We start from the raw sequence: 72,089 nt of genomic DNA, 5'->3' as shown, positions 1-72,089 counted from the left end.
GCATTACAAACCTATAGGCATGATCTCTAGTTGAGTAATAAAGCAGTGAAACGATCCCAAAACTCTGAATTACCAACATTGATTTTTATAGACATGTTTCTTAGGTAGGTGACAGTGTCATATAGGCAGAATTTCTAGTAGTTAACAATTGAAATTAATTTTATGTACTTTATCCCTATAGGCATGTCGTCTAAGTGTGGCAATGCGACGAAGTAACAAAGTAATTGATTACTTGATTAAGATCCTATAGTCATGATATCTAAAGGAGCAACGTACTAAGAGCAATAGAAACAGTTGATTGATTGATTAATTGAAACCCTATAGACATGGTATCTAGGTGGACATTAGCAAAACATGTGTTATTGTATCCTATAGGCATGCTATCTAAAGCGTTTAGTAGCACACATGGAAAAAAATATAACAATTACTTAAGGCAACATGTTTTGACAAGTTAAATGAAGTGTGCGCGTGATTCCTATAGGCATGCTTTCTTTTAGTGTACAACACACTAAACTAAATAACATATAAGGCATGCTGAACAAAATAGCAAATAGAACATATAGACCCTACAGGCATATTTTCTACCCTTTTATGCAAGCATTAGAATACCCCAGCCCCCTTTTTTACTAACTCCTCAGCTGCTTGTTTACAAATTATTACATGCCCAAAGATAAAAGAAGAAATAGATAAAAATATTACAGAATTGAGATGATTACAGGTTCCAACAAACTGAGCAGACTCAAGAAGAGCTAATCCAACACTGTCTGGACCTTCAACAGATTCTTTCACTCGAATAGCATGCCCAGATCCAAATACTCCACAAAAACACTGGAGTATGTCCATTTGCACAACCCAAAGCAACACGCAAACTCATATCCAGCCTAGTAGTTACAACATTGACCACTTTATTGAATAAATTAATGGACCACACATGGAAATCAACTAAACAGTTCAGAAGTAACACCTCATAGAGATAGGATTGTTTGACATTTAGCAGGATTCATGAACACATGGACATTTTAGAAGCAAGAGTGACAGATTTGATTAAGCAAGGAATAGGAACTAAGAGAATCAATAAACTTAACCTCAACATGGTAAGTTTGACATGTCAAACTAATAAAAGGGTTAAATCATTAAGCAGGTGAGATCATGCTAAAGATAGACATAAAATCATGAGAGTTGAGGAAACATTCCATTCAGAGTTAACAGGGTAAGCACACACAAGATGCACATGTTGAGCCTCCTAGAGGGAGTCTGGGGTAGAGCATGGTTCAGAATTAGTGCAAAAGGGTTTTAAACCCATGAATCTAAATAAGGAAGGCCTGATAGAGCCATAGTTAGAGGAATACAATTACACATAGTAAACAAGCAAACACACATGGTCTATAGCAACCAATATGGATCTTAATTATGTTGAGTGCAACACAGAGATTCCCAAGTTCAAAATTATCATGGTAGAAAACATTGCCAACTTAAGGTTAAACAGGGCACACAGATTTCAGAACTTAAAATTGTCGACCATGCACAATACATAAAATTAAGCATAGTAGGGTTCAACTGGGAACCTAGGTAATACTAAAGGGAATAGAGTTGGCTACACACCACATTGCAATTCTTAACACCACATGTTTGGTTAAAGCATAGGATTCATGCAAATAAGGACAATAGTAGGGCCTGCATAAGGGATTCAGAAACTTATTAAGACAAATTCTGGATCGGCAGTAATTCCCAAGAATTTCAGGGCAAACGTTCAAATTGAGACATAAAGATACAATATTAAACAGTCAATGTGACGGATTAGGCATTCATAAACATAAAAACTTCAAAAAAAAATCTTCTAATCATGCTAAATTACACAAATCCAGATGAAGAATTACAAGAAAATCAAACAAATGACGGCATAATATCATATTTGCTTTGAAAAGCCCATATAACAGGAACACTCAGAAGCACAAACACAAATGGGGAAGGAACATAATTGAGAGAGCTTGTGCACTTACCAGTTTACAAATTTAATAGCAAATAGAGAAGAATCACCAAATGCCAGTAGCAAAATAAGAACAGTAACAGGAATTCCACACCCCTACTACGTCAGAGTTCACAGGAGCTTCAAACGAGCCCCGGACAATGCTCGCACTAGAGAGGTAATTTGAGACAATTCTGATGGCCTTGGATTTCAGCCATCCACAACTAAGAGTACAGAAAGTAAAGAAGAATGAGAGCATAGAGAATAGTAGTTGTAGCAATAGTCATTCCCTCTTCTAGGGGAGAAGGGAAAGGGTTTATATAATAGTAAAATTGAACGAACGAACAAGGAAACATAATTAATCAAACACAAAATAAGGAAGAAAAGCATACAAAATAAATTTAGAATAAATTTAGGAGAAAGAATCGGGTAAAAACTAGTTCAAGAAGGAGAACACAAATAGTTAGAGATCTCACTGAATCGGACCCATACAACCTGGTAATGAGTGTATATAGATGAAATATTGTCTAGATATAAACAAAATAGAGCTTGATTCCCTTGATTTGGAGCCTGGCACTTGCCAAAAATAGGCGAGTACTATGTGACACCAAAATCATGTAAGTAACAACGAGACAGAGCATAAATGGAAAGGGAATCATGGAGTGATTGTATGTTGAGGTTGGAGTTGGACAGAATGAGGGAGGCGGCTGCTAGGGTTTGAGAGGAGAGGAGAAGAGAGGATTTAGGGGAGGCGGTCTTAGAGAAATGGTAGGGTTTCGGGTGGGTTTGGTTGGTTTAAAGCAGAGGGGTGATTGTGGGTCGTTGATCTCTCAAAATCAACGGCTAGGATTAGAAGAAAATGGAGCGGGTCATTTTAACGGGTCACGGTCAGGTTTGGAGAAGGGGTCATTGTTCTGGGGCAAAGGAGGTTGGGTTAAGGATTGGGTATCTCTGGGCTAGTGATTTGGGTCTGTTTGGTCCGAAATTAGCCCAAATTTGGGCTACAAATTAAATTTCCGAAATTATTTAAATAAAATAATTAATAAATAATAAAATATTACTTATGTAATACAATGGTTTGAAAATAATAACCTAACATCATTAAAATATAAAAATACTTTTTTAGCATGAATAATGTGATCATTGTAATTATGCATATGATATAGGCTATTATTGCAAAATTATGTAAATAGCTTAAAAATACTAATATAATCATATGAAATGAAGTAAGAATATTATGAAATATATATATATATATATATATATATATATATATATATATATATGTGTGTGGATGAAAATAACAGATTTGGATGATTAATTTAAATGCAAGAAAATCAATTTTAAAGCTTTAAAAATTATGAACAATTATTGAAAATACTTGTATAACTCTGGTAGATTAAGTAATGATGCAAAATGATATTTGGAAAGTATATATACTATTTGAAAAAAAAAACATGAGGGAAAAATTGGGTATCAACAACAACAAGAAGGTAGAAACGTACAACTCAAGGTCGATCAGATCACGGGAGCACCTTTGTTATTGAAGGGACCGAACTCCAAAAACTTTATCCAGAATCCCTTTCCCCTGAGTGGAGCATTGAAGCCGATCCCAAAGAGGTCTCGGATGCCCAACATTCCCAAGTATAATGGGACCTCAGATCCAATTGAGCGTGTAACCTTCTATACATGCACAATCAAAGGGAATGACTTGGAAGATGACGAAATTGAGTCGGTGTTGCTGAAAATGTTTGGGAAAACTTTGTCCAAGAGGCCGATGATATGGTGCCACAACTTGCCTCCAAATTGCATTAACTCGTTTGCTATGCTTGCAGATTCTTTCGTAAATGCCCATGCCAGAGCCAACAAGGTCGAGACCAGAAAGTCAAACCTTTTCAAGGTAAAAAAAAGATAACAAGATGATCGGGGAGTTCGTGTAAAGATTCTAGATGGAATTGATGGATCTACCACCAGTTGCAGATGATTGCGTCGTTCAGGAATTCACTCAGGGGCTCAGCCCTCTGAAGTTCCGTGGCCTCTCAACAGCTAAAACAAAACTTGGTAGAGTACCCAGCAGTGACCTGGGGCGACGTCCACAATAGGTACCAATCAAAGATCAAGGTCGAAGATGATTAACTCGGGGCCCATGTTTACCCTGCCCGGACCAATGATAGATCTAAGAGAGTCATTAATCAGAAGCCAAGGCCACTCCGAGATTGATATCAACCATACAGTGCGGATCGGAGGGGAAACAGATCTGGGCATCACCTAAATAGAGAAGATGAATGATCAAGGAGCAAGCAGCCGGGGCCTGATGAGCAAGAGCGGTTTTGATAAGCTGCTTGGGAGTAGGGAATCACCAATATTATCAGAATACAATTTTAAAATGGTCGCCGCAAGCATCATGTCGGCCATAGGGCGCATCAAAGACACCAAGTGGCCCCAACCATTGCATCCTTCCCTTACCTCGAGGGATCCTAATTTGATATGTAAGTATCTCGGCACTCACGGTCATAGGACCGAAGATTGCCGACAGTTAAGAGAACAAGTTGCTCGGTTGTTCAACAATATATGGGCACCTTCGGGAATTCCTAAGCGAGCGAGCCAAAAATTACTTCACAAAAAGGGACACCAACAAATAGGTCTAACAAGAGGAGCCTCATCATGTGATCAATATGATCAATGGGGGAGTCGAAGTCTCTATTGGGCCAATGATAAAATGCACTAAAGTGTCTATTATAAGGGAAAAAGGAACTCAGGATTACATTCCCGAGGGAGCTATCTCGTTTAGCAATGAGGATGCCGAGGGCATTGTACAACCTCACAATGATGCACTGGTAATATCTGTACTTATAAATAAATCTTGGGTTACACATGTTTTGATTGATCCAGGAAGCTCAGCCAACATCATCAGATCAAGGGTCGTAGAGCAACTATGGCTACAGGATCAAATTGTACCAGCGGTCCGGGTATTAAATAGTTTCAATATGGCATGTGAGACCATGAAAGGAGAAATAACTTTGCTGGTAAACATTGTCGGGACAACCCAAAAAATAATGTTTTACGTGATCGAAGGGGATATGAGGTACAATGCCCTATTCGTAAGGCCATGGGTCCACAATATGAGGGCGGTACCTTCAACCTTACACCAGGCGCTAAAATTTCCCACGCTAGGGGAGTCAAAATAGTCTGTGGAGAAAAGCTAACCATAAGAGAAATGTTTGCTATAGATGAAGTGATCCCGATGCCCCCAGACTCAACATCGAGAAGCGAGGAACCAACCCAAAGAAGAGACTAAATTGAAATCAATAATACTAGCCTAAGCCAAACCACAGAGACGTAAAGAACAAGGAGTGGATAATGAGGACAATTACAGTGTCCTGAGATTATTCATAGTTCCCCACGACACCGACGCCAGCAAATCAATAGTCGAGGAGTTGGAGCAAGTTATATTAATCGAGCACCTACTTGATTGAAAGGTATAACTGGGCACAGGTTAACCCCCGAGCTCCGAAAAAAACTTATTAAGTTTCTTAAAGCTAAAGCAGACTGTTTTTGCTTGGTCCTATCTAGACATGACAGAGATCCCACTGGAGGTAACCACTCACAAACTGAGTTTGGATGCAAAGTTCCATTTGGTCAAGCGGAAGAGAAGGCCACATACCGAGATCACACACGTGTTCATCAAGGATGAGGTATCTAAACTTCTAAAAATAGGTTCCATCCGGGAAGTTGAATACCTGGATTGGTTGGCTAACGTAGTGGTAGTACCTAAAAAGGAAATAAACTGAGAATGTATATATATTATAAGGACCTAACAAAGTATGTCTGAAGGATTCCTTCCATTTGCCTAACATCAATCAAATGATCGACTCGACGGCTAGGCACATGATACTCAGCTTTCTCGATGCCTACTCCGGGTACAACCAAATTCGGATGGACCGAGACGATCGAGAAAAGACTTCTTTCATAACAAAGTTCGGGACCTACTGCTATAACGTAATCCGTTCAGACTAAAAAACGCCGGTGCCACCTACCAACGCCTAGTAAATCGGATGTTTAAAGAACAAATAGAAAATTCAATGGAAGTTTATATTGATGATATGTTGATCAAGTACCTGTGAGCAGAGGACCATTTGAAACATTTGTAGGAAACCTTCAACATATTAAGGAAGTACAATATGAAGCTAAACTCGGAGAAATGAGCACTTAAGGTCGGTTCAGGCAAGTTTCTCGGGTTCATGGTATCTAATCGAGGGATAGAGATCAACCCCGACAAAATAAAGGCCATAGAGGACATCATCATAGTCGAAAACGTCAAGGTGGTTTAACGACTGACCGGGCGGATAGCTGCATTGGGCGAGTTTCATCTCGAGATCATTGGATAAGAGCTATCGGTTCTTCTTACTATTGAAAAAGAAGAACAATATTTCTTGGACTCTGGAATGCCATCAAGCTTTGGAAGAACTCAAGCGATACCTGTCGAGCCCCCATTTGCTGCACACTCTGAAGGCAGACGAACAACTATACCTTCATTTGGCGGTTTTCGAGGAGACGGTAAGTGGTGTCTTGGTTTGGAAGGAAGAAAGTACACAATTTCCTATTTATTATGTTAGTAAAACCCTAGGCGATGCTGAAATAAGGTATCCTTACCTAGAAAAGTTAGTGCTCGCCTTACTAAGTGCTTCTAGGAAACTAAAACCGTACTTTCAATGCCACCATATATGTGTCGTTACGTCTTACTCGCTGAGGAATGTCATGCATAAGCCCGAGATCTTGGTCCAGCTGGCCAAATGGGCCGTAGAGATTAGTGGGTACGATATCGATTACAAACCCTAGACTTTCATAAAGTCTAAATTTTTGGTGGACTTTGTGGTGGACTTTGTGGTTGACTTTATGCTGGACTTGATATCCGAAGTTGAAAGGGAACTGCTGCTCACTTTGGGGGCTAATTCGGGGATCTAGACCCTATTCATGGATGGTGCCTCCAGTGCGAAAGGGTTCAGACTCGGTATCGAAAGCTGAGTATGAAGCTATGATTACAGGTCTAGAACTGGCTAAGAGCCTCGAGGCCGAAGTGATCGAAACCAAATATGACTCCCTCCTTGTTGTAAATCAAGTCAACGAATTTTTTGAAGTAAAAGAGGAACAGATGCAGAGGTACTTGGACAAATTGCAGGTAACCCTACAATACCTTGAGATCAAAATAGTGAGGCCGATGCACTGGTCAACATGGAATCGTCTATCGACTCCGATGAATTCAAATGGGGGAAGTGGTGAAGCTGATGAACTCCGTGGTAGAAGAAGGTCACGCCGAAGTAAATTTGACAAGTTTGACTTAGGATTGAGAAACAAGTACAGAGATTCTTGAAGATGAGAAAATTTAGATCGAATCTCAGGAAATCGAAAGCCCTGCACACCAACGCTGATAGGTTTATCTTAGTAGAAGGGAAATTATTCAAAAGGTCCTTCTTTGGCCCACTAGCTAGATGCTTAGGTCCGGGAGAGACCGAATACACCATGAGGGAGGTCCACGAGGGCACTTGCGGGAACCATTCAGGTGTGGAATCCTTGGTTTAGAAGTTGATCAGAGCAGGCTACTCTGTAATGAAATGGATAAGGATGCGAAAGAATTTGTACGAAAGTGAATTGAGTGCCAAAGACACACCCCGATAATTCATCAACAGGGAGAGATGCTTCACCCGGTCTTGTCACCATGGCCATTTATAAAGTGAGGAACGGATATTGTTGGTCCCATGACATGGGTGCTTGGTAAGGCCCAATACATACTACTAATGATCGATTATTTCTCCAAATGCGTCAAGGCTCAAGCGTTCGAGGAGGCCCGGGAAAAAGAAGTCATCGGCTTCATCTAGGATCACATAATTTGTCGATTTGGGATGCTACCCGAGATCGTTTGCGACAATGAAGAATAATTCGTCGGCAGCAAGGTAAGTAAGTTTTTTGAAGACCACAAGATCAAAAAGATATTATCAACGCCCTACCACCCTAGAAAAAATGGAGAAGCACATTCGACGAACAAAACTATGCTCCAAAACTTGAAAAAGAGATTAACTGATTTAAAGGGAAAGTATAAGGAAATCTTGCCCAAAGTCTTGTGGGCATATCGTACGACTTCGAAGTCGAGTATCGGATCGACCCCTTCTCTCTATTCTATGGAGTGGAGGCCTTAATACTAGTCGAGGTAGGGGAATCGAGCCTCATGTTCTAATATGTTAGCAAAGTATCAAACAACAAGGCCATGACCACGAGCCTGCTAGACCAGTTCGGCATGCTCCTGTTTCACAAACGAGGCCTCCTACTTTGCCTTTTCCAGCTGGGGTCGAAGAATTGGGAGGTCCATGAGAGCCTCATCTTGTTGTTCACTAAGGGCCCTACACATGTGCTTCTTCCAGACCTGCTCTTTGAGATCGAACTCGATCTGGTTGATTTCCATTCAGGATCGAAGGAAGCTTTCGTGGTGGAGCACCGAAGCCTGAAAAACAATGAGGTCGTTAGAATATACTAAAACTAAGCAAAATTTGCAAAAGGTACAAGGAGTAGGCATCTTACCCAACTCAGTTCCTATTGCGCCTCATTAAAAATGTTCGATATTCCTACTTCGTTCATCTTCGCCTGGTCCTCCTCGATCACAAGGCAATGAAGATAGCTGGTCACACCTACCAGAGAAGACAGCACCTGAGCATCTGCCAGGATAGTAAGAACGACCATCCTCCTACGGTCGGGATCCACACTCAGGGCAGGGAACATCCTCACTAGCTTCGGGCTCGAGCTCAACTCGTCCACTCCCGTTGGCACGTCATTTTTTGGCACCTCCAAGTAACCAAGCCCGAAATACTCCTCTAATACGCTCATGCACATGCCATCAAAAAACATATTGAGGGCATCATCTACACCATGTGCCGCCTTGATTGATTTCTCCTTGTCGGCTTGAGCCTATTCAAACATAAACTCTGTGTGGGACGACAACACAGTGATGTCGATGACACCAATCATTTCCCTCAGAGCAGGGATAGCCTCTTGAAAGGCCACAACCTCTGGTCATCCATCTGGTCCTCGGGCTGACAAAAGATTTGCCCCTCGGCTATTATCTCCATTAGCCGCCTGCTCCTTTATATCGGTGGTCGGCCTGTGGATGACGAATTCCAGGTCGTCATCTTCGGGGTAGTCCTTGAGCTAGAAGAGAGATCGCAGCCTAGTGCCCTGGCCCGGGTACTCCTCTTGGTGCTTTTCTGGAACCGGATAACTGTCCTTTTCTTCTTGACCTGGTATTTGGGGAATCAGAGGATTTTCTCTTTTTTTTTCCTCCTCCTGCATGGCACCTCCGGGCTGCCCCAGAGTAGAGGGTTCAATGAGCAAGGACGGAGCCACATTCTTGTCTAATGGTCGAAGCTCGATGATCTTGGCAAACATGTGAAAGGGAAAAGACTTAGCAAAAATACAAGAAATATGTAAATGTAACTACTAGGAGGAAGACTCATCGTAGGAATGAGTCTCCCACCTACCCTTCGAAAGACTGTACCATTCGCTCTCAAAGTAAGACATCTATTTGCAAATCCCCTCGATCCATTCCTTGAATAGGGGGACTACATTGGGAACTCGGGCAACCGCTGCACAACCACAGGCACAGGCAGTTTAGAAAAGAATGAAGAGAACACCAAAACACTAAGAGGAAAGAGGACTTACGGGCCAAGTACCACTTCTCAGGGAACGGTAAAACTTGGGGGTACGATATCTTCAGTCTTCACCCAAACAAACCTTCCCCTCGATCTCAATCTTCATCAATGCTCAAAAATGGAGCTTTTCTTGCTCGATGAATGAACTTGATCAACCCCCTTCGAAAAACTCGGGGATTATAGAGACGAAGCAAGTGGTCGAGGGTAAATCGAGGTGCTTTAGTGTTGTTGACAAAATAACGGAGAAGGATTACGATCTTTCAGAGGGATGGGTGAATATGCCCAAGGCAAACCTCGTACCTCTTGCAAAAGCTAAGGATTACAGAGTCCACTGGGGCAAGTGTGAAGGGATAAGTGTAAAAACTTAGATACCCCTCCATGTGGATAGTAATGTCATAGTTGGGCCCAAGGACAACCACATCCTTGACCTCCCAATTACAATCCACTCAGATTGTGGGGAGTATGTCTTTGGTAATGGAGGAGATATACCTACATACCCCTCGCCTCGGTCTTGCTTACAGGAAGCTTTCTCGACTTTGAAGTCATTTTTGATGGAACAGCCCCTAGGAACGAAACTCTTCAAACGAGGCTCTGGGACTACCTCTAGAGCGAACACCTCGACATCTGTGGCTGGGTTGGAAGTTGAAAGGGTGGTTTGTTGAGGCACAAATTTGGAAGTTTTTGCCAAATAATTCTGGGTAATATGAAGGTTTGAAGTTGAGGATGAAGATTTGAAGATGGGGATGAAGATATGAAGATATGATTTGAAGGTTTGAAGATTTGAAGATGAAGATATGAAGATCTGGAAAGCGACGTATGAGGATTTGAAGGGGCCAGAGCTAAGAGGAGAATTCAAGGGTAAATCAATACAACTCAGGAATTGAAAAGTAAAAAGTGAAAAAGTGGTTTGAGTTTTTATAGAGGAAAAGTGTAATTAGTGCGTGACATTTCGTATTCGAGGACATTAAACCTATTGTTGACATGTGTCTGAAGTCTGAATGATGCGACTAAAGCGTCATTTCACTGATCCATCAAAACGGTTGTAACATACGAAAGAAGGAACCAGGGTTACTTCATCGCATCATGTCGCTTTGATAGACCTACTCTTCGAAAAATAAGGGTACTATCTGCATACCAGTAAAATCGGGGATAGCAGTTTCCCCAATTTCCCGAGGAGAGAACGAAGGAGAGGAACGACTTGACATGATTATAATCGAGTCCGGTAACTCCTCATACCGATACCTAGGAAGAACGAACGATGTATCTGAGATCGGACACGGTGAATGGTTATGCATGATGTGGTGAACAATTATGCATGACGAATAGGGGTCGTATGTCACGACCCCAATTTTCCTCCATAGAATGGCGTGATGGCACCTAGTTTCTATGACTAGGTAAACCTAACATTCATGCAGAATATAACGGAAATAATAATTAAAGTCTCAATAACTCAACAACTAATATAAAATAAACTCTACAACTCGGCATGTACCACTTTCCAAAACCTGGTGATAACGAGTCACAAGATCTACGAATAAGTACTGGCCATCCCTATACAACAATATGTCAATAAAAGGAAAGAAACAAAGTAGACTAGATAAAGGGGTACTTAGAGACCTTCGGACAGCGACAGAAATACCTTGAAGTCTCCGAAGCTGAGCTCGACTCACTAGCGCCTAGACTGGTAGGAGGTACCTGGATCTGCACAAAAAGATTTGTTAAGTTCCAAGCCAAACCTCGATAGATTAGTGACGAGATCAGGTCAAGGCCATACTGGAATAAATAAGAAACTGAACATGTATATAACAGTGTAATAATGATAACAAAAGAAATGAGACAATAAAGAAATACATCGAGAATAGCTACATTGAACTAAGGCAAATAATGCATCACATAAGAAAACAAGGAATACTATGACACGGAACAAAGCAACAGAACATAAGCAAATTAATGGATAAGTATCAACAAGAGTCACTATCGAAGTACCCGCCTTGTAGTCTCAAGTCACAAAACATTTCACAATCTTTCCTTATATTACTACGAGAGCCTTGCATTTAGTTTTGAAAACCATTTTTCCCGAAATAGCTTCCCGCATTTTAGCCCACCTTATCACATCATGTGGCTTCAAGTAGTTCCCCTACTAGCAACACGCGTATCAAAGCTACCTTATCTCATTGCATGCGTTTCAACCCCAAAATCTTATACTACCACATGCGTATCAATATCACAAATTGTACCTCAAGTGTCCAATACCACAACTCGCCAAGAAACCAACAACAATAGTGTTTTCACAACAAATAGCCCATGGCTCAGCCACAATATGCACAAGAGTCTCACAATAACAACCGGAAGTGAATAACTCAACAAGAATAGTATTTCACAACTTTACAACTTTGCCTCAATGTAAATCATGGCCTCTATAACCCAATACCAATTTCAAAAACAAGATATTCCACAAATAACAACTTCACTTAAAGAACTCAACGGTTAAATAATGAATAAGGAATAGAGGAAACAATACTTCAACTAAACAAATGCAATTAACAAGTAAGAGATAAGACAAGTAAAGCATGTGAAGATAGACTAACAATTAAGAGATAAGACAAGTAGAGCATGTAAAGGTAGACTAACGATGATGATTATAACATGTTAAGGTAACTCAATTAAGGCATGAAAGGAATCTACATAGCTAAAACCGGTAAATCTCCATATTTAGCCCATATACATACTCGTCACCTTGCGTACACGGCTTCCACACAACACAATTATCACAAAACAACACCAATCCTTAGGGGTAATCCTCCCCTCCCCCCCAAAAAAAAGTTAGGCAAGACACTTACCTCAAAGCACGCTAACTCAATCCACTAGCAAGCCTTTCCCTCTATTATCCAACTCCGAACGGCTCCAATCTAGCTAAAATAACTTCATACCATAACAATAAACTATAGGAAACTATTTCGAACAATAAAGTTATGATCTTTACAAAGAAACAAAAAGTCGACTCAAAAAGTCAGTCTGAGCCTGCGTCTCGGAACCCGACCAAAATTATAAAGTCCGAACACCCATTTGATAACGAGTCCAACCATACAAGAATTACTCAAATCCAACCTCAATTCGCTTTCCAAATCCCAAAAAAATTTAGCCTAAGAAGTTTTCACAAATTTTCCCTAAATTTTAATCTCAAATCGCTAATTTGATGGTGAAAATTACAATAGACTCATAAAATATTGTCAAATCCGGGTTAGAATCACTTATCCTGATGAATTCCTTGAAAAACACACGAAAACTCGCCGCAAACCGAGCTCTCTAGGTCCCAAAAATGAAAATTGAGATGATACCGTCGTTTTGAAATTTTAATACTGCTGCCCAGTGATTCCTCTTCGCGATCGCGGAGAACAAAAATGCTGCCCTAGAAAAATGACCTACGTGAATGCACTCTACAGGTTGTGAACGCGGTGAGAGAAACTCCAAAGCTACACGATCGCGGTCACACTGATGCGATCGCGTAAAGCAACGCGTCAGACTTCCCAGGTCTCCTCTTGCTTCATTACGAACGCGGCACCAGTCATGCGTTTGTGGAGCTTTAACTCCCCAAGCTTCATATTCACAGTCCCATCTTCGTGAACGCGTAGAACAATTTTACACCTGCCAAACACAAAGCTTCACGATTGCGACCCCCTTCACGCGATCGCATAAGAGAAAACCAGACTCAGAAAAACCAGCAATCCCACAAAGCCAAAAATAAAACCAAACTTGATCCGAATCACACCCGAGGCCCCCGGGACCCTGTACGAACATACCAACAAGTCCTAAAACACATAATAGACCTAATCGAGGCCAAAAATCACATCAAACAACATCGATTCTACGAATCGCAACCCAATTGAAGCCTATTGAAACTATGAACTTCCGAATACCAAAAAGTAAATGCCGATTAATTTCAAAACAACTCCGGCTGACTTTAAAATTTGCACACAAGTCATAAATGAAATGACGGACCTATTCTAACTTCCGGAATCGGAATCCGACCCCGATATCAATAAAGTCAACTCCTGGTCAAACTTTCTAACCTTCCAAACCTTCAACTTCCTAACTTTCGCCAATTCAATCCGAAACAACCTACGGACCTCCAAATCAACATCCGGACACGCTCCTAAGTCCAAAAGCACCATACAGAGCTATTGAAACCGTCAAAACTCCATTCCAGATTCGTGTACACAAAAGTCAAACTATAGTCAACTCTTTCAACTTAAAGCTCCAACTTAGGGACTATGTGTCCCATTTCACTCCGAAACTCACCCGAACTCACATAACCATAATATAAGATAGAGGAGGCAATAAATAGGGGATGGGTGCTAAAATACTCAAAACGACTGGTCGGATCATTACATCCCCCCCCCTTCTTACAACAAACATTCGTCCTCGAACGAGTATAGAGACATACCTGAACTGGTGAAAAGATGAGGATAACGGCTACACATATCATGCTCGGCCTCAAAAGTTGCCTCTTTATTTGGTTGACCCCTCCACTGGACCTTCACTGAAGCAATGTTCTTCGACTTCATTTTTTGGATCTGCCTGTCCAAAATAGCCACCGTCTCCTAAACATAATAAAATCCTTGTCCAACTGGAATGAGCTAAAGTCCAACATATGAGACAGATCGGCGTGATACTTTTGGAGCATTGAAACATGGAATACTGGAGGAAGTGTTGCCAGACTAGGTGGCAGTGCAAGCTTGTAGGCCACCTCGTCAATCCTTTCAAGAATCTCAAAAGGTTCGATACACCTAGGGCTCTACTTGCTCTTCTTCCCGAACCTCATAACACCCTTCATGGGTGAAACCCAAGGTAAGACTCGCTCCGCAACCATGAATGCAATGTTGCAAACCTTCCGATCCACATAACTCTTCTGTCTAAATTGGGTTGTACGAAGTCAATCTTAATTCAATTTAACCTTTTTCAAAGAATCCTGAACGAAGTCAGTACCCAATAGCCTAGCCTCACCCGGCTCAAACTAACCCCCGAGAGACCGACACTGCCTTCCATACAATGCCTCATACGAAGCCATATGAATGTGCAACTGGTAGCTGTTGTTGTAGGCAAACTCCGCAAGAGAAAAGAACTGATCCCAAGAACCCAAACTCCATCACACATGCACGAAGCATATCCTTTAATATCTAAATAGTGTGCTAGGATTGTCTATCCGTTTGAGGGTGGAATGTTGTCCTCAAATAAACCCGTGTGCCCAACTCATGTTGTACGGTCCTCCAAAATCGCGATGTAAACTGTGTACCCCGATCAAAGATGATGCATACCGGCATGCCATGTAGTCGGACAATCTCGCGAATATAAACCTGAGCCAGCTACTCTGAAGAATGGTCACCATTGGAATGAAATGAGCCGACTTGGTCAACCTATCCACAATCACCCATATTGCATCAAACTTCTTCTAAGTCCATGAGAGCCCAACAAAAAAATCCATAGTAACCCTCTACCATTTCCACTCTGGAATCTCTAGCCTCTGAAGCAATCCATCTGGTCGTTGGTGCTCATACTTCACTTTCTGACAATTTAGGCACCGAGCTACATACTCCATTATATCTTTTTTATTCTCCTCCACCAATAGTGCTTCCTCAAGTCCTGATACATCTTGGAGGCACTCGTATGAATAGAGTACCACAAATTGTTGGCCTCCTAAAGAATCAGCTCACACAAACCATCTTCATTGGGCACGCATAGCTGGCCTTGCATCTGTAACACACTATCATCCCCAATAGTGACCTTCTTGCATCGTCGTGCTGAATTATGTCCTTGAGGATAAGCAAATATGGGTCGTCATACTGACGCTCTCAGATACGATCATAAAAAGAATACCGAGAAACCACACAATCCAAAACTCGACTCAGATCTGAAACATCCAATCTAACAAATTGGTTGGCCAAGGCCTGAACATCCAATGCTAATGGCCTTTCCGCTACCGGTAGATATTCTAAATTGCCGAAGCTCTCCGCCTTTTGACTCAAGGCATTGACCACCATATTCTCCTTCCCGGGATGATATAGAATGGTGATATCATAATCTTTAAGCAACTCTAACCATATCCGATGATGCAAGTTAAGGTCCTTCTGTCTGAACAAATATTGTAAACTTTGGTGGTCAGTATAGTCCTCACAAGGGACACCGTGCAAATAGTGTCACCAAATCTTCAAGGCATGACCAATAGCTGCTAACTCAAGTTCATGGACAGGATAATTCTTCTCATGTACATTCAACTGTCTAGATGTGTAGGCAATCACCTACCGTCTTGCATCAACACCGCGTCGAGGCCAACATGCAACGTATCATATTACATAGTTGTATACGGTCAAATTTGAGGAGTATGATTTCGAAGTCTTAAATTAAGATATATGTCCTAGCCTGGGAGACTCAAGGTGGGGGGTAGATCCAGCTAAGGTACACCTACCTCGAGGAAGATGATCAAAGGCCTAGCACAACCTGCATCGAGGACAACATAATCTCAAGGTCAATCAAGAAAGAGTGGGAATTTCTCAAGGACACATGGATCTAGGCATTAATTATAGGATAAGGGTTGTACGAAATGGTACAGGTCCGTACTAGACCGTTAGACACCTGTACCAATAGGATTCTTTACCTTTATGAGCAAGGTACTATATTGGGGTTTTCTCCTCCTATATAAAGGGTACCCCAATCATTTTGTAAAAATCAGATCATTTACAGCAATAGAACATTCTTATTCTTTTCTTGTTTAATGTGCTCATCAATTATTCTTCAGCTTTATTGCCTTTACTTTATTGTTCATATTTTTGGGTCTTAGCTGACCTCTAGGTCCCTGGATAGACGAGCTCGAGACCCCTACTATGTCGAAAACATTGATTTAGTTCATTATTCTTTCTTACTTAAGCTCAATATTACTTGTTTAAACACTAGTATTAGAATATATCACGTCTTTAAAACCACAAATTATATTTAATTGTTAAACCCATTTTTGAGGTAAACAGTTTGGCGCCCACCATGGGGCTAAAGATAATAGTGATTATTTTAGTGCTATTTTTCTAATAACACACGTTATTCTTCGCACCTTTTCTTGTCAAAGTTTTCTCAATTTCAGGCCAAAATATGTCTAGCATACAAAATGCACCTGCTCTTGATAGTGAGGGACTAGGAGAAAACATCGGCATAGGGCTTGGTGTACCACCCGTAAACTCTAATAGAGTGACTAACATGAAACCAATTGACATCAGCTCCCACAGCGCCCTAAACATGGAAGCAGGCGCAGACCCCGTAAGGGATAGACACAGGGAAGCCCAGGCTGGAGGCCAGGAAATACGAGGACCAGAAGAAGGAAGAGTTAGCCTCCAGGTGATATTTGAGATGTTGCAAACTCAGAAAGTCACCATCACTCAGCTTCAAAATCAAAAAAGAACTCCTAACACCGCCGAACTAGTAAACACTCAGCACGAACCAGTGCTTGAAAGGCCCGATGAAAGCGGCTCGGGGACTGACCCCACGATCATGAAAATACTTGAAGAACTGAATAAAAGGATCGGGTCAGGAGAAAAGAAGATAGAAGATAACGATAAAAAGGTGGAAACTTACAACTCGCGGGTGGACCAAATACCGGGAGCACCTCGAGTTTTGAAGGGACTAGATGCCAAAAAATTCATACAAAAACCTTTCCCCTCGAGTGCGGCTCTGATGCCCATTCCCAAAATGTTTTGCATGCCCGGTATACCGAAGTACAATGGAAAGATTGACCCTAATGAACATATTACTTCTTGAACTTGTGGAATCAAAGGAAATGACTTGAACGATGATGAAATCGAGTCAGTATTGACCCAAATGAACATATTACTTCTTGCACGTGCAAGACGTTTGGGGAAACGTTATCAAAAGGAGCTATGATCTGGTATCACAACTTATCCCCTAATTCCATTGACTCATTTGCGATTTTGGCGGATGCCTTCGTAAAAGCACATGTCGGGGCCATAAAGGTGGCCACAAGAAAATCAGACATATTCAAGATAAAACAAAGGGACGATGAGATGCTAAGAGAGTTTGTGTCTCGATTTCAGATAGAAAGGATAGAATTACCCCTGGTCTCCGATGACTGGGTAGTTTTGGCATTCATGCAAGGTTTGAATGAAATAAGCTCGATAGCATCTCAACAGCTAAAGCAGAACTTGATCGAGTATCCAGCTATGATATGGTCGGATGTCCATAATCGATATTAGTCAAAAATTAGGGTCGAGGATGACCAGTTGGGAGCCCCCTCAGGCTCAGTTCACCCAAATAGGTTTGCAGCCAAGCCCCCGAAGGACATAGATGGGGGATCAAGATTCAACAAGGAAAGTTATCAATCATACATTGAAGACAGAAGGAACATTTCAAGGCGTAATGCACCTCGAAGTGATCGAAGAGTAGATCGAGGCCAAAGCTCCCAAGGATTCATGGGCAAAACCAGGTTCGATAGGCGCTCGGGACCAGTCGAGGCCCCCAAATTATCTGAATACAACTTCAATGTCGATGCCTCAGGTATTATCTCAGCCATTGGCAAAATTAAAGACACTAGATGGCCCAAGCCCATATAGACAGATCCATCTTAGAGAAACCCCGACGTAATGTGTAAGTACCATGGTACTCACGGGCATAAGACCGAGGATTGCAGACAGCTTAGAGAGGAGGTAGCTCGACTATTCAACAAATGACACCTTCGTGAATTTCTCAGTGACCGGGCCAAAAATCATTTCCGAGAAAGAGATGCAAATAGGAAGAATTAACCCGAAAAACCTCAACATGTCATTCACATGATCATCGGTGGAGCCGACGTCCCATAGGGGCTTACATTCAAATGCACTAAAGTGTCCATCACAAAGGAAAAATGGACTTGGAGCTATGTAGCCGAGGACACCCTACCATTTTGCGACAAGGAAGCAGAAAATGTATCCCAGTCTCACAACGACGCCCTGGTAATCTCTATCCTTTTGAATAAAATTCAAATTAAATGTGTTTTAGTGGATCTAGGTAGCTCGGTGAACATAATCAGATAGAGGGTCATGAAACAACTCGGCCTGCAAGATCAGATTATAATTGCATCCCGGGTGCTGAATGGCTTCAACATGGCAAGAGAAACAATGAGGGGATAAATTATCTTGCCTGTAAACGTAGTTGGGACCATACAAGACACCAGTTTTCGCGTTGTCGGAGGTGACATGAGGTATAACGCAGTCCTCAGGAGGCCGTGGATACACAATATAAGGTAGTGCCTTCGACTCTCCATCATATAATGAAGTTCCCGATGGAGGAAGGAGTGAAAACAGTCCACGAAGAACAGCATGCTGAAAAAGAGATGTTCGCAATCAAGGAAGTGGTGCCGATACCGGAGCTCCTAACCTAGAAGATATCGACCCCCAAAGGTAAGCATGTGGCTAAATAAAAGTCACAGCTCCGAGCCTTGACAGAGGTGAAACAACAGGTGATCGAAGGCGAAGAAAAAATTTCCCAGATCCTCGAACCCTCGTTGTTCCCAAAAAGCCCGGTACTACCAAGCGAATTGTCGAAAAGAAAGGCACACCTGGGAACGGGATTAATCCCCGCTCTCAGGATAAAAATCATTTAGTTTTGTGTTGATAATATAGATCGCATTGCTTTGCCCTGTTTAAATATAACGGGGATTCCGCTCGAAGAATATATAGGTAAAATAATTAAAGTTTATATTGATGATATGACTAGATAAGTCTCTGTGCGTAGAGGACCACTTTAATTCATTTGCAGGAAATAATCAACACTTTAGGGCAATACGACACGAAGCTTAACCTAGAGAAGGGTTCCCACGGAGTTGACGCGGCTAAGTTTCTCGGCCTTCGTGGTATCAAGCGGGGCATCAAAATCATTCCCGACCAGGGTCAGGGTTCTCGGATAAGCCATGGTCGTGGATAGCAAGACCTCAGAATCGTTGATAAAGGATCTGACGGCTCGGCATAGTGGAAGCTCTCAAAGACTCGTGATCTCGACAATACCCCTTCCAACACAAAGGTCGTAGGTCGTAAAGCATGTGTTGCACTCTTTTTTGCTTAGCTCAAATTTTGTCCCAAATGGGTTTTACCGGCAAGTTTTTTAACGAGGCAACACTTATACGCTCCCTGAGGAACAACCAATAAGTATTCAAGGCTTATTTTCAATCAACCTCGAATACTGGGGGGCATCACCCTCGAAGGTCACATTTTTGGGAAAGATATTTCACGCCTAAGAGGGCCTTGATAGGGGAACTTTGTAATAGGCCAAACGGTCAAACGAACCATGTCCATATAGAATAGTCGAGCCCCGGCAGCAGAATATGTACGCATGTATCAACTATTTAAAGAAGCACTCAGGTTATATAAAAAATACTTCGTGTCTCATACAAGCTCTACACTTACAATCCTACGGGAGACGGCTTAAAAGCCAAAACATAGAAGCACCCCAAATACTCGGAGATTGCCATCGAAATTCGAATTAATAAGACCTCTAAGAGGCACCCGAAATTCGAATTAACAAGACCTCAAAGAGGCACCCCTTCAAAATAAAGGCCAAAGCCAATATTCTTGAGGTTTAACTTCTCGAACAAGTTTGGAAAGTTATCGGGGAACAAGTCCAAGTGACATACCCAAAGGCTACGGCCATACAAAAGACTACAGTCATATAAAGGCTACGTCCAAATAATCCGGCTCGAAGACGTCGGACTTCCGCTATAAATTAAAAAGCCTTCAAACACTTTGTAAGAACCGGTTAAATCAGGCTACCCTCAGCAAAAGCAAAATACAAAGGGCTTCGATAAATTAAGCCCTCAAAAATTCTAAGGGTTTCGATAACATAAGCCCTTGGAAACACCTCAAGAGGTGTTCGATTGTGTTTGCACAAACAAATCACTAATAAGGTTCCGATATATTGAACCCTCAAAAAACCTACGGGTGAAAAAAACACATTCTAAGGCATAATCAAATTTTCACCAAGTCTTTTTAGCCGAAATGAGGGAAAAATTATATAGGCTTTCTAAGAGGCCGAATCAGCCCAACTTAAAGAGCCTAAGGGCTGATATATAATAGCCTAAGGGCCAATCATAAAAGAGCCTAAGGGTCGATATATAATAGCCTAAGGGCCAACCTCGAAGGGCTTAAAGGCCTAAAACTTGTAGTTCGAGACTCCGCTTTCATTTTGATTCGGACTCGAGATTCACAATGTCCCGAGCCCACAATTAGTTGATTTAAGCTCGGCTCGAAAATTATTGTAAAGATCTAAGGGTTTATAATACCCTGAACCAATCCTTGAACCAGTCATTCAAATGAAGTTTTCCATAAATAAAGGCAATGTTGAATATAGGCCATGTTAAATCTAGCACTAGCCAAAGACAAGATAAAATTTCCTCTCATATTTCCAAAAGATTATTAGGGGGAATATTTACACAAGGAAGGCTTGCAAGAAAACAAAATAAAGTAACCTAAAAACTACTTTGGGGCCATACCCTTAGCAGCTGCATCTTCAGGAATCGCATCTTGGGGAGCCCTATCCTCAATGGATTGATCCCCGTATCTTTCACCCTCGGAGGTACTGACTAAATCATCCTCATCAGTAAGTAAAGCGGCCGCCTCTTCTTCAAAAATCTTCTCCGCTCCAATATTGGCCAAAAGATCGAAGCCGCAGGCATGTATCTCCTTGAGGGTCATCCTCCGGGATTGTTGTCTAGCATGGTCAAGGGCACTTGCTAATTTAACAAAGAGATATCCATTGCTCGAGCATTAGCTGCCTCAGCATCGGCTCAATATGAAGGCATAATTGTCGCAGCATCATATTATGCCTTGGCCAGCTCAGTAGTAGATTTGACTTTAAGCTCCTCGATCTCGAGTCCCCGAGCATGGCTCTCCTCCTTCGCACTTCGAAGTTGGCGTTCTAGCGAAGCTAACTACTCTCTTAAAGTTTCCTTCTCAGAGGCGAGATTGTCCATACCTTGCCTCAACCCTTGGGTCTCGTTTTCTATCATCTTAAGCTCCTCCCGAAGCTACATCTCCAAGTCGGTCTTCTACTAAAACTACAAAGTTAAAAATATTAGTCGCCAATATAAACCGATGCATAACAAACCCTTGAGAGTTGTGTTACTTTTTCAACATACTCGTCCCATCCTTGGCATGCCTGCGTCAACTCAACTTGGAGATTGTGGATCTCCAACCCTTTTTTGGCATATAAGGCTTTGACGGCATCCCTCTCCTCCAAAGTCTTCTTAAGCTTGGCCTCGCACTGATCAAGCTCGTCTCGGGACTTGGAGAATACCCTTTTATAGAGCACTGCAGGCTTCATAAAGAGGGAGGAAAGAACATTCAGAATAGCTAAAACAACAGCGCAAGCATAAAAATAGAAAACTTACTTGTTCAAAAATGAAGAAAGCATCTGGGTCAGGGTCGTCTTCAAGCCCTGCGAGGCATTCTTGAAAGATGTCATGCCCTTCATGGCTTACTTGCACTCCAGAAGATCTCATATTCCCAGCCTCCTAGATTTTCCCCTGGGAGAGCTCGGGGCCAATTGGAGAATCATCCACGTTGATCACCCCGGTGATCCGCTCGGGGAATTTTCTTTTATTTGGAGAGGCTCGGGGTTAGTACGTTTAGCCTCGCCTTCGTAATGATCCCCTAAATGAGTAGCCTTCTTTTTGGACAATGGTTCAAGGACTTTGTTCGAACTCCCTTCAGAGATTTCTTCAGCTCTAGAGTGAGCCTCATCAACCGCCACCCGCTCGATAGGCTTCGAAGCATCAGCATTCTTTCTTTTACGATTTATCTGCAGGCAATCATCTTCTTCTTATTCCTCCTGGTCCCCAAGGCGTTATGCCATTTCCGGGGATAAGGTCGCTGCATCGCCTTGGGCTTCCGAGCCAAGCTTTTCTTTGGCTTCAGAGGATTCTCAGACGTTTCTCTTCTCCTCTTTATTTCTTTAAAAGGCTTTGGAACCTCCACTTCATCAGCCGAGGCCGGCTCAACTCAACAACATCTCCAAGACCTACATGAAACCGAGGTAAGTATCCCATAACAGAAGTGCAGGAAAACAAACGAGAGAACTCACCATGGTTTTTGGCCTCCCATCGACCCTTGGCCAAATCTCGCCAGCAATGCTCCGAGTAAGAGGAGGCGGAGGCTAGCTTCCGAACCCAGCCCTCGAGGTTTGGGACCCCACCGGGAAACCAAGCAGCGGCTACGCCATCGTAAATAGGTCAGATCAAAGAAAAATACAAAGTCGGGGAAAAGAAAAGAAAGTAGGGGATCCTCACGTTTCATGTTCCACTCCTCGGGGAACGACATCCAATTAGCAGGAATCATATCGGAAGTCTTGACTTGGACAAACCGACTCATCCATCCACGGTCTTTGTCCTTATCGATACTAACGAACAAAGATTTTAAGGATCGACATTGCAATTTTATCAAGCCCCCACGATAAAGTCAGGGGCTGTACAGTTTGATCAAACGATCGAGGGTGAAGGACATCCCCTTGATTTGGTTCGAAAAGAACCTGATTAAGTAAACAATTCGTAGGAAGGAGGGGTAGATTTGACCGAGCGTCACTCAGTATCTTTGTCAAAAGTCGAGGATAACTGGGTCTATGGGACCCTGAATTGGAATTACAGGGCCCAGCATAAACGGGTAAGTATATACGCTTAAGTACCCCGCCATAGTGCACACGTAAAATACCGCTTTCACGCACAAAATATCACTGTAACCTTATTTAACTGTCGATAATCAGTACACATGCGCATAAAACCATCCTTTTCTTTAAAAACAAGACCGGAGCAGCCCAAGGTGACACACTAGGCCAAATGAAGCCTTTATCGAGCAACTCTTACAACTGCTCTTTTAACTCCTTCAGCTCCATTGGAGCCATATAATATGGTGGAATAGAAATGAGTTTGGTGCTCGGTAATAAATCAATACCAAAATCGATATCCCTATTGGGAGGCATGCCCGGAAGATCCACTAGAAATACATCTGGATAGTCCTTCACTACCGGAACTAGCTGAACAGTAGGAGTATCAATATTGACATCTTTCACAAAGGCTAGATAGGCCTCACACCCCTTCCTAACCATCTGTCGTGCCTTAAGGAAAGACACCACCCTTCTAGGAATATAATCCAAAGTACTTCTCCACTCCAACCGCGGCAAACCTGGCATAGCCAACATCACCGTCTTGGTGTGACAATCAAGAATAGCATGATAGGGCGACAACCAGTCCATACCCAAAATAACATCAAAATCTACCATACTGAGCAACAATAGATCAGCTTTGGTCTCAAAACCACAAAGAACAACTAAACACGACCGATATACACGGCCAACAACAATGGAATCTCCCACCGGTGTGGATACATAGATAGAAGAATTCAAGGACTCACAAGATATACCTAAATTTGGAGCAAAGCAAGATGATACATAGGAATAAATGGATCCTAGATCAAATAAGACTGATGCATCTCTATGACAAAACCGGAACAATACATGTGATAACTAAGTCGGATGCAACCGCCTTCGTCCTAGTCGGAAGAGCATAACATCTGGTTTGGCCTCCCGCTCTAGGGCGACCTCGACCCACCCGACCTCCACCTTTAGTTGGCTGTGTAGGTGGAGTGCCAACTGATGCGATAACCACAGCATGAGAAGTCTTAGGGGAATTGGAATACGTGGAGCTTGAGTAGTCTGTGGAGGTGCACCCCTCCTGAGTTTGGGTCAGTCCCTCACCATATGATGAGTGTCACCACACTCAATACAAGCTCTCAGAGGATGTGACAGCTGAGACTAGCTCAAACCTAGTTGACTGGACTAACCACTAAAAGCAACTTGTGTAGGAGGTGCACTAGATAGTGGCGGTGCATAATGGGCAACTTGAGACCTGGGAGTAGCCAGAATACCGCTGGAAGCTGGAAGTGCTGAATGAACAGAATGGCTCACATAGCCTTTACCATGACGGGCTGCAATTAGGGCATAGGTACAACTATATATGCCAGAATCTTGAGGCCTCTTGGCCTCCCTCTCGTCTCTCTCCTGGCCCAACATACCCTCCAATCTCCGAGCGATCTCCACAACCTGCTGGTATGGGGTATCAGTCTCCAGCTTTCGAGCTATGTTGAATCTAATACCATGGTTGAGTCCCTCGATAAATCGACGAACTTGCTCTCTGACAATGGAAACCAATGCAGGTGCATGTATGGACAACTCGTTGAACCTGACAACATACTCTGATAGGGTCATGGCACCCTAGCGCAACTGCTCAAACTCTATGCGCCATGCATCCCAAAGACAATGGGGAACAAACTCTCTCATGAACATCTCTGAGAACTAAGCCTAGGTGAGTAAAGCTACCTCAGCTTGGCTACCCAACTCATACGCTCACCACCACTGATAAGCCATTCCCTTAAGCTAGAACGTAGTGAAAGCAACCCCACTTGAAACCACAATACCCATAATACAGAGGATACGGTGACACTCCTTAAAAAAAACCTGTCCATTCTCTGAAGCTAAGCCACAGAAAGTAGGAGGGTGGTACTTCTTGTACCCCTCGAGCCTAATCTGCTCCTCTTCAGATACTACTGCCCTAACCTCGGGCTGAACTGGGACAACCGGCTGCACTGGTATGACCTCTGGGACCTAGTTAACCTGGACCCACTGCTTTAGGATATGGGATACGAGAGCTTGTGCTCCAACCTTATCCTAGGATGTGGCCGGTGCAAGTGGGATCAACCCTGCTTGAGCTAGAGTACCAAACATACTCAAGAACAAGGCGAGAGTCTCCTGAAGTGCAGGGGTAGTAACAGGCATCTCAGGTGCCTGCCCTCCAGTTGGAACTACTGGTGGCTCCTCTATAGGATCTCGGTTAGGTGCTCTAGCTGCATGACGTGGCTGTCCTCGGCCTCTACCCTGATCTCGGCCTCTCGTGGCTCTAGTAGGGGGCGAGGGTGTCTGATCATCAGATCCAACTGTGCGTGTCCTCACCATCTATGAGAGAATAGAAATACAGAGATTTTGAATTTCGAAGTCAATAAATTCTCACGATAAGAATCAAAAAAGTGAAGTTTTTCCTAACATTTCCATAGCCCCCCGAAGATGAGTACAGACGTCTCCATACCGTTCCGTGAGTCTTTACTAAACCTGCTTGTAACTCATAACATCTATGAACCTAGAGCTCTGATACTAACTTGCCACGACCCCAATTTCCCTCTGTAGGATGTCATGATGGCACTTAGTCTCTAAGACTAGGCAAGCCTAACATTCATGTAGAATATAACGGAAATAATCATAAAAATCTCAATAACTCAACAACTATATAAAATAAACTCCGCAACTCAACATATATCACTTCCCAAAAACTGGTGATAACGAGTCACAAGCTCTATGAATAAGTATTGATCATCCCTAGGCAACAATGTGTCCATAAAATGAAATAAAATGAAGTAGACTAGATAGAGGGGGACTCTGAGGCATGCGAACACCGACATGAATACCTTGAAGTCTCTGAGGCTGAGATCGTCTCACTAGTGCTTGGACTGGTAGGAGGTACCTGGATCTGCACAAAAAGATGTGCATAAGTGTACTGAGTAAACTATAATGTTACCAAGTAAGTAGCAAGCCTAACCTTGATAGATAAGTGACGAGGTCAGGTCAAGGTACTACTAAAATAAATAAGAAACAGAACAGGTATATAACAGTATAATAATAGAAATAGGACAACAAAGAAATACAGAATAGCTACACTGAACTAAGACAAATAATGCATCACAGAAGAAAAGAAGGAATACTATGACACGAAACAAAGCAACAAATCACAAGTGAAGTAATGGAAACGTATCAACAAGTGTCACTATCGAGATACCGCTTCGTAGTCTCAAATCACAAAATATTTTAGAATCTTTTCTTATATCATCACGAGAGCCTTGCATTTAGTTTTGAAAATCATTGTTTCTGAAATAACTTCTCGCATTTTAGCCTACCTTATCACATCGCGTGGCTCCAAGTAGTTCCCCCACTAGCAACACGCGTATCAAAGCCACCTTATCTCACCGCATGCGTTTCAACCCCAAAACCTTATACCACCACATGTGTATCAATATTACAACTTATCACAACTCACTAAGAAACCAACAACAATAGTGTTTTCACAACAAATAGCTTATGGCTCAGCCATAATATGCACAAGAGTCTCACAATAACAACCGGAAGTGAATAACTCAACAAGAATAGTATTTCACAACTTTACGACTTTGCCTCAATGTAAATCACGTCCTTTATAACCCAATACCAATTTCAACAACAAGATGTTACACAAATAACATCTTCAAGTAAAGAACTCAACGGTTAAATAATGAATAAGAAATAGAGGAAACAATACTTCAACTAAACATGTAAATGCAATTAACAAGTAACAGATAAGACAAGTAGAGCATGTAAAGATAGACTAAGGATGATGATTATAACATGTTAAGGTAACTCAATTAAGGCATAAAAGGAATCTACATATCTAAAACCCGTAAATCTCCACATTTAACCCGTATACACACTCGTCACCTTGTGTACACCGCTTCCACACATTATAATTATCACAAAACATCACTAATCCCAAGGGGTAATTCCCCCTCCCTATCCCCCCCCACAAATTTAGGCAAGATACTTACCTCAAAGCATGCTAGCTCAATCAGCTAGCAAGCCTTTCCCTCGATTAACCAACTCTGAACGGCTCGAATCTAGCCAAAATTACTTCATACCATAATAGGAAACTATTTCAAACAATAAAGTTATGATCTTTACAAAGAAATAAAAAGTCAACTCAAAAAGTCAACTCGAGCCCGCGTCTTCGAACCCGACCAAAATTACAAAATCTGAACACTCATTAGATAAGGAGTCCAACTATACAAGAATTACTCAAATTCGACCTCAATTCGACTTTAAAATCTCCAAAATTTAGCCTAAGAAGTTTTCATAATTTTCCCTAAATTTCCAACTCAAATCACTAATTAGATGATTAAAATTACAATAAATTTATAACATATAGTCAAATCTGGGTTAGAATCACTTACCCCGATTAATTTCTTGAAAAACGCATGAAAAAACGCCACAAACCGAGCACTTTATGTCCCAAAAATAAAAAATGAGCACACCCTCGTTTTGAAATTTTAATATTGTTGTCCAGTGATTCCTCTTTGCCATCGCGGAAAGTCCCTGCGATCGCGAAGAACAAAAATGCTACCTTAAGAAAAGACCTATGCGAACACACTCCACAGGTCGCGAACGCGGTGAGTGAAACCCCAAAGCTACACGATGGCGGTCACACTTATGCAATTGCATAGAGCAATGCGTCAGACTTCCCATGTCTCATCTTCCTTCATCGCGAACGCAGCACCACTCACGGGTTCGCGGAGCTTTAACTCCCCAAGCTTCGCGATCGCAGTCCCATCCTCGGGAATGGGTACAATAATTTCAAACCTACCAGAATTAAAGCTTCATGATCGCGCCCCCTTCACGCGATCGCATAAGTTAAAATCGGGCTTAGAAAAACTAGCAATCCCACAAAGCCAAAAATGAAGCCGAACATGATCCGAATCACACCTGAGGCCCCCAGGACCTTGTCCGAACATACCAACAAGCCCTAAAATACATAATGGACCTACTCAAGGCAAAAAATCACATCAAATTATGTCGATTCTACGAATCGCAACCCAATTCAAGCCTATTGAAACAATAAACTTTCGAACTCCAAAACTAATGTCGATTCATACCAAAACAACTCCGGTTAACTTCGAATTTTGCACAGAAGTCATAGATGACATGCGGACCTATTCCAACTTTTGGAATCGGAATTCGACCCAGATATCAATAAAGTCAACTCCTGGTCAAACTTTCCAACCTTCCAAACTTTCAACTTCCTAACTTTTGCTAATTCAAATCGAAACGACCTACGGACCTCCAAATCAACATCCGGACACGCTCCTAATTCCGAAATCATCATCTAGATCTATTAGAACCATCAAAATGCCATTCCAAAGTCATCTACATATAAGTCAAACTACGGTCAACTCTTTCAACTTAAAGCTCCAACTTAGGCACTATATATCTTATTTCACTCTGAAACTCACCCGAAACCAAAACCAAACACCCTACCAAGTCACATAACCACAATAAAAAATAGAGGAGGTAATAAATAGGATATCAGGGCTAAAATACTCAAAACGACCGGCCGGGTCATTACACCATAATATTCGCTCTCAACTGGATTTTACGGCGTGGATCCTGTTCGGAATCAATCATGGATCAACAATTACCGGGAAAACAAGGTGTTTACCTTTTTTAGACTTGTACTAGGACTAAAATGCTCCTACTATATGTCACGACCCAAACTGAAGGGTCATGACTCGCACCCGGTCATACTTATTGAGCACCAACGTACATTTTATCTAACCTTCCTTATTATCTTTATGGGCTGACGAGATCAATATAAATGGTAGAAATGGATCATGAACAACCAACAATGAAAGATAATGGCATGAACATACATAACATGGGACAACAAGACTATCAAAAAACTATATATAAGGTACGAGCTACCATGCTTCCATGAAAAACTATACAACCAAAATCAGCCGACAAGGCATCCCAAACTATACATGATTCGACACCTGTCTATAAGCCTCTAAAGTAACATAAATGCTGCAACATTGCTGGAACAGGGCTCTGACATACCCATAATGTCTATAGCAAAAATGCATACCAAGACCACGGTAAGTCAGCAGAAGGGATAACCGCTAAACTAGGCAGTCTACTGTGGTGGGGGAGCTGCGTCTACCCGTCTATCAGAACCTGCAGCACGACATACATCGTCCATAAATAAAAAGGATGTCAGTACGAATAAAGTACTAAGTATGTAAGGTAGGAAAGCATAAGTAAGAACAGTAGTGTAAATAGGGATAGAAAATATACTACCTGTAACATCTGAGTACCTCTGAGGGCTATTGACATAAAATGCATGATACATACATATATATACATAAACTTTTAAAACATATGCCTCTATGGGCATCATCATATCATACCCGACCGTAATAGGCTCGGTAAAAATGTGCCCGGTCATCATAAAGCCCGATTGAATCGTACCCGACCATGTGGAGCTCAGTAAAATCCAACTGATCAGTGGTTGCACAATAGGTGTCGCACCCGGCCGACTATAGTGCAGTTTGGTAGAGTAAAATAGGTACATATATATAATGCATGCTGGACTCAATGGAATCACATTCTGAACTTCGGAGTGACGTAAGATCGGTGTCCTCCATACACATTATTACATCATGAATCTTATAAGAATCAGGAAGTACCAACAACATTGATAACATAAGAATAAGATAAGCAACATTAACATCAATCGTTCCATAAGAAGAGAAACAATGTAAGTATTGCTAGCTTCTAATAGTGGAGTATCTTTAGAAGTTTGTTCATTACATTATGTACAATTGGAGTCGTGCAAAAGAAGCAATGAGATAGCCTCGCATACCTTGTATATACTTCCCAACCTCAAGAAATGCAAAAAGCCACGGCTACTTAGTATACAATAAGAGAAATGACACTATCGTTATCGTTTAAGCGTCGTAACTATTATGTATCGGCCGCTACCTATTTTACGATGAAACAGACAACACTTTTCCTATTTATATGAATTCCTAAAAGTCAAAACAATCACCAAACAGTCCAAACAACATCAATAATAATCATATTGATCCTCCCAAAATAGTCCACCAACCAACAACATTATTACCAAGCCTTTCAATATATATTTCACAAGTTCTAGCTTCAACGACTTAGCCGCAACTTGGATAATCTTATATACATATAGAGTAAGAGGTTAATTACCTCTAAAAAGAAAGAACAAATCCAATTTAACCTTAATTGTCAACGAAATATCCCTCTAATGCTGCCACAAGAACAAGAAAGCGAAACTAGCAATTAATTAGGGTTTTTCGGCACTAGAATCACTTTAGAAGACTTAAAATCACATAGGGTTGATATTAAAAATTTTAGGGAGTATTTATAGAACATAAAATACTTAAAACAACCTCCCACATGAGCTAGAACAACACAAAAATTAGCAACAACAAGAAGAACAAGAAACTTACTAGCGCCATGGGATTCCCGCCACTTGATTTGTGTTGTTTGCCCTTTCTTTGGGTCTTGAATCATGAGAAAACCTTGAGAGAGTGTTATTAAGGTTCTAAGGTCTTAATATTCTTAAAAATAATGACTTAAAATGGGGTTTAGGCATCTTATATATATCCATATGTCTTAAACCGCCTATGTAGGCCCCATAGAGAGCTACTTGGCGCAGTCTCGCGAAAACGTGAATATCTCTATACTCCGAGATCGTATCTACAAACGGTTTAATGCGTTAGAAACTACACTTATAGATATTCAATTTAGTGGGTAGATCATCCCATAATTCCAAGTAAATTGGGAGAAAAGCTTAGTAATATTTTACCTAAAGTTTAAGTAAAATTATGAACGTAAGTTGCGACAACTTTTGTCGACTTTTGTTTCATAACCCGTTTGACTTCAAGACTTATGATACGAATATAATATGATTCAAATACCTTAAAACAAGACCTCTTGAGAATATTAAGAACCTCTAGGTTTACCCGAAAATACGGGTTACAATATCCTTAATTTGTTTAACTTCTAATACTTGTTAACCACCCTTATACACCCTTGTATCATTTAAGACCAATAGGATTAACTTCTTACCATGTCAAAGATAATCTCTTTTCAAATTTATGTCGACTAACTTACGGCATGAACTACGTATGTGGATATGGGTTGTAACACTATATATAGGGAAAGTTTTTCTTTAGTCTGATACATTGTAACACGCATATCAAGACAATAAACGTTTATTTTTATCTTCTTGCTATTGTTCAAGGAATTATTCACTTCTTTCTTTTCCACATGCGCAATCGAGCTCGAATCGTGGTTCCGATCAAGGACGATCTCCATTGTTCAAGTCATTAAATCGTGATCGGTTTGATGGTTTATTTTGTCTTTAGTTCATCTATCTGTTGTTCTTAACTATTCGTATTAAATTAAACTATGTATCCTCTAAACCGCGTACAAATTTAATTATTACTAATTTTTGGGGTAAACATGATTAAAGTTATATCATTAACTACTACAAGAATTAAAATTGGGAAAAACTATACAGTATAGCAGCGCTCAGAAATTATAGCCAGCAAAATATATAACTTTTATATATTAATGTATAATGTACATATTTTATGAAGCCACTCTCTTTTACTATCCTAATAAAGAAAAAATCAACATATAGAGGAAAAGAGAGCTTTCGTGATCCATATGAAACTTTCATATGCTATATAAGACAAGAAGTAAAGAAAAAAAGATACATACAAAGAATCTTTTACTTTGCATTACTACCAACTAAGAATTATTAACACTTATAAATCTCTTAAACCGCAAAAGAAGAATTTGAGAGTAAGCATCACACGATCTCCAAGATGATTTTCTTTTTAAAAAAAGAGAATAAATCATTCATTTTTCTGCCGCATATCCTAGTTTGACATCAAGCAATGAAGTTCTTTCTCTGAAAGAATTTTCACAATTAAGTATTGCGAGGAGCCTAATAAAATCTTTCACGGGAAAGAAAATAAGTTAAGCCGAATTTCTCGTGGCTATCTAAACTTACTAGCACTCGGTGATTATATCAATTCAATGATTGCATAGCACATGTTTTCACATACACTATTAACGTTAAGCCATAGTTAATTAATAGACATACTTACAATAATTTATCACTTAACCATGATAGATTAGAATAATTTGGTTCAAAAACTGGATATGAATAAATTTTTACCCCTGTTAACAAAGACATTTGGTAACCTTAATTATAAATATATTTGTCTAAACTATATTTTATTTATCTTTTAAATGCCTCGATTGATTAGCACTCTAGCTGCAAACTGGAGCAACAATGGTGAATTTGGTAAAACTTGGAGATAAATTTGCACATATCATATGTAAACTCAACCTTGATATATTGGCTAATGGGTTCTTCTTTTTCGCTTTCCGGAAATGACCAAATCTTATGAATATAAAACTACTCTGTGCGAAATTGAATAACAATACTGTTTACCCTTAAAAATGAGTAACAATTAAATTTGTACGCGGTTTAAAGGATACGTGATTTAATTCAATACGAATGATCTAAGGACAATAAGTAATTAAATTAAAGATAAAATGAAAGATCAAACCAATTGTAATGTGATGATCAAGCCTGGTCTTATGTTGAAGAGTGCAATTCGACCTCGATCGGACCCTCGATATAAGCTCAACTGTGAGTAAAGTAGAGAATAACTGAAGAACACTTTGAATAATAGCTAGAAGACACAAATGAACTTTTATTTCTTTGATTTACGTGTTAAAAATGTGTCCAAATAAAAGAAACTTTACCTTTTATATAGCAGGGGAATTTCAGTCGTAGTACAAGTCTAAATAAGGTAAAAGTCTTCTTATTTCAGTAAATGTTGATCCGCAGTTGATATAGGACAAGATTTGCGCCGTAATATCCAGTTGAGGGATAATACTACGACTCCCTGCTTGTCATGCATAACCGTTCCCCGCGTTTCCCATGGTCTAGAATCTTTACTTGGTCTGGGTCCATTATTTACCATGATCAATCCCAGATACATATTCCACTCCTTCCGGGTTCCGATACGAGGGGTCCTTTGGCCTTGTTTATAGTCGTGTCGAATCGTGCTTCCCTCTTATTTCCTTATAGGGGAATTGGGGGAAACTTTTCCCCTTATTTTACCCGTACACAGATAGTCCCCTTACTTTTCATAAAGCGGATTTATCGAAGCAATGGGAAGCGATGAATTAACCCTTGTCCCTTCTTCCATACGCTACAACCGAGTTGACAGGTCAGTGAAACGTCCTATTAATCCTGTCATTCCGACTTCGGACACGTCTTAGCCGTCGGTTGACCATCCCCGAATGCGAAACGTCTCATATTCATTACCCTTTATCTATAAAAGCTTCGGTCCCTTTTTTCACCTTTTACTTTCCAATTCCAGAGCTCCTTAATTTACCCCCAAACTATTCACTAATTCTTAACCCCTTCAAATCTTCATACCTTGTTCCATATATCTTCATATTTTCACCTTCCCATCTTCAAATCTCCATACTCCATCTTTAAAATCTTCAAATTTGACCTTCATACCTTCATCCTTATCTTCAAATCTTCTACATCACCTTCAAATCTTCATATTTCCTAGAATTTGATGGTGAAAACTTCAAAATATGTGCCTCAACAGACTGTCCCTTCAACTTCTAACCCGGCCATAGATGCTGAAGTTGTCGTACCCGAGGTGGCCCCAGAAACTCCCTTGAAGAGCTTTATCCCCGAAAATTGCTCCATTGAGAAGGACTTTAAGGTTGAAAAAGACTTTAGTCAATAGGACTGAGGTGAGGGGGTATGCAAGTACATATGCTCCATTATCGAGGATACACTCCCAACAGTTCGGGAGGACTGCAATTGGGAGGGCAAATAAGTTGTCGTCCTTGGTCCCGATAAGGATATTACCACTTATGTGGAGAGGTATCTAAGTATTTATACTTACACCTTTCACACTTGTCCTGGTAAATCCCATAATCCTTAGCTTTTGCAAAAGGTACGAGATCTTCCTCGGGCAGATTCACCAATCCTTTTGGAGAATAATAATCCTCCTTCGCCATGTTGTCAATGACACTGAAGCATCTCAATTTATCATCGACCACCTGCTTCGTCTCTACAGTCCCCAAGTTTTTCGAGGGGGTTAATCAAGCTCATTCGTCGCACAAGTTAAGCTCCATTTTCGAGTATCGATGAAGATAGGGTCGAGGCTGGAAGGGGAGATTCGTTAGGGTAAAAAGCAAGGATCTCATTCCCTCCGAGTTCCTACCGTTCCCTAAAAAGTGGAACTAGCCCATAAGATTTTCCTTTTAAGTACTTGGATTTTATCTAGGATTTTTTGTTATTCTTCTTCGTTGCTGGGTTCTACCATCGAACAGTGGTTGCCTGAGTCCCTAGCGTAGTTCCCCGCTTCAAAGAGTGAGTCGAGGGGATTTGCATATAGATGTCATATTTTGAGCGTGAATGGTCCAAGCTCTCAAAAGGAAAGTGCAGGGCCCGTTCCCATGGTAACTGCTTTTCCCGATCAAATTTATTTACACATTCAAATGTCTTGCTCTAAATCCCTCTCTCCTATCATAGGTTTGCCTAACACCACCGAACTCCGGGCATCGGATGAGGACGAGGCTCCATCCTCACTCGATAAACCCTCTATTGTGGGACAGCCTGAAGCACTAAAAAGGAGAAGAAAAAGGGGGAAAAAAAGGAAATCTTCGGGTCCCCAAGACGTGGATGTTGAGGCCAAAAAGAAAAGGGAAGTAGTCCGCGTCTGAAAAACCAACAAGAAGAGTACTGGGTTTCATGACCCGAACTGATGGGCCGCGACGGGCACCCGGTACCTTACTCAACCGAGTACCAGCATAACGTATATTTTCATGTCATACTATCATAGATGACTGAGCTGGAAGGCTGCCATGAGGTAAGTAGAATACATGTGATACCAACTTATACATAAGACATACGGGCCTATAAGACCAAAATAACAACTCGTATACTGCACATAGGCCGACAAGGCCATACAATCTTTTACGTACATGACATCTATCTACAAGCCTCTAAGAATACATAATTTATAAAAAGGTCGGGACAGGGTCCCGCCATACTAAATAATACATGTCTAAGTCATATAAACCAAACAAGCAACTCCGAAGCAAATGGAGCGCACCAATATCTTCCGCTGAGTTGGTAGCCTACTTAGAGGGCTTTCGACCTATCTATCGAGACCTGCAGGCATGAAACGCAACATCCCCAAGAAAAAGGGATGTCAGTACGAATAATGTACCAAGTATGTAAGGCACATAAATAAGTACATAACAGACATGAGAGAAATATAAAATAAATGACTCAACCTGTAAGTCTGGATAACTCTATAAATCGTGAAATAATTATAGTGTCATGCATATGCATATGAATGTCATGTCGTGCATGGGTAAATGTTTCATAACCTCATCAAGCCTCTGAGGGCATCCCATCATATCATCTCGGCCATTGTGGGCAAAATCATCAACGTATACCAGCTGATCAGGTGGTGGTGCGTATATAACGCCATAACATATATATATATATATATATATATATATATATATATATATATATATATATATATATATATATATATATATATATACATATATAATGTCGTCTGGTCATGGGTCAATATATATGTATAAATGAATGCAATGCATGAGAAGTACGCTACTAAAATCTTTCGGAACATCATAAGACCATTATACCTCTGATCAAAATCATGAAACAAACTTTATCAACTTACGTATTTTCTGAAACCCATGAACAAATGATAGAATAATAAGACATATAGGAATTAAAGAACATAGACATCTTGAATACTTCTATGAATAGAGTTATTTATGAAAGTTGTGCATTTGCTTGTTTCATTTGTGTCGTATAGATTATGCAAAAAGAAAGAAATGATAGCCTTAACATACCAGGAGTAGGAAAAAATCCATATAATATTCTTGGAAAAGATTGCACCGTACTCCTTTAGAATCACAAAATCTCACGTTGGTAAAGTGCTAAGAAATCTCGTTGGAATTTTTTTTTTTGTTTCATTAAATCTCGTTGAGATCTTGATGGATTGAAGCTAACGTCCATTCTGATATTACTTACTTACTACATATAAGTTTGTTGAAGAAGATATATGTTCCTTTTAAGACTTTGTAAAGGATTCCTATACGTTACTTTGCAAAACAACTTAATATCCATTTTTTAAAAGAATGAGACATCAATGACTGAGCCTTCCAAAGTTGATGACTAAGCCAACATAATTAAGTTGCTGCCACGTTAATCCTACATAGATTAAGAGTCATCCAACATTATTGATCTCTTTTTGCTTTTGTCTTTATCCAAAGTCTTCAATTAATCCACCACTAATTATTAATTAAGTAGGTAATATCCCATTATCCAATAATTAATCAATTACCCACATAATTAAGAATTATTTCCACTTACTTAAAATATTACTCACTTCTCGCATACCTTATACACCTTACTATCATGTTCATGTGGTACCTTGTATGGCACTAGTCCATAAATACGGAGTATTTTAGCTCGGACCGTATTTTATCCCAACATGTCAAACTGGGACGAAAATTTATTTTCTTTGACTTGCTTTCCCCCTCACCTTCATGAATTTACTCATCACTTGTTTGAAATAGTATAATGCTTATAATCTCAAAATAATTTCATTTCTGAACTTACGTCGATTAACTTATGACGAAACTTTAACATACGAAAGTATGGGATGTAACATCTCATTCTCAAGTTTTCATCAATTCACTTATGGCATATTTTCACGTACGAAAACATGGGGTTTAACACCGGGCCAGGGTACCGGGCCCAAACTCCTTTTTCTGGCTCATGGATTATCCTGAGGATGATGACCTAGAGTTCGTCGCCCACGGGCCAACTGTCGATGAAGAAGAGCGGGTGGCGACCGAGGGGAGTGACTGAGAGGTCGACCCCTCCATGGCTCCGGAACCTGAGGGAAAACTGGTGGTTGTATCCTCCCGGGAGGCTACTCATGCTTTGAGAGAAGCCACTAGTGTTATTGATATTACGGAGTCGTCGTCTCATACGGAGTCTCTATTTGATGAGGCTCGAGTCGTCAAAGAGAGGCCCAACGAGGCATTCGAGACTACGGACGAGGCCCTCAACCTGCTCTTTGAGGGTGTGGACATCGGTGCATTCAAGTATTATTCCGGGTTTGGTCACTTGGAGATACCGAAAAAAGACGTGCCTTTAGAAGCAGGTGGGCCAAGCTCGAGACTGAAGATAGTAAAGCAATTCCCTACTCCGAGTGTAGATCCCAAGTGCAAAAGAATGGTAATATTTACAATCCAGGCTGATACCCGGGTGTCGTCCGGACCATTTGGAGTGGCCAGCGATCTTCATTGTTTGGTGAATAAAGAGGATAAGGCGAGGATGAACGAAGTGAGCGCAGTAGGCCTCTTCAACGAGGCACAATATGCACTGAACTGGGTATGTTTCCCTTCCTTTGTGTCCTTCGTGTAGTTTATTTAACCTTAACGTCTTTTCATTATCTTATCAATTTTTTTCTCAGGCTGTGCTCCATCATGAAAGCTTCCATCGGTCTCGGATGGAAGTCAGCTAGTTAAAATTTGATCTCAAAGAGCAAGTCTAGTAGAAGGATATGTACAAGGCTCTTAGTGAGAAAAAAGACAAGGCCCGCAAGGATCTCCCCATTCTCCAGGCCGAGCTGGAAAAAGTTCGAAGAGAGGCTTTGTCTGTAAAATGGTAGCATGCCGAACTGGTTTATCGTAGTAGCTAACGACGCGACCTCGCAGGTCCAGGAGAAGGTAAACCTGATTGACCAGCTCCTGGCCGAGATGAATGAGCACAAAGCTTCTGCCGAGATGCTGAGGAGCATGATGGACCTACTGGCCTCGGAAAAGGAGGCCACCAAAGAAGAGTTAGCATTGGCCAAGGACCAGCTCCGGGTGATGCAGGAAATGACTGACAATGGTCTCGGCTAAATATGAGCTCCGAGCTCAACTAGGTTCGGTCGTTTTAGAATGGGACGACCTCGGTCGGGAGTATACCGCTCTAAAGTCCAAGTTGGAGGTGGCTTCGATTGATTCCTCCGAGGTCCAGGAGATGCTGGTCCAATACAAGACCGATGTAGAAATAATCGAGGCTCGCTTAATAACAAAGGTCGAGTATGTAAAGGGGTTATTCCGGAGGAGACCCTCCAGGAGATTCATGCTCGGGGGTTTGACCTATCAGCCGAGATTGAAAAAGCCAAGAGGCTTGAGGGCGAGGCAAAAGAGCTATATGAGCTCGAAGTTTCCGGTGCTGAGTCGGGCTCTAGTGAATATTAGGCGGAGATGCCTTACCTTTTTTTGGTTCCTTTTGTATATTTCTTTTTTGTTCATTTTGAGGTTGTTTTATTATGCCTTTATAAGTATTGTTTTTTGTTATAAATAAAAATTTCCCTTCGGCAACACTGTATCTTTTATTTTTCAACATTTTTTTGCAATTTTTTATTTGAAGATCGTCATTAATGTCTTAGGATAGAATTGGACACAATATAGAGTACCCGTCCTCTGGAAGCCCAAATGAGCCCTGACTTCGATGTTAACTCTGAGTTGTTTAGTCTTCAACTTCTCAATTAAAAATGAAGACATTTAAGATACTTGAGTGTTTTAGTCAAACACGATGGTATTTTGCCAAGGGTAACCTTTTAATATGTTTTAATCATATGTAAGGGCCTTACTTTCTGAGTACGGACTTAGACGTCTCCAAGCCATTTTACGTTTTCCATAGTCTTTCATGTTTAAGCCCTGCTTAATAGACTCGGTTCCTCTAGGATTTGATAGCCTAGGCCATCCTATCCTTTTATCGGACGATAGTCTCCAAGTCAGGGTGGCCTATAGGCTCTAGGATTTAAGATCCATTATTTGTTCTAAGTAACTCAATGAATGTATTGATGGTGCAAAATGCATACTGATAATATATAGAGGGCAAATTTCTTTCATTTCTTTGCATGTGGAGTACATAATCGAGGGTGCATAAGCTTTATGCCATGGAAAAAGTGGGCTATATGGGTACGGTTCGTCTGACCGTTTGACCATTACAACGAATCCTAATCATCAAGCCTTGGCTTTTTGTATTAAACAATAACATCTTCTAAGGATCCTAACTTAGGGTGTAATGGACCTCAGTATTTGAGACCGAACTCGTGAGGGCTCAAATATTGTCGGTCCATTATAGGGGACCAACAACTCCATTTTTAGGCCGGCCTTCGAAACTAAGGTAACACATTTTACTATTGCCTCATTAAAAACCCTTTCCATAAAACCTACTTTGGGAAAAATTGGTCTAAGGGAAAAAGAGTAAAACACGTGCTTCTATACCTAACTGTCACATTTGCCCTCGGCCGAGTACCTGCATAAGTTAGTCCATAGTATAACAAATTTTAAAAAGGGAATTGTGCTCGCACCTTAGCATTAGTACTTCTTTAAGTGTGCCACATTCCAGTTGTTTGGTAGTTGTAAATCGTTTCCCCACTCGAGTTTATATGAACCTTTCCCTATTATTAGGGCATTTCTATACAGTCCTTCCTAGTTTGGGCCTAGTTTCCCATTGTTTAGATTCTTGGTATGTAGCATTACTTTCCCTAACACTAAGTTCCCGACTTGGAAATGTCGAAGGTTAGATTTTCAATTGTAGTACCTCCCTACTCGCTACTTTTTGGCAGCCAACCGGACTAGAGCTGTTTCTCGTCTTTCATCCGACAAGTCCAAACTCGTGGTCATAGCCATGCCGTTTGACATTTCAGTGGCATATTGGATCCTTAGGCTCGGTTCCCCTACCTCGACCGGGATTAAGGCTTCTACATTGTAGACGAGAGAGAACAGGGTTGCTCCGGTACTCGACTTCGAAGTAGTTCGATATGCCTACAAAATTTCAGGCAAAATTTCTTTCCACTTTCACTTCGAATCAGTCAGCCTCTTTTTCAAGTTTTAGAGTATTGTGTTGTTCGGTGGCTCCTCTTGTCCGTTCCCACTAGGGTGGTAAGGTGTTGAAAGTATATTTTTGATTTTGTAGTCCTCGAGAAACTTACTTACTTTGCATTTAACGAATTGATTTCCTTTGTCGCAAACAATCTCGACTGGTATCCCAAATCGGCATATTATGTGATCCCAAATAAAGTCGATGGCCTCCTTCTCATGAACCTTCTCAAACACTTGATCTTCGACCTAGTTGGAGAAATAATATATCATGAGTGGTATGTATTGGGCTATACCATAGGCCCATGGCAGGGGACTGACGATGTCCATCCCCCATTTCATAAATGGACATGGCGATAGAACCGGGTGAAGCATTTATCCCGGTTGATAAATCATTGGGGCATGTCTTTGACACTCGTTTCATTTTTCTATGAAGTTTTTCGCATCTTACTCCTTCTCGTTCCAGTAGTAATCGGCTATGATTAACTTCCCTACCAGGGATTTTACTTCCTAGTGGTTCCCACAAGTGCCCTCGTGGACCTCTCTCGTAGCTTAGTCCGTCTCCCCCGAACTCAAGCACCTAACTAATTGGCCAAAAAAGGATCTTCTAAATAATTTCCTCTTGACCAAGCTGAACCTGGCAGCTTTTGTGCGCAGGGCTCTCGACTTCTAGGGATCCGATGGCAATTTTCCTATCTTCAGGTAGTCTATGTATTTGTTTCTCCAATCCCAAGTCAAGCTTGTTGAGTTTACCTCGGCGTGACCTTCTTCTACCACCGAGTTCATCAGTTGTACCACTGTCCCCGAGTCGATTTCATCGGAGTCGACGGATGACCCCAAGTTGGCCAGTGCATCGGCCTCGCTATTTTGATCCCGAGGTATGTGTTGTAAAGTCCATTCCTTGAATTAGTGTAAGGTCAACTGCAACTTATCCAAGTACCTCCACATTCGTTCCTTTTTCACTTCGAATGTCCCATTGACTTGATTTACGACAAAGAGGGAGTCGCATTTGGCCTCGATCACTTCGGCCCCTGGACTCTTAGCAAGTTCTAGACCTGCAATCATAGACTCATACTCGGCTTCCTTGTTAGTCAATTTCATAGTTCTAATAGATTGCCTATTTATGTTACCCATAGGTGGTTTCAACATAATATCGAGCCCGGACCCCTTCGTGTTGGAGGAACCATCCAAGAATAGGGTCCAAACCCCCTAGCTAATCCCCAAAGTGAGCATTATTTCTTTTTCGACCTCAGGTACCAAGGCCGATGTAAAGCTAACCACAAAGTCTACCAAAATCTAAGATTTTATAGCGGTCTGGGGTTTGTACTTTACATCATACCCACTACTTTCTACGGCCCATTAGGTCAACTGGCCTGAGATCTCGGGCTTATGCATGACATTCCGCAGTGGGTAAGAGGTCACGACACATATGGAGTGGCATAGAAAGTACTGTTTCAATTTCCTAGAAGCACTTAGTAAGGCGAGCGCTAATTTTTCTCGGTGAGAATACCTTGTTTCGGTGTCGCCTAGGGTTCTACTAACATAATAAATAGGAAATTGTGTACCTTCTTCTTTCTGGACCAGGACACCACTTACCGCCACCTCGGAAACCGCCAAGTAGAGGTACAATAGTTCCTCCACCTTTGGAGTGTGCAGCAAGGGGGGGCTTGATAGGTATCGCTTGAGTTCTTCTAAATATTGTTGGCACTCCGGGGTCCAAGAGAAGTTGTTCTTCTTTTTAAATAGTGAGAAGAACCGATGGCTCTTGTCTGACGATCTCGAAATGAATCGTCCCAATGTAACTATCTGCCCGATCAGTCTTTATACTGCTTTAATGTTGTCGACTATGGTGATGTCTTCTATGACCTTTATTTTGTTTGGGTTGATCTCTATTCCCCGGTTATATACCATGAACCCGAGAAACTTGCCCGAGCTGACTCCGAATACACACTTTTTCGGGTTTAGCTTCATGTTGTACTTCTTCTATATGTCAAAGTTTTCTTGCAAATGTTCTAAATAGTCCTCTACTCGGATAGACTTAACCAACATGTCGTCAATATAAATTTTCATTGATTTTCCTATTTGTTCTTCGAACATTCGATTAACTAGGTGTTGGTATATGGCACCAACGTTCTTTAGTCAGAATGACATTACGTTATAACAGTAGGTACAGAATTTGGTTCTGAAAGAAGTCTTTTCTTGATTGCCCGGGTCCATCCGAATTTGGTTGTACCTAGTATAAGCATCGAGAAAACTCAGTATCTTGTGTCCAGCGATTGCGTCGATCATTCGATCGATGTTAGGCAAAGGGAAAGGTTCTTCGGATACGCATTGTTTAGATCCTTATAATCTACACACATCCTAATTTTCTTTCCTTTTTGGGGCACGACTACTATGTAAGCTAACCAATCTTGATATTTAACTTCCCATATGGAACCTATTTTCCGAAGTTTAGGTACCTCATCCTTGATGAATGTGTGTTTGATCTCGGACTATGTCCTTCCCCTCTGCTTGACCGGATGGAACTTTGGATCCAAGCTCAATTTATGAGTTGTCATCTATAGTAGGATCCTTGTAATGTCTAGATGGGACCAGGCGAAATAATCATCATTAGTTTTCAAAAAATCAATAAGTTTTTTTAGAACTCGGGGGTTAATCTTGTGCCTGGGTATATATTTCGATCCAGTAGGTGATCGATCAGTATAACCTGCTCCAATTCATCGATCGTCGAGTTGGTGGCATCGGTATCATTGGGTGCTATAAAGGATCTCGAGATGTCGTAGTCATCCTCTTCGTCTGCAATGTGCTTCTCCTGTTGTTTCAGCCCGAATGAGGTCGGGAACGTTGATTGGTATTTGGATTCTTTTTCTTAGGCCAGTCCCTACTTTTTGATGTCAAAATCGTGGGGACCGGGGTTACTTCATCGACAACGAACATCTCATTTACGGCCAGCTGTTCCCTATAGACTGTTTTGACTCCCCCCGGAGTGGGGAATTTCAATGCCTGATGTAAGGTCGAAGGCATCTCTCTCATGTTGTGAACCCATGGCCTTCCGAACAAGGCGTTGTATCTCATATCCCCTTCGATAAAGTAGAACTTTGTTTCTTGGGTGGTCCCGATAGTGTTTACTGTTAAAGTTATCTCACCCTTCATGGTCTCGCACGCCATGTTGAACCCGTTCAATACTCGTACTGCTGGTATGATTTGGTCTAACAATCCCAATTGCTCTATGACCCTACATCGGATGATATTGGCTGAGCTACCTAGATCAATCAACACATGTTTAACCTGAGAATTATTGATAAGTACAGATATTACCAGTGCATCTTATGAGGTTAGATGATGCCCTCGGCATTTTTTTCACAGTATGAGATTGCTCTTTTCGGGGCGTAATCCCGGGTACGTTTTTCCCTCGTGATAGAAACTTTGGTGCATTTTATCATTGGCCCTTGGGGGACATTCACTCGCCCAATGATCATGTTGATCACTTGCTGGGGGTCCTCTTGTTCGACCTGTTTGCTGGCGTCCCTGTTTCTAAAGTGGTTTTTGGCTCGCTTGCTTTGGAATTCTCGAATGTATCCATGGTTGAACAATCGAGCTACTTTTTCTCTTAATTTTCGACTATGTTAGGTCCTATGACTGTGAGTATTATGGTATTTACACATCAAGCTAAGATCTCTCTGGGTGGGATCGGACTACAGTGATCTCCGCCACTTGGTCTCTTTGATACGTCCTATGGCCAACACTATACTTACAGCGTCTATGTTGAAATTATACTCCGACAATCTCGGTGCTTCCCTACTCATGAGCGACCTGCCATACCCACTCTTACTCATCAGGCCCCGAATGCTCGATCTTTGATCATTTCTCTTATCGTTCCTTCTCGGGTGGCATCAAGATCTGTCTCCCCTCCGATCCGCGTTGTATGGCAAGTATCAATCTCCGATCAACTTTGACTCCTGATTGATGATTCTCTTAGACATGTCATCGGTTTTGATGGGGTAAACATACCCCGAAGGGGCCCCGAGTTGGTCGTCCCCAACTCTGATCTTCGATTGATACATGTTCTGGACGTCGGCCCAAGTGACCACTGGGTACTCTACCAAGTTTTGTTTTAGTTGCGGAGAAGCCACGGAAGTTCGAGGGTTGAGCCCTTGAGTAAATGCCCGAACGAACCAATTATCCAGGATCGAGGCAGATCCATCTGTTCCATCTAGAACCTCGACACAAACTCCCTAAGCATCTCGTTATCCCGCTGTTTGACCTTGAAAAGGAATGACTTCCTCGTCTCGTCCTTGATGGAGCCGGCATGGGCCTTTATAAAATCATCTGAAAGCATAGAAAATGAGTCAATAGAATTTGGAAGCAAGTTGTGATACTATATCATTGCTCCCTTAGACAAGGTTTCTCCAAATATTTTCAGCAACACCAATTCAATTTCATTGTCTTCCAAGTCATTCCCTTTGATTGCACATATATAGGAGGTTACATTCTCATTTGGATCTATGGTCCCATTATACTTGGGGTGTTGGGCACTCGAAACCTCACCGGTATCAGCTTCAGTATCGCGCTCGGGTGTAAGGGCTTCTGAATGAACATTTTGGAGTCCGGTCCTTCAATATCGGCGGTGCTCCAGAGATCTGATCAACCCTGGAGTTATAAGTTTCCACCTTCCTGTCAGTTGCCCCTAACTTTTCTCGGCTGACTCCACCCATTTTCTCAATGCTTCGATCATCTTCATTACCACGGAAGTTTCCCCGGGCCCGAATTCCCCCGGTTCCACGGCAACTTGTTCATCCCTTAGAGTATTTTTCATGGTATGTTCAGGCTCGACCCTGTTAGGGGCGTGACTCTGGTTGTGTAACTGTGCTATTACTGTTTTCTTAGCTTGCAACATCTCGAATATTAGCCGCAGGCTCACACCATCACCTTGGCTTTCGGGTGCTTCTCGAGTTGATGGTCGAGGTGCCCCGCGAATGCCGTTTTCATGTCAGTTTGCTGATTGATGTTGATGGCAACCTGTGAGTTAGCATTGATCGGGTCGGCGGTTGGGCACAATTGGGATCAACAGGGGGCACATCATTGCTAGGTATCACGTTATTGTTTTTGTCGTGGTGTCCTAACTCAGCGTCAATGTTCAAGTGGGCAGACCGAGAATTTGACATCCTTGGACTAACATAGAATCAAAACTTCAAAGAACAATCGTAATATTGGGTGTGTTATAGAGATTTATATCAAGTCACCACTACTATCTTTTTCCCATACGGTGGATGTCAAATTGTTTACCCTTAAAAAATGAGTAACAATCAAATTTATACGCAGTTTAAAGGATATATGATTTAATTCAATACGAATGCTCTAAGGACCACATGTAATTAAATTAAAGATAAAATGAAAAATCAAACCAATTGTAATATGATTATCAAGCCTGATCTTAGATTGAATAGTGAAATTCGACCTCGATCAGACCCTCGATATAAGCTCGGTTATGAGTGAAGAAGAGAATAACTAAAGAACACTTTGAATAAAAGCTAGAAGATACAAATGAACTTTTATTGCTTTGATTTGCGTATTAACAATGTGTCCAAATAAAAAAAAAAACTTTTTTCTTTATATAATAGGAGAATTTCAGTCCTAATTACAAGTCTAAATAAGGTAAAAAAAAATTCTTTCGATAAATATCGATTCGTAGTTGATATCGGACGGGATTCCCTCCATAATATCTGGTTGAGGACGAATATTACGGCTCCCTACTTGTCATGCATAACTGTTCCCCACATTTTTCGTGGTCTAGAAACTTTACTTGGTCTGGGTCCATTATTTTACCGTGCCCGATCCCAGATACATCGTCCACTCCTCCCAGGTTCCGATACAAGGGGTCCTTCGGCCTTGCTTGTAGTCGCGTCGATTCATGCTTACCTCTTGTTTCCTTACAGGGGAATCGGGAAAAACTTTGCTCCCGATTTTACTCGTACACAAGTATAAAGTAACGTTTGAAAGATGACATTAAAATCTTAAATTTTGTAGTAAATCTACTATCAACCTTGACAAAATAATAACTCGTGATTAATACAAAACAAATTTTCAAGTCCTAGCATTAGAGTCTAGAATTTCGTTTGGCCCAACGACGGAGCCCCATTGTTTTTGGGATCTTTACCCAAATAGCCGGATGGATTCACTGTTAACTTTTTTAGCCTATGTATATGTGTATGTATGTGTATGTGTGTATGTGTATATATATACTATTTTATATATGTGTGTGTGTGAATTATACATACACAAACAATTATACACATATTATATATGGATTATACATATATCATACATATACCGCCTATTTTTAGTTTTAGTGGTTCATTGAGCGGCTAAGTTAATTCTTCATTGTTTTTTCCTCATCAAGGAGCCCAATGTAAACCAAAAGGAAAAATTGAAAATTTGCACGCATGTCCCTTAAAGGGACTGGTCTTGATGGATTATCCTTGTTTTGACTGGTCTTAGTAAAATCTCCCCGCTTTTGACGTGAACACCATAATTTTTTATTTTTTTAGAGTTTGAATCTTGTTTGCGGGTGAAAAATAAAAGTTAGTGATCGATTATTATTACAATAGTTTTGAATGTTGATAATCTATACTTAAATTTTTGGTTCAAACATAGATTTTGATAATTTACTGTAAAAATATTAAAACTCGTGTATTGGACCTTAGAAAGTATTGAAGAAGATAAATTGAGTCTTTTTTTTGGCATAATTTGACTAAATTGGTGATTGGTGATTATTTGTGTTGGCATTTGAAAGTTTTCTTTCAAATTTGTGATCATTTGAAACAGATCTGGGATGGTTTGATCGAAATTGAGGTTGCAAATTCGAAGAATACTTTGCTAAGACAAACCAAAAAAATGTTAATCGGGTAAACTTCGAAGAACAAATTAATAGATAACTAGAGTAAATATAGCATCAACTCTATACCAATTCGGTAGAGAAATTCCTGAAGAGCAAAAATATTACAATCAAGTAGATTTTGATGAAACATAACAGTAGGTAAAGTAATAAGAGCATCAATTCTACCAATTCGGCAGGGAAATCGTGAAGAGCAAATGTATGATAATCAGGTAGACTGCGATGAATAATTTAAATCCGACAGAGAAACCCCATGAAGAGCCGTGTGCCAATTCGGACGCTATTTTTTTAAATACCACCAATTTTAGGGACATTCAGCTAAGAACAGCCCCTTGCGGGGCTATTCCTGTCCATCTCCCGGAAAAAAAAAGACAAAGACCGACCAAGAAATTTCAAATATCAAAACTTACTGACTAATGACAGTAGGAGACCATGGCTTGAGTAGCAAATTAATTAGATAAACTTGAACTTTAAAATACTATGAGCTAATCCATATATATTCTATTCATCTCACCCACCAAAGAATTGAGAGTAGCCTAGCACCTAATTAAATATGTGGCCATATGATCAGATTAAAAAAGCAATCAGCCACGCTATGATGCACCATAGTTGTTCAATATACATAGCTGGCTTTGGTAGCGAACGAGCATTCTCCACATTCTCTCTTATCAATCTACTCCTCCCAGTATCCATTAATGAATCAACAAAACATCTTTGTTTCACAGGCGATCCAAAATTTAAATATTATAGATTTGAGTTCAAAATTTAACCACAAATTATTTGATATATTGGCATTCAAACTTTATTATTTATATTTATTAAGTGAATTTTCTAAATACATATACAAAGTTTGACCATTGAGTTTGGATGAATCCATAAATCCTTAACTACATCTGTACTTGCTTCATTTAGTTTGATTCTTTTCTTTGTTTGAGCAATACCATCATGTGTTGATATAAAGGGTAAACAAATGTATAGACCGTGAAATCAAAGTTCAAATTGTAATAAAGAAAAAAATGCATGTGTTACAGCTTGTTTGAATGGTTGTTACCCAATGTATTGTATTGTATTATTATCCCAAAATAATGTTTGTTTTGATTGTTTCATTAAAATTGATTGTATTGTATTGTTAAATCTATTGTTCCGGAATAATGAAAAGTTCCATTTTTTGAAACAACCAATTTGGTATGGTGGTATTGTTTCCTATTTTTCTTTCCAATTATGTCCTAATTTATTACTCCACATTTCTATTTTATCCTTTATCTTCTTTTTTTTTAACTCCAAATCCTCAACCTATAATCTACTTTGTTTTATTCTTTTTTTTTCCAAAACTTCTACCTCTTCCAAATCCAATGTAAAAGGTATAGGTTTTGCCTTCTTTTTGTTCCGTTTTTTCTCCTAATGTGATTTTAACTCGAATTCTAATTACTTTAACTCTAATCCTTTGTTCCTTTGTTCTGCCAATTCTCGCTCCTTTCTTTATCATAGTTTTTTTCTAATGATAGTAAAGATATATTTGGTGATATATTAAAGATATATTTGGTGATAAATTAGTACAAAGGTCAAAGGGCAGCCCGATGCACTAAGCTCCTGCTAAGCGTGTGGTATAAATTAGTAAATAGGAATTTTGTAAATAATTTTTATGCGTGATTCTTGATAAATTTAATATTTAAACAATTGAGGGTATTTTAGTAAACTTATCAGTTGTAGTACAGTATGATACAGTCAAACCAAACAACAAAATATTTATGCTGGAACTCCATCATATTATGCTGGAGTTCCAACATACTTATCCTGGAACTCCGGTATAATATGCTGGAATTCAAGTATATTTATGCTGGAACTCCAGCATAATATACTGGCATATTTTCCGGGTTTTGAATAGTATTTTTGCTCAAATTTATCTTTACATGAAAAATGACTAAATTTCGATTACTTTTAAAACTGAGCTATTTTTAAAAGACTACGTATAAATCTGCCTATTTTTTAATTTCTCCCACATTTATTCGATGCCAGTACTGATCCGTAGATTAGTGAAGCAAACTGAGTTGAATGCGGAGTAGTATCATTTGCTTTAGAAAAACGAAAAAGAAAAAAGAGAGAAGCCCAAAGGCTTTTGAGGCAGTCTCTATTGACGCGTATCCGTTCCTATATTGGCGAAAATTCAACATCGTGCCTTGTAATACAAAATCCAAAAGCATCGAACCTCCAATTTCAAGAATTCTTTCTTGGCTTCTGTCTTTTCTGGAATTCAATACAATCATCCATTCTATCGCTTTTTCTCTCCCTTTTTCTGTCTCCATAATTTAGAGGTGTGCTTTTCTTTTCTCCGTCCTTGATTACTTCTTTAATCTCGTGACCTCAATTGGGTATTGTCTGAATTGGTCGATAACCATATGTATCTGCGTTAAAAAAAAATTCTTTGACTTAAGAATTGATTAATCTGAATTTATAATTACCCAATTCTTGGTTTCCTGTTTGCCTTATAATTGTGACCATTGAGCTTCTTCAGCTGATCATTTGTGTTTGCTTTTCTACTGAGGTTCTATTGATGAATTAATTCCCATTAAAGAGAATTAGGAGAGGAACAAAAAAGTTTTCTAATCCCTGGAAATGTTTGAAGTTTTAGAAATTGTATCTGCTTTTTGCCATTCTCCTATAGTATCTATTGTTTTATGTTCTCAAACAGTTCAGTGGCTTGATTACCCCACCCCCCACCCCACCCCACCCCCACCCACCAAAGAACTAAACTATTTCGCTGAGTTTCATGATTGCTTAAACTAAATTTAACTACTGTATTTGGCATTCTTGAGTATTGGAATTAAAAGGGTCCAAATGGAGTTGAATGAATATTGAGGATTCATATAGACGCTAAGAGTTGTTAGGAATTAAGGTATACATCATCAAGAGCTGTAAGTTTTGAAGTATTCGTGTGTATATATATCTTAGTTTCTGATAGTTTAACTGTCTTCACTGTTACAGGAATCGAACACACCGCTTATTTTTTCTTAAGGCCTTGATCAGAAAGGGCATTCACTCATTCGGGGGTTTCCTGAAGAGAGCGGGTGCCCAATTGCCTTGCTTCTTCATTTGCTCGCTGAAGGTCGTTCCTCAGTTTTATTTAGTTACTCTAAGCTCCAGTCGCCACAAGTTTTGCTTCCACAATCAGGATATCGTGACACTTTTGGGATTGTCAATGACACTTGAAAAGGTTTTTGTGGTACCAACATAGGTTTAAGACGGTATCATGGGCGCAGTTTGTTGCTGCTTACGAGACGATTGTGAAGATTTTGCCAATCCAAACAGCTCAATGTATAGGAACTGTATATGCCTTGGAACTCTAGTTCAGAACTTCTTGCATGTGGTATGCTTTTCGACAACATTGTCGTATAATCACCATATAATTCCTTCTTTTAAAACACACGACTGCTGCTTACACCAGTCATATTCAATGGATACTACCTTTCTAGTCATTTTCCTTTTGAGTCTTTAACTAATGAGATGATGAAACAACTTTACTATTTCAATAAGGCTCACCATCCAAAGCATTTTACACATGGAACATAAGGAACGAAATAGTATGAAATCTTTTGAGAGTATCCGGCAGCTGAACTTATCTGCATAATCTGTTTAGGTATATTTATCACAAAACATTATCTTTGGGTATAGTCTTGTATTTAGATCATCATAGCTTCATATCAAGACCTTTTCATTCACTGAATTGGTGGTGATGATAATTGCTCTCGTTTATTTGCCATAGAATTTACATATTTTCATTTTCTTATCCTTCAGTATACATCACTTTTCCATAGAGGAGAACAACATATCATTCCTTCATCTGATCAAGGTGCTGCATCTTTGAGTTCTACAACATCTCTTGATGACTCACTGTCTGACGTTTACCGTTCTCCTCCGAGACCACTGCCTTATGATGCTGATCCAAGATATTTCCGCTTGCAACAAGACAGACAAGTCTCGAGAAGGGAGAAAGGCTCAAGCCACTCACATGAGGAAACTGAACCACTACAAAGAAGCTTTGACGATTCCGAATCATTAAGTGATGTAAATAAATGGAGTCAACCTACATTTGAAGAAGGATCAAAAGAATACAACAAATCTTCTGTGGAATTCTCAACAGCTAAAATGACTTCCGGAGATGCTCATATTTATTATTATTCAGAAGATGAAGATGTCTGTCCGACATGTCTTGAAGGTAAATTTTTTGGAGCTTTCTGCTCTACCTCATCGGATGTAACAAAAGTCGTCTATGCATGCCCTCTACAAATAGTCTTGTAAAAAGTCTTTTTACTGATGAACAACAGTGTTTAATGAAATTGTTTTGGGGCAGTATATCGTTCACGTACTTTTGGCATACATTGAATGGTTTCTGGGCATTGTTTAGCATAGTTCAGGGGATTTTTTGAATAATTACTTTCATGTGTCTCTTTCAGAATACACCGACGAAAACCCAAAAATAATGACAAAATGCTCTCACCATTTCCACCTGAGTTGTATATATGAGTGGATGGAAAGAAGTGACAGCTGTCCAGTTTGTGGCAAGGTAATTGTGATTTCGTTTACTTTTTATGTGCCATCTCTTTCTTTTTATGATGCTTGATTTGGTGTAATGGTTGAGCTTATCCTGTATATTCTGCTATGCTACAAAGATTTCCCAGGCTTTCTGAGGGAAATGTCTGCATGTTTTTAATTTTCTATATTGGCCTCTCTGTCTTAGTGGCAATCAATTAATTCCAAGATATAGCCGTTATAACTAACTACATAGACTCAAATCCCTTCTTGAAGCTGCACCGATCCTCCCTACACTTCCGCTCTATAAAATGTGGATCCATGATAAGGAAACAGTTCCTGGAATTTTCGTGGTGTAAAGACTCTAATATATTCGTACAGGTTAAATAGAAACAGCTAAAAGAAAATTCTTTTTCTTTCCTTTTGTTGAAAAATTGAGAACTAGGAATGGGAGAACAAGCGGAGGGGTGTGAGAAAACTCTATGTCTCCCTCGTTTTTATCAGTTTATGATTCTTTTTCATGTATTACCCAGTTCTTATTCCCAGCCACTCTCTTCTGTTTGTCAAAGATTATCTTCTTGGTGCAAGGTGCATTAATAGGCACAAAAGGCGTTAGCTGACATTCTTCAGATTTCTTTCTTGATTCTATTGGAAAAACTAATGATTCATGGGCCAACTCATTACCATTACTTGCACGGGATATAGTTAGCATTAATCCTGTCATCATTAGCTTGTTTTGACAAGGAGGACTAGCTTGTTGCTTATTTATCTGGCTACCTTTTTCTCTATTTGCTAATTTATACCCAACTGTGTAAACTTAGCTCTCCCTGCAAAATACTGCTTTATATGCAATACCGAGGTTTTTTGTGTCATAAAGATGGAGTTTATTGGGAAATCTCTAGGAAAGGTTTATTTTAAAGTTATAATGATACAACCTACACATTCCTTACATATCATGTTCATGTTTGTTTCAAATATTCTCCTATTTTTAAAGAGACTTCGTGTAGCTCTGCTACTAGATTGGGTAACAACCCCAGGGGTCTCTTACTCTCTTTAAGTGCTGGCAATTATGGTGCCAAATTGGCAAATTCTAGTGGCTTGCTATGCGGTTAAACATTTGGAAGCCCACGGCTTGTGGCTATTTTAAGTATATTTTTTAGTTTGGGTAATTGGTCTCTTAAGAAAGTTGACCAGACGGTGAAGAACAATGCCACAATACCCAGAGCGAGAAGAAAATGATGATTAACAGTAACAGTATCTTAGGTTTTAGTAAACATGGTTTAGTAAACATTTGGAGATGCAACTTTTCTTTTGGATATTGTTTGATTAAAAGCATAGTGAGAAAGCCCTAATAAGTACTTCCTTTGAAATGAACGTGTTGAGCCTGAAGATGACAAGGTAGTTGAGAAGATGAGAAGCTCCCAAGTCTTATGCAATTCCATTAAGGGTCGACTGTGTCTCAGATATTATCTATCGGTGAAGTTGACTAACAAAATTTTATGGTAGATTCAGGTATTCAATCAAAGTAATGATGAAAATGGCAACTAGTCTGGTATTTTACCTAGCCTATTGGTGCAAACACTTGGCATATGCTTGAGCTAGGCAAATTAGTCAATGGCTTGGGTTGGGCCCAAAAACTTGCATGCTCAAAATAAGAAATCAGAGTTTGTTGGGACCACTAAGGCATTTTTAAGTCAAACTTCACCAGACTGCTGTCCAAGGACCCTGACCTGGGATTGGCTTTAGCCAAGTGGTCCCTCCTGCGCAGTGTTCTTTGATTCTGTAGGGCTGTTATTGACAATGCATATGGCAGTGTGCCCAGGGAAATTTTGTGATGGGATATGGATTGAAAGTGATTGGAAGTTTCGAACTGTGTTGATGTTAATAGATTTGTTAAAAAGGCTATGATGAGATTCATGAAAAAGGTTGGTAAATCTAGTTGATTTTCTATCTCTTAGCTTATATCAGAGTTTTGCCTGACGGATAAGTGGTACTGAATTTTGTTTGTCACCACTAATATAGAGAAAGGATAAAAGAAATCTTGTTAGTAAATTTGAAGAGGACCATGTAAAGGGCCCAAAATTTGTTTTCTTGTTCATGCAATATAAAAGATATGCCTCGGGACTCTTTCAGTTCTGTTAACCCCCCCAAAAAAAAGAATTTGAAAAATCAATGGTTCTTCTATACACCAAATACTTCAATTGATTCTAATGTTTCTATTATACCGCCAATATGACAAGAGTATAGGTATAACTCATTCCTTGCTATTGCTTATTCTGGCTGCTTGTCTTCCAAGTTCCTCATTTTTTTCCTTGTGCCCTGTTCTGCTAGGGCTTCGCCGCCCTTTCTCTGCAATTGGTTATCCCCGACTCACAAATGTCAGAAGGTTCATTTTTGCCGAGGTGCACCAAATATGCATATCAGAACTCAATAATTCATGTTATAGCCTTGGCAGTAGAAGTTAGGGTTATCAATTTCATTCTAGTAGACTGGTATTTGATCAAAGCTGTTACTTGTGAGCTAAATGCTAATAGCAGGCTGTGTAGCAATTGGACTGAAGCACAGGAATCATGGATCTGTTTAGTTCTGCACCGTTTGGGTGACAAGTTTACAAAGCAAATCCCTTTGTTAACTAGTCAATTATGATGAGCTTGGATGAAAGAAAAGAATAAAAGAATTAGATAGAAAAGGAGCAACAGAAAACACAGGAAAATGGAAACAAAAAGGAAAAGGGAGTCAGTTTTGAAATTCAGGAGACCATCTTGATTCAGGCCCATTTAGCGTGTCGTGCAGTTATTATTTTCTTGAGAAAGGATAAATTTAAAAACAAATCATATAGTTATTATTTTGCTATGCAATTGGTGATTTCAGTGGAAATAACAAGCTCGTTGTCCTTTTTTAGGTTTCATGTTTGCTTTACTTTTCAGAAAATATGTAAGATGTAGATAAGGTTTTTATATCAGAAGAATTAAAATTCCAATATGTTGCCTTTTCTAGTAGACCCGATAGATCACTAATTCAAGTTCTAAGATCCTTTAGTTTTGTAGTTATGTGAAGTGTCAATTTCAATCAAATAGATATTATGTGTATGCAAACTTTGTTTCACTAGGCATTTTGTTAATTTACAAGTTGTCCTTCTTTTTGATTTCTAGGTGATGGCTTTTGATGAGACTACCTGATCTTTGCTCAAGAAGTTACAGTCGAGGGTGAAACCAGCAGTAATAGGGGATTATAAAACCGAAACAGATGAATTTGAAGTCCGTGTGAATACCATGTTGCTAAATATGTTAGCGTGTATAGTAAATACGAAATAACTGATAAACATACCCCTGATGAATGCTTGAGTTTCGATATTGTTATGGTTTTCAATTTAACTTTGTACTCCCAGTTGGGTGGATTTTCCAGACAAAGTTGTGACTGATGTAACAACATAGTTCAGAGCTTCTTATCTTGGTATAATATTGCCAAGGTTTTGGTCATTGTATAGCCCACATTTCCTTGTGGAAAATAAAATCCTAGCAAAGTATGTTAGAGATATACTATAAGGGAATAACATGAGGGCAAAAGAAAAGGAAATAAATGGAGTCTGCTAGCTTTTATACTATCAGGCTGAAACGATTTTAGCAAATAGTATATCACTTTTCCCTGGCAAATAGTATATATTGACTTCGTTCTTTTGCTTCAGGCTTATCGTAATGTAGAAGTCCAAAGGTATGCCTCGTCGATCTATCTCATTCACAAATATTGTAGGTAACGAGATTTTGTTCCCTTAAAGAAGAAAAATGAGTTTTTGTAATGAAAGAGTAAACATCACACCTGTTATACTACAGTATATTTTATGCAGCTAGGTTCACCAATATTTACTAGGAAGGAAGAAAACTGATGTGACGGCCCTGATGGGTGATTAAAAAACCAACTCCTATGTAGGGATGGCAAATGGGGTGGTGCGGGTTTAAAGCTATGCGGGGAGGGGCAGGTTTAAATCTATGCAGGGCGGGTTGAAATAATTTTTTAAAAGGCTGATGCGGTGCGGTTGCAGGTCTACGCATGTTTTCGCGGTTTGCACAAGTTTACTGAATTTGGCCTATTGTATTATTTAATAATAAGACATGCAACAAACCTTAAATAGCAGAACATCTATTTAAATGTTTGATACTTCATAAAAACAAAGTAAATCATTTATAACTTCTTCTTTTTTTCAAGTACACCTTTTAATTAGAATGTTAATTAAGTTAGAAATTTTGAATAAAAGAAAAAGTTAGACATTTAAGGGAATACAAAATGTAGTTTAGACAAATATTTTTATGATTAAATAATTAACATTTATCACTTAATCATCTAATGAACCTCGAAAATTGTTTCCAAATTCCAATACCATAGGCATAACGTTCAGGTTTTTGTCAATTTCCAGCATTCCAGTTGAACAATTCAATAAATGAGCTGATGAGCACAAGCTTTCATTTTTTGGTTAATGAAATCTAAAATCCAGCAACAAAATTAATTAAAATAGATGAAAGCTTACATCAAAACAGATGAAATCTTACATCGATCATTCTTCATGCACGGATCTTTTTCACAAAATATATCATTTTGATTTTGAGGCTACCTATATAGCATGCTATAAATAACCTCATAAAGTTGAATTCACCAGTAAACTAATAGTTGTGAAAATTTGATGACCTGTTACTTTTTTGTTTACATCTTTAATTTAGTATTATTTAGTGTCTAATGAAGTAGAAAACAAACTTCGAGATGTATTAAGCCACAATACCTCGTTCGTTGTAAATACATTTCATAGAAACTTCTACATGTTTACATATATAGTTATAAAATAAATAAGAAACAAAGAAAAGTGTGTATATATATATGTATGTATGTATATATATGTGTGTGTGATTTTGGAGGTTCAGTTCCCTCCATTATATCGTTATTCTTATATTTCAAATATCGTTTAGTATATAAAATAAGTAATAGTTGCAATTATATCATCACGTGCCATTTTAACGGATTTAGTTAAAATATGATGTTTTATACTTCACTGCCACACAAGAGGGAAGGGGGAGGGGGTGGGGGAGTGATTTGTGTGGTGTCCAATTTTCGCGTGCAAAGATTATAGAAAGACCTAGTTCTTCTATGTGTTCCTTAACCTACTGTTGCGGAAATAATAAATGCAGAAAGTAAAGAACACAAGTATTTTAACGTAGAAAATACCCGGCTCAAAAGGTGAAAAAATAATCTACTACTTAGTAAGATTTTCCTCAATACTTCACTAAATCAATGAGCCGAAACAACATTTACAAAGACTATTTGTAAACCTAAAGATTACCTCTAATCCCGTTGTGGCAACCAACCTCTAACTTTTGCGACAACTTCAAGTTAACTCTAACTTGAATACTCAACGTACATATTACAATTGCTTCTAGATAAAACTGAAAGGTACAATATGAAAACATCTACTATAATTGAACTAGAATAGAAGACAGACACTTGGAACTGGTTCTTCTATCTGGTTTAGTGTGTATGTGTATATATATATACATATATATATGTATGTATGTATGTATTTATGTGTGTGTGTGTGAGAGAGAGAGAGAGAGAGATTTTGGAGGTTTAATTCCCTCCATTATACCGTTATTTTTGTATTTCAAATATCATTTAATATATAAAATAAGTAATAATTGCAATTATATCATCGCTGGCCATTTTGTAGCTGATTTAGTTAAAAGCTGATGTTTTATACTTCAATGCCACACAAGAGGAGGGGGGAATGATTTGTGTGGTGTTCAATTTTCGCGTGCATAGATTATAGAAGGACCTGGTTCTTCTATGTGTTCCTTAACCTACTGTTGCAAAAATAATAAATGCAGAAAGTAAATAACACAAGTGTTTTTACGTGGGAAAAACCCGGCTCAAAAGGTGAAAAACCCACGACCTACTACTCAGTAGGATTTTCCTCAACACTTCACTAAATCAATAAGCCAAAATAGCATTTACAAAGACTCTTTGTAAACCTAAAGATTACCTCTAATCCCGTTGTGGCAACCAGCCTCTAACTATTGCGACAACTTCAAGTTAACTCTAACTTGAATAATCAAAGTACCTATTACAATTGCTTCTAGATAAAGTTGATCAAAGATACAATATAAAAACACCTATTACAATTGAACTAGAATAAAAGACATACACTTGGAGCTGGTTCTTCTATCTGGTTCATGTAGCTTCATGTTCGCACACTTGAATCACACAAGAATTGCTTGCAAAATGCCTTGCTATTTTGCTCTCAACTCACGTTTAACTTCAGCTTTTGTGCGTGCCTGTAATGTGAGAACATCCTTCGATTTATAGAGGTAGTAAAATAGAAAATAACTAGAGTTCTAGTACTACTCTTCCTTGGTGGAAGAGTTCTAGTTAACTTCAACTTCTAACTCCTTCCTTATCTTGGATAGTGTTCTCTTTGAGTAAGGAGTCCTTCTCCTTATCAATTATGCAACCTTTTCGATCAAGAAATATTAGATATAACAAGTTAAGCTTATCTCACTCACGTTCATCCCTTATGCTTAATTTCGCTCGTGTATGTGTACATTGTGGATCGTCCTGATTCTTGCTTGAGTTCCTTTGTCAATCTTCAAAACCAACTTCACTTGGGCCAACAAATTCCCCTTTTTTGATGATGACAAACTCTTTGCTTTTCATAAGCGAGGCCCTGTTTCAAATTAGCTCAACATCAAAAAAAAGTTAGAACATTTTTTCTTTCTAAAGTCATTAATCATCAAGGACCAGGTTCATTAGGTTATAAACATCACATTCCAAAGTAAAAGCACAACCTTATTCCCTCTTTTGGCATTATCGAAAAGTTACATAATTATGTGAGATAACCAAATTTTAATAGAAATTACTCATGGACACTAGGGCTACTTCAAATGCAATCATGGATTTAAGCATCATCTATCAATCTAAAGATATTAGCCATCTAAGAAATATCAACAAATAGTTAGAGCAAAAGGTAGTGAATTTCATTGATTGATAAGATCCTACCACAAAGCATTAAAAAAATAAGAACACTGGATCATGAGCAAAAGAAACAAAATAAATCTCGAACTGGGTCACTGGTTGATCTACACTAGGCTAGGAGGCTTAAGGCTGGGAAGGACCAGGTTCTTGATTTTTAACTTGGAGCAATTTCAGCATATCCTGAAGAATGTCATCATTCTTCTCCTTCTCTTTTGCTAGCTTAGCTCTGAGAGCATCTCTCTCAGTCTCCACTTCAGCCAACCTCTTCTTCAGCCTATCAATTTCAGCATCCTTAGCCCCACTTTCTTGTACCAAAGCTCGCACTTTGTTGTTCACTGGTACCTTCTTGGATGAACCAGGTTCTTTGGAAATGGTTTGAACTTCATAATCACAAGTAGTTAGAGTGTTTTCCCCAAAATAATCCTTACTTGTACCAATTTCCTATTTCTTGATGGGTACCTTGAAATATGCAAATACTGCCGTGAGAATAAAACCATAAGGTATGGCATGAGTCTTGGTGCCATTTAGAACCATGTCAAGAAGCTGGATGAAAATCCAGGCCAATTGATTCGCCTTCCACTATCCAAACAATCCATAAGGACCAGGTCCACGAATGTAGCAATGTGCCTCATTTTCTGCCTTGTCAACACACATTTATTAACAAATTCGAACAACACCTTGTGGGGTGGTTCATCACACTTTTGTAAATAGCCTTGGGCTCAAGTTCCTCTTCACTGTCACCAAATTTCCTAGTATTGGCAAGGGCAATAGGAAGATTCTTTAGACTTGGGCACTTAAGCTTCTTATAATCATTGTACCCTTCAACAGGTATACCTAACATTTCTCCCAGTTCTTTATCATCAAAAGTCACTATCACCCCCTTGACCACATTGGTGACCCTACCATCTTTGATCTCATAGTTAGCCATGAACTCCACAATCTTAGTTCTGGCCAGTCGTCCATCCATTGAAGGACCATGTCTTTCCAACCTTACAACTATAACTTCTCTAGCAGCAGTAGCATTCCTTCCTCCTCCAAATCCCTGAGGAGCCTACCTTTCAAAATGGTTCTCTACCCAAACTTAACCATCTTGTCCTTCTCAACATTAGATTCTTCTTTTTCTTCACCACTCCATTCTTCTTCCTCCACCATTTTCACCTTTCTTGATTTCACTGCAGACCTGGTTCTTTTAGCCAAAGAGGATGGTTCAACGAACTTTGACTTTGACATTGAAACAGACTTCTTTGTGGAAGTCTTGGATTTCTTAGTGTTAGGAGTTAGAACATCCACTTCTTCTGTCTTATCTTCATTTCGAAGGACCAGGTTCATCTCATCAATTTTAACAACCTCAACAGGCTCAACCATCTTCTTCTTTCACTTAGCAACAACTTTTCTTTTACTTTCTTCTAAGGCTTTCTCCAGTTCAGCCTCACTCTTCTTCTTCTGACTCCTTGTAGCTTTTACTCTTGTGGGAGGAATTTCTACGGGGATAGAAGAGGTAGCTTTCCTTTTCTTATTTGCTCTAGCAGTGCCAAGGGTATTAACTCCCAAACTTCGTTTCTTCTTTGGATTGTAACTTTCAGTCACCCTTTTCAGTAGGCCTTCGAGGGTCTCCTATTCAGATGGAACAGGTTCATCTACATTTTTCCCTAGTTGAACCAGCCCCTCAGCAGCTTCTTCAGACCCATATCCCCTATTTTTCTCACACTCTCCTCTATTCCAGCATATTCCTCACCCCAAACTACCATAGCACCTGATTCCTTAGTTAGACCAACATGAGTGGGTGAAGAACCAACCACTCCTTTTCCCTTATCCCTCATAGTACTCCGAGCACCCTCACTCTCTTTTTCTTTTTAATTTTTACCACCAACCCTTCCAGACCTTTCAACAACTACTATATGTCTTACCAGCACAAACCTATTCTCCAAATTTATAGCAACCTCAGACATAGTTTCAAGAGTGACTTTAGGGCTAGATGTTATCTGTTCGATCTTAGAAGAAACAATTTCTTCCCCTTCAGTAGTAGATTTGAAAGATTCATCAGATTTTTGGGGTTATTCTTCCCTCTTCGCTTTCAAATGTTTGTTTATTTTCTTGATCTGCTCTCCACCAACGACAACCTTGCGAGCCATCATCTTTACCCTATTTTTCTTAGAGGTTGGTATGGTTTAAGGGGTGGTAGAAGGTGTGGAAGTTGCTTCTTGTGGTGGTGATAAAGAATTCTCAGAGGTGTTAGCCATTTTTGTGCTTGGGTATGAAAGAAAAAGAGTTAGATTATGTTTGGAAGATGAGAGAAGATGGAAAGTATGTTTGGTTATCCATTTTCTAAATGGATAATATGGTTCTTATCCATATTTGTCCTGTTTTTAAAAGTTCATTATCCAACCCATTTTTAGTGGATAATATGAGTGATTAACTATTTTCTTTAACCATTTTGCCACCACTAACTATAGCTATAAAGTCATTATACAATTTATAAATTATCATGTCAAAGTAGATTAACTATGCGGCTCAGAAATACAAAAGATAGGAAGGTCAAATATCTTTTTAAAAATCTACCCTACCTTGGCAATGTAGGTGTTGTATTTCATGTAATAAAAGAGGGGGACTAGGCCGAAACCTTTGAGTTACAACAGAATACAACACAAGAATGGTGTACCAGACCATTGTTCAAAAAGGGGGTGGAGCCTATGGACAAAAGGACTCCTGAACTTTCTATGTTCAACTTACAAAAAAATTGGCCTTATCGTATCTACTTCTAAAACTTGGTAGTTTCCATTTATCTAATTGGAATGGACCCTTTGCGACACCAGGTAATTGTTGTAGTCTTTCATAGAAGGTCGCATTATCTAGTGTTGTTGCGTGTTTTGCCAAAGCATCTGCGACTTGGTTTGCTTCCCTGTAATAGTGGGAAACCTTTACTCGATTTTGATCTAAAATCTGTATGATCTCCTTAATGATCTTCCTCATTTTGGCATTTTGCTTTTTCCTGTTTTGCAGCATATCCACAATGAGTAGTGAGTCCATCTATAGCTCAATATTGTTAATACCTCGACTAAGACATAGCTGAATCCCAGCTCTTGCTGCCAAAGCTTCAGTCATATTATTGCTGCAACAGTGCACTGGTATGGAAAAAGCTGCAATGAAATCTCCAACCTCATTCCTTAAGATTCCTCCAATTCCTGCTTTGCCCTTATTTTCCATGTAGCTTCCATCCGTATTCACTTTGACAGTTCCTTGTTCCGGCAGCCTCCAAATTACAGGGAGAATTCTCTGTACGTGCTTGAGCTTCTCAATATCCTCACATAGTTTGCACCAAGGCCACTCTACAGGACAATTGGGGAAGGACATCCCCAATGCTGCTTTGATGTTCCAATAGATATTGTGCTCCATGTTCCTAGTCAAAAACTTCTTCTGATTCCCATATTTATATGCACCCTAACTTTTCCATAATTCCCATACAATTAGTATGGGTGTGATCTGTAACAAGTATTTGTGAACACCATTTTTTGGTCTAACATTCCACCATTGGACTATTGTGCCTCTAACAGTATTTATTTGAAAAAAAAACCCCAACGGATCCCCAAATTTTCTCCAGAGATATCTAGCTGGCTGGCTTTCCATAAAATTATGTTGTATAGTCTCATTTTCAGTGACTAAGCAACATACACATCTTGATGTTGTTTGACTTCCAAATCTGATCAAAACATCCTGGAAGGGGAGCTTATTTTGCATTAACCTCCATGCTAATATAGAGATCTTTGCTGGTAAGTTCCTATTCCAGACTTTTGAGAGTATTGGATTTGGAACTTTCTTCCTTCTAGTAATCTGCCAGGCCGAGAAGTTGGTAAAATTTCCATCTGCTGCCAGATCCCATATTGCATAATCTTCCTTGCTTTGATCTCTAATAGTGACTGCTTGTACCTGCTGAACCAGATTGTCTGGTAGTGTTTTCCTTAATTTCTACTGATCCCAACTTCCATTTCTAATGAAGTCCTTCACCATTGGCTTGGAAGACTTTGAGTATGATGGGTAAGTGCTGGCTAGGGGTCCTTTGCCAGTCCAACTATCCCATCATAAGCTACAATTTCCTCTGTTGATCATCCAAAATATGTTAGGTTCTGCTTTACCTCTTATCTTCATCATGTATCTCCAAATGTGTGATTGCTTAGCTGCCCCCTTCAATGCCACTGTGTGGCCTTTAGAATAATATTTTGCCCTAAGAAAGTTAGTCCATAGATTTTGCTGTGTTCTGAAACTCCACCATCTTTTGATTGTGAATGTGTCTCCAATGTCTTGAAGACACTTGATGCCAATCCCCCCTTACTCCTTGGGATAGCACAGATTCTTCCAAGAGCTCCAATGGTATTTGGACTTGTCAGTGTTTGCTCCCCAGAAGGAATTTGCAAGGTATCTTTCTAGTGTTTTGTAAGTAGATTTTGGTGGATTCATCGCAGCAAGGGTGTATGTTGGAATTGCCTGCAAAACATGTTTAACTAAAGTTAGTTTTCCTCCATGTGATAGCATCTTCCCTTGCCATCCGTTAAGCCTTTTAGATACCTTGGAGACTAGGTATCTTCTTCCTCCCGACAAATATAGGGCAGCCTAGATACACAAATGGGAACTCTTTGTTCAAGAACCCTGTCGTGCTTCTCATTCTATTTATTCTTGATGGTGAGGTTTAGGATCAGTTAGGAAACAACTTTTATCATGATTGACAAGCTGTCCTGATGCCGCTTTATATTTCTTCACCACTTTCATAATCATTCGAACTGATTTAGAGCAACCAGCCGTAAAGATTACAATGTCATCTGCGTAGCGAGTACAAACAATGAAGGAGATATTGGGTCTCCTTGTTTGAGTCCTTGAGACGATGTGAAAAATCCTTTTCTCGCTCCATTTATGATGATTGAGTACCATACATCTGAAACCAATTGCCATATCATATCTATCCACACTTCATTGAACCCAAATCTTCGTAACACAGAGGTAAGAAAAGACCACGACAGTCTGTCGTAAGCCTTTGTCATATCCAATTTGATAGCCATGTTACCACCTTTGTTGGGTTGATTGATTCCTTGAATAATTTCTTGTGCCATAAGCACATTTTATGTTATAGATCTACCCTTTATGAAACCACTCTGATTTTCTGATATAATTGAAGGAAGCATCAGATTCAACCTCATGGAAAGAATTTTTGAAATTATTTTTAAAGAGAATTTGGACATGCTTATAGGTCTCATTTCTGAGAAAGTGGAGGGGGGGTCTGTTTTGGGAATCAATGCCAGGCATGTATGATTGAAGTACTTGGTGATGTGACCTCCGTTAAAGAAATATTGCACGAAATGTATGACATCTTCCTTTATAGTTTCCCAACATTTCTGGTAGAATAACCCACTGAATCCGTCAGGACCTGCTGAACTATTAGGACACATAGTAAAGAAAGCTTCTCTAACTTCCATTTCTCCAGGGATTGAAGTCAAAAACTCATTGTCTGCTTGTATGACTACAGTAGGAATGCACTCCAGGATCCTCCTATTTTCCTTGGTTGGCCTAAGGTTGAAGAGTTTCTTAAAATGTCTGATGGCTGCTTTAGTACTGATATTTTCATCTCCTTGAATCCAGTTACCTCTATGATTTTTGATCTTTTTCAATTTCATTCTTCTCCTTCTCTCTCTTATCACACTATGGAAGTAATTGTTGTTGTAATCTCCTGCTTCAAACCATTTTTTGTTGAGCCTTTTGTTTGAGCTTTGATTCTTGCATAGCTAGCCAGCTGACATATTCCGCATGCGCTTTGTTCAGTTCTTGTCTTGTTCTTTCATCATTACTGATCAGTTCTTGCTCCTCCAATATCTGCACTTCTGTTTCCCATTCTTTGCATTTCATATGTACATCCCCAATTTCTTCCTTTGACCATACACCCAATCTTCTGCTAAGTGCCTTCAATTTCTGTTGTAATCACCACATTGGATTACTTGTGACCTGCATGTTCCATGTTTCTTGTACTACCTCATGAAAACCACTTTGATCTGTCCAGAATTCCATGAATCTTTAGTACTTGAAGGTTCCTGTTGATTGTTGAAGCACTTCATGAGAAGTGGCCTATGGTCAGAGCCAATTCTAACAAGGTGCCTAACACTATTGTTTTGAAATTTCTGAAGCCATAGGTCATTGATCATGATCCTATCCAATCTCTTCCAAATCCTCTTTGAAAGTCTTCTATTGTTGCACCATGTAAAATTAACCCCTACATATCTAGCATCTAGTAGCTCGCAATTGTTCATACAATTAGAAAAATCAATGCTTTTGTTGATTCTATATGACCTTCATCCCAATTTCTCATTTGTGTCTAGGATTGAATTGAAATCCCCTCCCACACACCATGGGCCATTCACCATTGCATTTAACCTTTCTAGACTATGCCAAAGCACGCTTCTTTCAGTAGAAGTGCACTTAGCATAAACAGCAGTTACAAACAATCCATTGCCTTCTCCTCCTTCACTGATGTTTATTGTTATTTGTTGGTCTTCATTTGTAATCATAGTTGTTTGACAGTTTGTTTTCCAGAAACACCATATCTTGCCATTGTCATTGGAGAAACATTGATGGAATCCCAAAAACTTTTTGTATCCTTCAATCTTCTCTTTCTGAACAAACGGCTCCATAATGGCTACAAAAGCAACTTTGTTGATAGTGATTAGATTTTTTAGTCTATGTATGGCCTTTTTCGACTTGACTCCTCTGATGTTCCAGAAGATCGCACTTATCATAAAAAACAATTTTTTAAAGGTTTTGTTACTCCCTTCCTCTGTGTAGGGGGAGTTATCTCTTTGTTCCTTTGGTTTCTGCCTTCCCTCCTCTGCTGACTTCTTCCTCTTTCAGTTGGTAAGCAGTCTTTGTTTAACTTCCTGTCATCTTGTGATCTGAATTATTAAAACCTTATTTTGCATGTTCTTTTACTGTCTCAGAGTCTCCTACACTGCCTAGTTCTTCTTTGTCTCTTTCTTGTGGCATATTGTGACCCCCATTCAACTCCACAACTCGGTGGATTCCTTACTGATTTCTGATGGTTGTGTCAACACTGGATGTGTCTAGTTCTGTTTCCTCCACCCTTTGAATGCTGTCGTTCTGCTTTGTCACTTGTTCATCTTCCAGTTCAGTGTTTTGAGGCCTCCTACTTTGAGGTGTATGACATAAGTTAACATCTTTATTGTCATTCTCCCCTGGTGAGTTGGTTCCCTGTTGTTGCACCTCTTGTTACCCTACTTTTGAGCTTTCCCCATTTTCATTAACTTCATCAGTATTTTCATTAACACTTTGGATTGGTATTTGCTTCAGAATTTCCCTGCTCTTGGTCCTCTTTTAGGTTGTTTTGAAGATCACTTTGCTTCTTTTCTTTGGTATTTTCTTCTCCTTCTTGCCCTTCTTTTGCTTTGTTCTCTTATTAACAGATGCCTTGGCCTCCTCCTTCTCATTATCTTTGTTGTAATCAATCTTGTCTTCATTGCTTACTTCCTTCTGCCTGACTTGATTTCCCTGCTGCTGTTTGTCATTTGCATTTGGTTCTCCCTTGCTCATTTCGACTACAACTCTGTCCCTTTCTAAGCTTTTTCCTGCTGCAATTGTTTCACTGTCTTTTGCCTTTAATTCCTTGATTTCATTAGCTCTTCTTCTCTCCAAGACTCGACAATTCATCATCGAGTGTCCCAGCTTCTTGCAGTGTTTGCAATATTTTGGTACATTATCATACTCCAATTTCTGCTCGAATCCTTTTAGAGGGGAGTCATCATCTTCATCTCCCACCCAAACACTAGTTAGCAAAGGTTTGAGCACATCAACCTCTATTCTCACCTTAGCCATACTAGGCCTAGTTTTCCCTCGTGCAGCTATGTCCATTTCCAGCGGAGTGCCAGCATCTTTTACAATTTGTTTCACATAGTGCCATGTATGTAGATGGAAAGGTAATTTAGGAAGATTAACTCATACCAGAACTATGGGCATGTCCTCCTCTGGTTTGAAGTCTGGGCTCCATTTCTGTAGCCACATTTGATTTCCTTCAATGTCCACTGATCTTCTATACCACACCGAGCTATAGTCCTCTATCATTTGTGAAGTTTAGAAATACATTGTTGTTATCATAGACTCCAATTTTGAACGAGCCCTTTAATGGAAATCTCTCCAAGAACCTCGACCTAATTTTTTCAATTTGGGGGCGGGTTTTCAGAAATCTCCCCACAATCGTTCTCCTGCATTCCGCAACCATGACTCCATAGTAATCCTTAGTCTTAAAAATCACCGCTGGCATGCCATTATGGGTTGTTCTTCTCGCTATCACTGATTCCTGCTCTTGCTTAGTTGGGTTTGGTGTGGAGTTGATGGTGTTAGCATAAGAGAGTTTCGTTGGAATTCCTTCTGGTGTCTGACTCGTACTGGCCTTGGGATCTCTCTGGTGTTCTACACGCGCCGGAATCTTGCCATCCAGCGGCTCCATGTGGTGGGGTGGTTTAGAAAGGGGAATATTGGGCTTTTATGTTATTCCGCACTTGATTTTAAATATGCAACTCCGAAAATACAAAAGAGAGAAAGTTAAGAAGATCGATCCCCATATAAAACCATAAACAACCCATATTTTATGTAAATAAAAGACACTTATAAGGAACATTTAGATGAACCAAAAAAGAAGAAACCAAACTATTATTCAGCACGGTAAATTTTGACATTTCAGTCGTATATATTATCCGAACAATTCACATATTGTTCAGTTACTTTAGTGTGACATAAGTAGTTTCGTGATTCTATTGTTCTATTATACAAATTCTCATAACTTCAATTTGATACAGAATAGTTAGTTTTCTATCATATTGTTGTAGTGGATAAAGCTCAATGACCATAACTGAAATCAACTTCATATTTTCAATTACCACGAGATATTTTTATATAATTGACCTTTCTCTGCGACTGGGAAATGGACTCATGCATCAGTTGGTTCTGCAAATTCAAGTGATAGACTTGTTGATATCAAAAGAGTTGCGGTAACACACATATAATATTCGTTGAGATATATACACAATATTCCAAATGATGGCAATTAACTAGTATTTAAGAAGGAAAATAAAATATGAAAAAGGGATCGAGGTTAATTAATGTGATTGATATTGACCTTCCTGGCGCGTATTCGCTTCAAAGCTGTATCAAGTTGTTGCTCTAAACCATGAAACTCTCGCAGACAGAAGGAATCCAGATCCTCTCCCATATAATGCCTGCATCCACATAACCGAGTGATTGTTTTTGCATTATTTAAAAGATATAACTATAAGAAATTGTACATATATAATAATTGAAACTAATAACATGAAAAATATGTATATAACATAGGCACCAACGAGTTAAATTACAATGATATGGTTGTAACGCATCAAGAAGGATTTCCCTTCTGCTTGAGATGAAGTGAAGTAGGTAGCTACCTTATATTTCTTTGTAGAAGTTCAATCCTTGACATGAGCTTTGGTTTTTCTTGAATGTTCACGGATAAACCCTATAAGAATATCAATAAAACAGACGGAGAAATCAAAAACTTGTAAACAAGATGAGAAGAAAAAAAAATATAAAAATGGTATATATCTCTATAAAATTATATGCCTTTGCCATGGACAACCTAACCATAGCATCTTAAGGATGAAGCTTTATACTCCTACCAATTTAGTACTATTACGAGATTAATTGTCATTATTACTTCACATAACACACATCAAATTCCTTCACTTATGTTGGGCATGCGAACAAACTGCATTGATAGCTGAAAAGATTAGGAACCTACATATAAAATTTAGGGAATTTTTAATGGTGTGAGGGTTTTGGGGAAAACCGTATCTTCGGGATACTTGAGGCACGACAACCAACAATTAGTACCCGTGCCCAGGTCCTACGAGACGAGTATGGCGGTAGCTGAGTGATGGTTTGGGGCTCGGTTTGCTTGCCCTTACGAGCTTGGAGATGCACATACAAGAGTAAGAGGTATAGAGATTTCTTTGGTGTGAGACGTTCGGAGAAAACCATACGAGTTTGACGTAAAGCGGATAATATCACATCATGTGAATAATATCTTCGGATTGGTTGAGCCCAACAACTTATAATTTAAATGAATGGATCAAACAAGAAAATGACTATCCACGTTGATAGTATATCTTCTTTCTTTCCTTGTCACTTACTATATATTATCCTATTGAAATATAAGAATTTTCTTCGACCGCCCCTTCTTTTCTCTTGATTTCTCTAACTATCAAAACATGTGTAAGAATCAAGTTCTAGCTCATTTGATGGATTGGTGAGTGGTGTTGCTCTTTCTTTTATTACGATTGCAAGCCATGAAGAGGACGAAAAAGTTATGTACTAGTAGTAAATAATTGTGGGAAATGAATGTGAAACACCTTAGGTTCAGAGTCATTTGCATTCAACTTCCTCTCAGCATATGAGTAACTTTCGTATCTTTCGAGGATACTTTCCATGCTACAAATTAACAGAAAATTTAAAGGTGAATTTATATTTTAAAAAAAATACACAAGTACTCTCAAACACACCAAAAAGAAAAGAATTAATAAACGAAAAGAGTAGGAATTAACCTGGATTCAGTGGAGTACTCAAAGAGCTTGCCTTTGGCAGAGAAAACAATCAAAGCAACATCAGCATCACACAAGACGGAGATCTCGTGAGTCTTCTTCAACAAACCTAACCTTCTCTTTGAGAAAGTGACCTGCCTACTAATCTTGTTCTCGATCCGCTTCATCTCAACCCTACCCCTCCCAGAAGTGGATCCAGAATTTAAATTTTATAGGTTCAATTTTAATGTTTTTAATATTGAACCCATTATATTTTTAAAGTTATGGGTTCATATATATTATTTTTGCAATTTTAATAAAATTTTAAATATAATTTTTTACTCCGCGTCAAAAGTTATGGGTCTACTTGATCCCGTAGTCATTACACTACATCCGCCTCTCACCCCTCCCCATCCGAGGCGGATCTAAAGTCACTTCACAAAACCTATATATATATATATATATCAATGGAGAAGTCATGAAATCTAACAAGTCAAAAGAGCAAAAATGACAAATTACCTGAAATTATAATCTGAAAATTTTTGAACAACCTTTGTCGAAACAATAAAACCTTCCTCTATGTTAAGAGAATTCAAGAATGTTATACAAATATATATATATATATATATATATATATGTATGTATATTTCTACTCTAGTATAATTTTCTAATTAAGAGAATTCAATCGAACCCCTTCTTTAAACGTAGCTCCCATATATAAGGATAGATATGTGGAGAAAAAAAAAAGTCTAGAGAAACACAATGTTAAAACTCACAGCCTTTAAGATCTGATGAATCTGCGGATATGTTATATTGGAGTACTGCAACCAAAAAGTGAAGAAGAAACCCTAATTATGTATTAAAGCAGCTAATTCTTCAAGGAAAAAAAGGTGCAATAAGGAAATCAAGGTTCAGTAAATGTAATAGGTTATTCACCGGGTGGTACATATAGTTGCAATCTTTGTGCGTTTTAGGAGTCGAGCAGTTAGAGAAGAAGATTAAAGTAATATAGTAATAAGGAAGCTAAGTATATGGGAGAATTAATATATATAGGGTGACTATACTTATATTACGCAGCTTGGTATATATAATAGAGAGTACATACATATATGGAGAAGACGCACCAAGAAGAGGAAGGAATCTTTAATAGTCGTTTGGTAGGGCGTATAAGAATAATGTTAAATAAGGTGCATTAGTAATGTATGGGTTAGTAATGCAAGCATTAGTTATACAGAGATTATTTCGTATGCATTGTTTGGTGTGATGTATTAAAAATTAAAATGCATTGCATAATTTTTAAGAAATTTAATTGTTTACAAAAATATCCTCCATATTCTTTAACTTAAGGGACTTCGAGGATAATTTTATCTTTAATCATGCTAATGCATGTTTTAATAGCCTTTATATAGCTAATGTCATGGTTTTTTATGCATTAGCTATACATAAGGTAATATCAAATAGAGTGCATAAGTAATGTTTGTATTAGTTATACATATATTGAAAAAGTATACCAAATAAAGCATTAATATCTTATTTTCTCTGAAAGACTCTACCAAACGACCTCCTAGGGAAAGGAAGAAACAGTCTGCATTGGAAAAGTTAAAACAAAGAGTGAGTATTCCTTACGTTGTAGGGATGTGTTGTCGAGTAACCATTGGAGAGGACATTGTGAAGTGACTGTGTAGTTGTTACTGTATCATTAAGAACCATGAATTTTTTGACAAACGTAGTACAAAACTAAGGTAAAAACATCATGGGGGCACTGTTACAGCTTAAAACTACAGCTACCTAGTACTACTACTATTTTGTAATCTTCCGTAGTCAGCGCATGAATCTTCCTCATTTAGTCCGAGGGGCAAATAAGAGCTTTAACTCTAATATTCATCCATTAGGATCAAATATTAAGTATATTAGTAGTATTATGTTACTCTAATAATTACTCCATTTATCTCAGTTTATGTGATGAAGTTACTATTTAGAGAGTGAAACAAATTTTTATTTTACCCTAATTTTTTGCATATGCCTTTTATATATTTCGAATTGTTAATTATTATGACTTATAATTTTTATCTAACGAATATATATATATATATATTTTTTAAATTTGAAGATTTTATATTTGAAGATTTTATATTTGAATTTACACTAAAAATCAAATATTTTGAATCTTGTAAAAAATACTTATTTTTGTATTTTTGGCTGTCCCGCTAGCTCTTTTCCTAGTTTGCTAATCATTATTTCTTCTTTTATTTTCTGGACGGGTTATTGTTTGTTCAACTTTTATTTCTACAAGTAATTGTTTCCATAACAAGAACCAATAATCAATTTTATGAATGTGAAGCAGACATAAGTAAAACTAAATCAAATGAATAAATTATAAATTACAATCACATAAGAAAAACTATAAATCTAAGAACCTTATAATTACCACAAAAAAATAATCTAAGAACGTTGTGCCAGATTAAAAAAATTGAGCTTTAGTCTTACTCTTGAATTAATTAAGCTGAACTATCAGAATAAGTCATTATATATTTCTTTCACTACTATCAGAACTGAATGAGCGTCTATATTGGTAAAGATTATAAATTGAGTTCTCCAAAATCATGATTTTAACAACTAAAATTGTCAAAAACAAACCTATGGATGCCGGTGAAAATTATTTT

General features: G+C 39.3%; 2 protein-coding genes across 5 annotated transcripts; one reads left to right on the top strand and one right to left on the bottom strand.

Annotated features, from left to right (window-relative positions):
* Positions 1 to 49,367: 49,367 nt before the first annotated feature.
* On the top strand, positions 49,368 to 55,296 carry LOC104214228 (E3 ubiquitin-protein ligase At3g02290-like). The gene is made up of 5 exons (XM_009763871.2): positions 49,368 to 49,602; positions 50,273 to 50,654; positions 51,083 to 51,503; positions 51,742 to 51,851; positions 54,970 to 55,296. The coding sequence occupies exons 2-5, from the start codon at positions 50,538 to 50,540 to the stop codon at positions 54,994 to 54,996; spliced, it is 675 nt and encodes a 224-aa protein (XP_009762173.1). The 5' UTR covers positions 49,368 to 49,602; positions 50,273 to 50,537; the 3' UTR covers positions 54,997 to 55,296.
* Positions 55,297 to 57,731: 2,435 nt separating this feature from the next.
* MBP10 (agamous-like MADS-box protein FUL-L) lies at positions 57,732 to 70,484 on the bottom strand. Of its 4 annotated transcripts, XM_009763875.2 has the most exons (8): positions 70,363 to 70,484; positions 69,451 to 70,247; positions 69,259 to 69,337; positions 68,296 to 68,366; positions 67,992 to 68,091; positions 67,753 to 67,819; positions 58,360 to 58,534; positions 57,737 to 58,131 (listed from the first exon to the last, which is right to left on the bottom strand). In XM_009763875.2, the coding sequence occupies exons 2-7, from the start codon at positions 69,612 to 69,614 to the stop codon at positions 58,455 to 58,457; spliced, it is 561 nt and encodes a 186-aa protein (XP_009762177.2). In that variant the 5' UTR covers positions 69,615 to 70,247; positions 70,363 to 70,484; the 3' UTR covers positions 57,737 to 58,131; positions 58,360 to 58,454. The 4 variants fall into 4 exon arrangements, with proteins under 4 accessions (XP_009762175.2, XP_009762178.1, XP_009762177.2 ...); XM_070168209.1 differs by having other exon boundaries at positions 58,360 to 58,520; positions 69,451 to 70,484; XM_009763873.2 differs by having other exon boundaries at positions 57,732 to 58,534; positions 69,451 to 70,484.
* Between the last annotated feature and the right edge of the window lie 1,605 nt (positions 70,485 to 72,089).

This window comes from Nicotiana sylvestris, chromosome 2 (genome assembly GCF_000393655.2).
Source record: "Nicotiana sylvestris chromosome 2, ASM39365v2, whole genome shotgun sequence".
Classification (NCBI taxonomy): Eukaryota; Viridiplantae; Streptophyta; class Magnoliopsida; order Solanales; family Solanaceae; genus Nicotiana; species Nicotiana sylvestris.
Note: the sequence above shows the minus strand (reverse complement) of the source record. Positions and strands in the feature narration are given on the sequence as shown.

Bases quoted from the DNA above. Each gene is read 5' to 3' on its own strand.
- LOC104214228 (XM_009763871.2), top strand. From the start codon at position 50,538: ATGGGCGCAGTTTGTTGCTGCTTACGAGACGATTGTGAAGATTTTGCC. The intron at 50,655-51,082 runs GTATGCTTTTCG...CTTATCCTTCAG, and splicing joins TTCAGAACTTCTTGCATGTG to TATACATCACTTTTCCATAG. The intron at 51,504-51,741 runs GTAAATTTTTTG...TGTCTCTTTCAG, and splicing joins CTGTCCGACATGTCTTGAAG to AATACACCGACGAAAACCCA.
- MBP10 (XM_009763873.2), bottom strand. From the start codon at position 69,614: ATGAAGCGGATCGAGAACAAGATTAGTAGGCAGGTCACTTTCTCAAAG. The intron at 69,338-69,450 runs GTTAATTCCTAC...GTTAATTTGTAG, and splicing joins GAGTACTCCACTGAATCCAG to CATGGAAAGTATCCTCGAAA. The intron at 58,535-67,752 runs GTAATTGAAAAT...TTTGATGTTGAG, and splicing joins TTATATAAAAATATCTCGTG to CTAATTTGAAACAGGGCCTC.